Consider the following 55,173-nt stretch of genomic DNA (forward strand, 5'->3'; position numbering starts at 1 on the left):
TGTGGACCAGACCCATTGCAAGATGCTGTACTCTGTCGTCGACCCTAAGCCATCCCAGCCTGTCAAAGTGGGCAGGGGTGAGGTGGGTTCGGGGGGTGAGGCCAAGTAGGAGCCTGACCAGTTTGTTTTGGGAGGTCTGGAGCCTTGTTTTAAGGGCCTTTGAGGTGCTGTGGTACCAGGAGGTGGATGCATAGTCAAAGAAACCTTGTACAAGGGCTCCTGTTAAGGTCTTCAAGGTGTTTTTGTCGACCAGTGAGGAGATCCTGTAGAGGAATCTTGTTCTTTGATTGACTTTTTTGATTACGTTGGTGGCCATCTTATCACCGGAAAGATTGGCCTCCAGGATGGAACCTAGGTAGGTAATTTGATCCTTCCGTGTGATAATATCATCACCAACTCTAACCAAGAAGCCATCTGCCTTTTTGAGATTACTATTTGATCCGAAGAGAATGGATTCAGTTTTTCCCAGGTGTAAGGATAGTTTGTTATCAGTGAGCCAGGTGCAGATTCTACCGAGTTCAGAGCTGAGGGTCTTTTCAACCTGCAGTTTGTTCCTGTCCGAGACCAGCAGTGCTGAGTCGTCTGCGAACAGGAACAAGTTGCAGTCACAAGCTGAAGTCATGTCGTTTACATATATTAGGAACAGTAAAGGCCCTAGTATGCTTCCTTGTGGGACGCCACAGCTCACTGGGAGGGGGGGGGACAGTGTTCCGTTCACTTCCACCATCTGTTCTCTCCCCTCCAGGTAGGATTGCATCCAGCTCACTGATGTGCTATCAAAACCAATAGCTTTAAGCTTGTTAACCAGTATGGAGTGGTTCACGGTGTCAAAAGCCTTTTGGAGGTCCAGCATGACCATGCCGCAGTATTTTCCAGCATCCACCTCGTGTTTGATGTGGTCGCTCAAATAGAGAAGGCATGTGTCAGTGGATATTATGCTGCCATAAAGCACATCACATTGAGTGAACAACTGGAGGGAAATAACCTGATGTCAACAGGTTGACAGTCTAGGGGGCACAGAATACACATTAATCTTCGAATGGCATAAATTAAGAGAGTAAGAATGTGTTGGTTGAATGAAAGTCGTTATTATTTTGTATGTCAGTTATGTTTGGCAAGCAACACTGTCATACTATGGAGTATAATGACTTAAGTGTGGTTTTATTTATTACCTGCCGCTCACGATTGGGCCTGTTCGTCTGGAGTCTGGACACACCAACAGTTTCTCCTGGATCTGGAAGGTGAGGTGAACCTGCAAGATAATGTAAAGAATAAAGATTGATTAATTGATTTAATTAATTAATTAATTAATTAATTAATGATTGATTGATTGATTTATTGATTGATTGATGAGTAGACTGACAAATGTTTACTCTATTTTGGGGATAATATGGTAATATATTCAGCTCCATCTAAAAAATAATAATATTGTGTAAAAGTTCATTTTCTTCCAATGTACTGTAAAAATAAAACCATTGTTAAGGTTTCACGGTCAGTGGACCAACACCAGCAGATAACATGGCCTAAACTCGGCCATAGCCACACATTTGTGATGGCGGCTATGGCCGTTTTTAGGCCAAGGAGTGGCCTAATGCTTGGAATGGATTCAGAATCATGACAACTCCCTAGTTTGACATGTCACATGCTACTTAAAGCATGGTGAAATTTGGACATTAAAAAAAAAAAAATCCCACGATTTTGTAACCCATTTTTTCAATGATCTAATGTAATCCTTTTTTAAATATATTTTTTATCCCATGATTTTGTAACCCATTTTTCACCCCGGTGTCAATCATCGAATGTGATCCTGGGCTCTACACACCCTCCGCCAACCTGTGGAGAGCAACGGACTTGAACTCATGCTTCCTTCATGCTTGAGTGTCCAAGTTGCTCCTTTACACCTGACAGGGGGGAGTTTCCCTGGTTGGACGTAGCGCGTGGAAGGAACACGTTATTCCAACCAGTTCCTTTCCCCTCCATCAGGCTCCCCGACTGGCCAGGGGGAGGCAGTTTAGAGACCAGGATTACTGCATGTTTTTGTGAGGGTACATACCCTATAGGGACACGGGGAGAACATGAAACATAAAAACGAATAGTCTGCAACAGCTTTATAGCCTCGCTCTTGGATGGTATGTAGTAATTAATTACTGTGGTCATAAAAGCTTCCTCTAGGCTAGGGTCAAAGGTGCAGGCTATCTCTAATACAGACACATCCCTGGGCCCTGGGGGCCAACTATACAACAACATCTGGTGTATTGGCTGTCAAAGATGTAAAGATGTCTGGGTTATCACAGAGATGAAACATGGATGGAATGTCACAGGAATGTTTGTACATGCTCACTGAGGATGCAAGATATTTTGCTATGAGTTCAACTATATAATGGCGTGCTATGTACATCCCTTTGTATGCATAACAGCCATTCAAGATGTGTGACGGTGTATTGATCTGTTCTATGATGCAAGCAATGAGGGACCTGAGTAGTGGGTGAACCACACACGCACGCACGCACGCTCACACACTCACACACACACACACACACACACACCTCCATTGCCCCATACCTCCTTTGCCCCATGACTTCATAATTATTCATAAACAACACAAAACATTGTCATCGCATGCCCCAGACAGTGAGTGGTGAGCATTTTGTACTAGACAATCAGCCGTGTGGGAGTGCATGCCTGGCTGTTTGTGCAGCATGCTGTTGCCTTGGCAGAATTTTAGCAGCCATTGTAAATAATCGGCACATGGGATAGTCCTAGGGGGGGAGGGGGGTGGAATAGGATATTGAGAAGTAGGTCTATACATTATCATTGGTGGCATTAACTGTCGCATTGAGGTCATAATTTCCTCAGGGATTTGGCACTATAATCTCTCCTTCAAGTAATAAATAGGTGTTTGAGCGGCAGTGCTGTGTGTGTTTCTATCATGAGATGTGACAAGTGCACAACCTTTTGTGCACATGCAAAAATGTATTATTAAATAACACAAAACCTCCATCCTACTGTCACACAATACAATTTATATATATATATTACATATTACATATATATTACATGGCGAGAAGAGACAAATAACCAGGAATAATGATGAGGTGCAGGGTGTTTATTAGTGGTGATGCCTGCATGGGTGTGAAAGGCTTTGAAGGAGTTTGAAAGCGCCATGGGTGCGATGGCGGGTTTACATGAATGTTGTGGCGGAAGTAGAGTGATGACAAACATTGACATTTCTGGAAAGAGAAACATCTTTGCTTTATTGAATCAACGTTCACCTTTGACTCAGTTCCATGAGTTATAGTGACTAGAGAGAACCGGGTGACAGACAGTACCCTCCTATAGGAGACTTGTGACATCACATATGTCTCAGATGTAACCCTAATTGGAAAAGGTAGTCCAGAAATCAGTTTTCTGTAATTATGTGCGACATGTCTGCAAACAAAACAAAACAAAACAAAATGGCAACACTTGGCCCACATGTAGCTCATGAGACTATAATGACAGACTCCTGACCAGGCCTTTAAAACTACTAACTGTAGCATTATAAGCTCAAACTCAAACTGTCCTAATTCACAACTAAAACACTACCACATCCCTCTATTCTAGGCTAGGGACTCTAGCTTATCCATAAATTAACTAAACTCCCCCCTAATCTTCAGGTGGTATTTGTGGTGGTCTGCATTGTAGCCCAACAGCCCAGTAAAACAACCATAAAATGGCTACCAATTAACTTGCAGCTTTGGACATATACAGTACCCCTAAGACAACTTCTAAAGCCACTTTAGTGACGTCAGCTGTAAGTGCTTGAGGGTGAGAGGCTGCAAGGGCTCCAAATTGTTGTGGGACAGCAGTTTGAAGACCATTCCTGACACTTTGCATCACTTTATAAAAACTGTCCTTATTCACAGCCAGTGCCTACATGCATGGCCTATTTATACATATATATATTTTAGTATTTAAGCTGATCATTTTATTATTAGTTTTATAAATACACTTTCCTGTGTGATAGGGGTTGTATTTTCATATATAATAATATTCATTATAAATTGCATTTCCATATCATATCTCATCATGTTTCCCTTATTATTATTGTTATTAAATATATAGCCTATCCTTCCATTCCGTCTCCCCTGGTAACGCTGGGTACTAAATTCTTTGCCAAAGTCAGCCAAAGTCAGCATCAATGCTGACTTTGGCAAAGGGCATGAGCCCTCACTGATTTACCAATTTCAAATGGGACATCCCTCAAGCCCTCGGAGACATCACATGAACGCGCAGCTAAATCAGTGAGGGCTCATTGAGTTAGCAAGGGAGCGGATTGGGATTGGGCCTATATGTGGCATGCGCCTGGACCACTTGGCCAGCGGGCACCAGCTGTTATTCCAACCAGTTCCTTTCCCCTCCATCAGGCGCCACGGCTGGCCAAGGTGAGGCAGTTTAGAGACCAGGATTACTGCATGTTTTTTGTGAGGGTACCTACCCTAGGGGCCACGAGGAGAACATGCAAAGGTTGCTTTTAAGCAGACATGGCAACACTGGCTGAAGGAAGTTAAGCACACACACAGACAGCCTGGGCACACTTGAACTTCCATGCGCAGCCAAAGGAAGCTGTCTTTTGCATCATTTCCGGGTTTTTAGACAGCTGGTGGATGGAAATGAAGCTCCACCAGCACCCACGCGGGAGAATGCCGCTGGGGCAAGCTTTTCCGGGAATCTGGCCGTCGCGGCATTCAGCCGCATGGGTGGAGCTTCTTTTCCATCCACCAGCTGTCTAAACCTGGAAATGACGCAACAGACAGCTTCTTTTGTCCGCACATGGAATCGTAGGTGTGCCCAGACCCAAAGAGCTCCAGTACATTCCCACCGAAACAGGTGCATAGTATACCTTCCCAAACAAATTCCAAAGGGAACCCGCTCTTATAACGGCCTTCCACACAAAGCAAGTTAACAATATGTATTTTATATTATAGTGCAAAATGAAAACAAGTTGACTCTGTATATTATATGATGTGGTGGTGTGGACTGTGCCAAGAAAGAAAGATTTTTAAAACGATATATGTAAGTGAATAGTTATCATGCTTGGTGTACATGCAATGCAATTTACTACAGACATGACAAGACCAACAGAAGTCAGAAGTGCTACATAATTTACTGTAACTGTAAAAGTTTGAGGACACGTGCCTGTGCGCGCGTGTGTGTGTGTGTTTTTTAAGTTCAGTTTTATATTTCCTTGGAAAATGATGTTTTATGTTGTTTTACGTTGTTTTACTTTATCTTAAATAAATACAAATTTAATGAGAAAAAAAACCCAGATAGACCTAAATGTCTTCCATGTAATCTCTAAGAAGAGAATACCAGCACTCACAGAAATGTCCTTTAGTATATAAGGCACTTTATTCTTTTATAATTCGCATAGTATATGCTGCAGAGCAAACAGCACCACATACGCGTTTCGGCGTATAGCCTTCGGCAGCGTTCTAAATGTTCCAAACAACATATTTCACACCCCATTCACAAAAACAGCACGCACATAGTACCATGCTACACCTTGACAGGTTCACTAAGAATGAGACAAGCTTAGCCTCCATTTGTCACAGCTCGGATCCTAGGGTGTGACAACAATGGGAGACCAGACAAGTCTACGCCTCTACAGGTGTGAAATAATAATCATGTGTGACGTAAGGATGTGTGAAATATGAGGAAAAGACTCGCTCACCGTATAGAAAAAGAAGTAAAACTCCTTAGACTGAGACTTAGAAAAATATATTTTCTTTTATTTTATCATGCTGTGCTCATGGTGCTCTGTGCTCATGGTGCAATTAAAAAGCAAACGTTTCGGTCCTCAGACCTTCGTCAGTGCTATGGTTATAATATAATATAATATGAGGAAATAAAATAAAACTAGATAAAGTGACCCTTGGGGCACAGGTCTCAGGGCAGGTCAGGTTGTGGCCTCCTGGTGGCGTTAATAATAGGCCAATGTGAAAAGGGTGGGATATATTCCATTTCTGCCATTTCTTCTCACGCCTTGGATGGCGATATTGGATGATTTGAGGCATTTTGTTCCAAGAAATTGTAGAGGAAGAGGCCAAACTTTGAAAGCCAATGTTAGCCAATTAGGATGGAATATGAAATATCGGACGGATCCATCTTGAAGACATGACTATAGAGATAGTGTGTAACGATTTGCAGAATCTGGAGGAGTAATATAAAAAGAATGTTTCAAAAAGTTTTTCAAAAGGGCCATGGGAAGAGAGAGAGCCTCCACGAGAAAAGGAGATGAGCTTTTATCATTTACCACACCTGGCCCATATGTGGCTCATGAGGCTAATGACCACCCTCCACCTTGACCTGGATCCTGCACCACCACAAAGCAGAACCAACAAACAAGCACAAACAAGCAGGGATGCCTTAGTGGAGTGGAGGGGCCAGAGGCGTTATCACAATGCGTCTCCCCTGAATTAGTGATGCCCTTAAAATTCCCCAATGGCTAGACTAGTGAGGAAGTATACTATATAAGTATAGTTTCACTAATTAAACTAGACTTTTCAATATTGTCAGGGTCTGGGAAAGAGTCATTCATTATTCATACTGTCATACTAAACAATGAGGTGCAGGTGCCTTGTTAACATTCAGTGTACAACAATGTACATTTAAGCCTACAGCCATTTTGCTATCCATAATGGCTTCTACAACACAAGATGCTGTGGCAAGAATAGCCTACATAATGCATAATAGACACAGACAGACAGACAGACAGAGAGGATTTGTCACACCTCAAAAATGTGCCCAGAAAAGGGCACATTTTTATTAAAAAACATGGTGTGCAAGTAGCCTTCAAGCCTATCGTGGATTTGATCAACTTTTAAATGTTTATCTCGATCAATAAACGATAAAATAAGATCTACGATAGTCTTGATCTAAGTCTAGTGTGCTAGTGTATTCAAGAATGAAAGTCATCAGAGAAAGCATGCAAAATAGAATTGGGTCTTTTACATTTATACTTTTACACACATTATCCTGCCAATTTGGATTTTTTTTTGTCCGACAAACTGGTAAAATTGTTATTTTATTGTCATTGCACAACATGAATACCGAAGAATATTATGTTCTATTTCCAGTTACAAAAAATATATACAGCCTTTTTTGGTAAAAGTAACCTCGATTGGCCGGAGGACACCAATGTCGGTGTAACACCCGGAAGTGCATGGCTGCTGCTGTTGTTTACATTAGAGTGATTTCATTCAAGACAGTCATTACACAGTAGTGGTGTGTTGGTTATACGTTTCTTAAAAGGTAACAATTCTATAGTCGATTTATCGCACTAGGTTTCTCTTAGTTAACGCTTTATTTGGTTGTCTTTTAATTTCTTTACAGTTGACATTGGCTATTTAGAGGCTAACGAAGGTAAGCTAACAGCTAATTAAGTGGCCATGGGAATAATGTAGTGAACTCAGCTGAAATATAAAGTGAACGTTTTAGCCATTCGGTTTTGTATTATAGCCTACCTGTTTTGTATCTGGAACAGCACTGACGAATAACAAGTCACGTTAGCCGTGCCCGTGGTTTCTGTACGAGAACTCGTTAACGTTCTGGACAAGGGGCCAGGGCTAGTGCAGTACTACCAATAGTGTTATTATTATTTATTATATCACTGATGTTTGTTGCACTAGTATGAATATGATTTACCTTCTAACTCCATAGATGGCGGTGGAGCTTGATGTATTTGTGGGTAATACCACCATCATGGATGAAGAAGTGTATCGGCTGTGGTTGGATGGTTACACAGGTATTAGCCCCTCTCGGAACCCTACATAAAGCTTTTATGAAATTTGATTGTCGCTTTTAATCAAAGTGTCAGAAACTTTACTACATTTGGGTTCTGCTTGCGGGGCTACACAGGTATATGAACTGAACATGGAGTATAATGATTTCTGATCACAGCATACTTTCTCAGTAGGATTTCGTCCTCTTGTCCCAAAAAGACACCCCCATATTTAGTAAACTCTTGTGTGCTGTATGTATACCAATTAAACACTACACAATTTGGCCATAAAGTAAGGAAAAAAGTTAAACAATCTTTGCTATTCATCACATCATGAAGTAGGCTATAGGGTAAAATAAAATAAAACATCCACTTTACAAGGTTAAACGACTTCATAACTATCAGGTTCATAACATTACAGCTCCTCCAATTGGACCATATGCTTCATTGATATGGTGTTTTGACTGCAACCGCCATGGCATTCCTCACCTAATAGGTTACCACTAACGGACTGTACAGGTGAAATTCCAGAATGAAAAAACATTGCATGGATGCACCTGGGACATATCCTCAGTGATGTATCCCAAGGTCACCAGGGTTTCGGGTCTCGCAAAATCATACCCCTCACTCAGGTGACCCAGCCGGGGTGATCAAGTCTCGACTTACGTCCCAGTAGCTACCCTTGATCAGCCCCATTAGGGAAAGACCAGGGCCACACAATCCGTTGCTCTGGAAGTATACTCTGCCGGGACCTAGGACAAATAAAGAGGATAGAGCACGGAGGTGCGGCCTAGGCTCCTGCGGGAGGTTTGCACATGTGCAGTGTAAACAGGAACTGCGATGATGGAGTGTTCCAGCAGAGGTGCTAGAGGGGCATGAGAGTTGCTGACCCTGAACTGAAATAATAAAAAGGATATCACAAAAAGAATAGTACAAAGTTGATTTTGATCAATTTCAACTGTGGAAAAGGAACATGGATACTGTTCATTCAAGTGCTGTGGATGATATAAAACATTTGAAAGGGGAAGGGTGACTGCTGTTTAATTCTCAACTGTTCTGGATCTCATTATTTACATCACAAGTTATGAGCTTTCTATCTAGCACCTCTGCTGGAACACTCCATCATCGCAGTTCCTGTTTACACTGCACATGTGCAAACCTCCCGCAGGAGCCTAGGCCGGGACTGGGAGGTAGATCAATCTGGTGCGTGGAAGGACTAAGCCCTGTGTGTTGAGTCCTGTCCGGCCCCTCCTACGTCTCACCAGGTCCACTCCTGACACTTCATTCAGGAGTGGTGCATTCTTGAGCCGCAATTAAAGATGCTCCGATAATTGGCCAGCGATCGGCCATATCGACCGATATTCACTCTGATCGGTAATCAGCATTTACCCTATCTGTGATCGGCAATTTACCCTATCTGGAGAAAGTGATCTTTTACACCATTTAAGTGGTATAAATGTCAATCAGATATAATGATATAATATCATTTTGAATTTTTGTGACATGCCTACACACACAGGAACCGTTTTGACGTAGGTTTTGAGGAAATATTAAAATTTGAAACATTTCACAAGATCCGTATCGGTTTCGGACCTATCAGCCGATCATGAAAAAAACAATCAGTGATCGGTATCGGTCCCAAAAAAAACCCCTGATCGGAGCATCCCTAGCCGCAATGGTTCTGCATGGGAAACGGTGGTGCTCCAGACAAGTTACCATTATCTTTTTTAGTGCTCTCCTATGCAAAGTGGTGGAGTTGAAGTTGTCGCTGTGAAGATCAGTTACATTTCAGGCTATCTGGAGTAGAAAACAATGTACATGGTAGCAACAGCTAGTAGTTAAGTCGAGAGAGCCGGTACCATGCAGTAACAGTAAGAGTGAATTTAGGTCTTATGATAATGTACCGTGCATGTTCAAGTCATGTCTGATTACTTAAAAGACTGTTATCAAAATTCTGAATTATTTTATGTTTTGGAAAAAGAAATAGCTAATTTAACATTGAGGTGTCCACTCTTCCTTGGTGCCCACTTTTCCTGTATCCCCATGCAGTGGAAAAGCACCAGAGACATGCATGTCCAATTTGATTATGGGATCTACAGTAATGAGTGGTCAGACTCTGTCAGTTACTATGTGTAAACAAGTGTGTGTTTCGTCTCAGTGAACGATGCAGTGAAGGTGCGTATGGAGGGTGGGGTGTTGGAGGACTGGGAGGCGAGTGCAGATGTTCTGCTGAGTGACACCATGGACCAGTACAGAACCTTCCAGATGTGTGAGCGTCTCCTGTACAGCCCCACCAAACTGGCCAACCAACTGCTGTTCCAGATTCCGCCTCATCGACAGGCCATGCTCATAGAGAGGTGTGTGTTAAACTTACTTTGTTCCCCATGTTATGTTATATTTGTTGGCATTTGATGGTGATGACGGTCAATGCACTAAACATACAGTATTATTACAAAACACTACACAAGACAACATTACAAGTAATGTAATGTGTGATTTGTATTATTTTCTCCTATTCGCTTTGGGCTTGCTTCTTCATACAGTCATTTGTACAGTCATATACCCACCCTAAATTGTCCCTGCTGTAATTATTATACTTTTTTTATTTTAAATATAGGTACTATGCATTTGATGATGTATTTGTCCGTGAGGTTCTGGGGAAAAAACTCTCCAAAGGAACAAAGAAAGACTTGGATGATGTCAGCGCGAAAACGAGCATAACGCTGAAAAGTTGCAGGCGGCAGGTAACACCTGGAAACAATGAGGCTGTAATTGTGTAAGAGGTCATGCACAGTGAGGCAGTCATTGTGTTACCGGTAATGCACTACGAGGCGACCATTATTCTGAAATAAACCACGACAGCTTCGCCCCAAAAGATGGGGTATTTCTTTTCTCTATACATCATCCTGCATGTTACACGGCTAGATAGAAGCAAAAATATATATAATTTGACACCAACCATTAATTTCAAGCTAGTACAGACTGTGTCGAAGTGTCCCCGAGCAAGACTTTGAACTGCTCCCCAGGGGCCATATGGCACTTCCCCACAGAAGACATATTTAATGTATTTGCAAATGATGTGATACTGATTACAACAGCTTAAGGGGACTACATCATTATTTACTGTTAAATGAATAAGACATTATTTTAACCAATCTGTATGGTAGAGTAGGACATGGAGGTGGGCTCCCAGTCCCTACTCTTTCATTGAGACATTTCGACCGAGGTGTCGGGTAGGACCGTAGAAGAGTGCATTGGTTGACGATGTCAATACAATTATTGGAAGAAGATGGCACACCGGAAATAACAGAATGAATGCCATGATTGACCAATCTGTGTAGTCAACAAAGCTGAGCAATAAAGCTACATGTTGACTGGTCTTATCAATTTAGAAGTTTACAGTCTTTTTTATATACAGGAGGGCCTTGTTTTAGTTTTGAGATCCAATATTAAACTCTAGTCATGATTGTACTATATTTCTCTCTCTATCTCTTGAATTTCAGTTTGACAACTTCAAGCGAGTGTTTAAAGTTGTGGAGGAACTGAAGGGACCCCTGGTGGAGAACATCCGTCATCACTTTCTGCTTTCTGACAAACTGGCCAGGTATTATAATGCCCCACTCCCCACTGTAGTAGGACTTACACACTGGTTATCTGCTCTTGTCCTGGGGAAGGAGACTGGTCTAGTTTTACATCAGGAACAAGAGTTGAGAACTACGAAGCCTCTTTGCTCAAATGTATTTAATCAAATTCCCCTGGTTTGAAATATTTTGTTGATGCATGTTTTCTTTTGGGTTTCTTTTGCTCGCTGATTCTATATATTTCTTGAATAAGCAAAAATGTCATAACAGACTTTGTATCAATAGTTTTAAAATGTGATATTTAAGACCATTATCGTTATTTCAGGGATTATGCGGCCATTGTGTTCTTTGCCAACAATCGCTTTGAGACGGGGAAACGGAAGCTCCAGTACCTCACGTTTCAGGACTTTGCCTTCTGCGCTGGACAGCTAATCAACAACTGGACAGTGGGAGCTGTTGGTGAGACCTCTCTGCTACACTGTGGCCATCTGCGGCTCCTTAAGAACACAGAGAAAGAGGATAGAATTTCCCAAATCAATGATGATTGGTTGCTGTAAACTGTTACGAAGCTCCTTTTTAGAACGGTGTACTGTATCGGTAAGTGGCTTTAAGGGCAGCTCCTGCAAAGCTTTGTGTTGGTCTCCAGTAAAGTCTATTTTTGGCCTATTGTAGGTGAGGCAAGTTCATTTCAGATTGCCATTGATAAGTATGAGTAATAAGTATTAAGGGATATCAAAGTCCACCGAAGGCAAATTAAACCAATTATTTCTGTGCTACCCAGTATGTATACTACTGTAGTTAAAAGCAGAACTTTTGGCCTTCATTTAATAATAATACACTTATACAAGGTCACAATTTTTATTGAGTACGAGTCTATTTCTGAACAACACATGTTCTCCATTTCACCAGCTCACCTCCAGACAGCAATATAACATTCTGCTCTGTTAAAACAATAAATGGTTGTTTTGTCAGTCCCTGAACAAATGGGTCTCTAATGAGGATTTGCATGGCTTGGAGGGCACCCATGTTTTAAAAGCATCGTAAACTGAAGCTCAATCCCCCAGACCAGTGCTGTAAAGTAGAATTAGTTAAACTTGTCAAGTTGGTTAAGTCCTTTTTCAGTATGACAATTACCGTAGGTTGAAAATACAAAGATATTGGCTTCGTTGGCTGCTGTCTTGGTTCTTCACACAGTAAACCAGAACAAATGCAAATACTGTATATAACAACTGTAATATACAGGTCTAAGATTGGATGACTGGATGCATCTACAGAATGTATCTACAATGTTGCACTGATGGTAGTGCATTTAGATAATATTGCAAAGAATTTGAACTCATTAAGTGTTTGACTGGAGTTTTTCTTGACAGATAACATGGTAGAAGACATGGACGTAGATCTGGACAAGGAGTTCTTACATGACCTGAAAGAGCTGAAAATCTTAATAACAGACAAGGACCTACTAGATCAGCACAAAAGGTGACATAAGCTCATGCATTTTGATGCTAAAACTAATGCTGAAAATGTAAATTGTCATGTTATTATTGAGCATGCAAGGTGCTGTAAATCAGTTTTCTCTTTTGTAATGGAAGTTGAACATTCATATCACAATTGTTGCTTTGGATTATGAAGTCTAATAAATTATTTCCTGTCTGTTCAGTCTTGTTTGTACAGCCCTTAGAGGAAAGACTAAAGCTTTTACAGAGATGGAGGCAAACTTTAAGGTGAGAAACATTTTAGCCTATGTTCAAACCAGCAGTCCAAATCAGATGTTCGTTTTACCTATCCAAATAGGAATCGGATGGTTTTATCAAAATAACTCACTTTCAAATCAGATTTCTAAAGATGTCTCCGCCTAGACACTGATTTATGGTTTGTCGTCTGACAATGCTCACTGAAAAATAGCTGATCAACAACCTCACAAATCCGATAGCAATCCGATTCTGATCACTTCAACTTGCAAACCACATAGTAAAAGTCAGTACTAAAGATTTGAGAAACAATTTGAATTTGCCTGTCTTAGATAAATAATCCAGTAGACTAAATTAAATTGACAATTATTGTCATTCACTAGTAGTAAATATTATGGTACTGAATACAGATTTATTCTTTTCTCTAGCGTCATTCTAATGCGTTGCTACAAATGCTGTATTGTCCTCTCAGAATCTTTCCAGAGGTCTCGTCAACATTGCTGCCAAGCTAACAAACACAAAGGATGTGCGAGATTTCTTCATTGACCTGGTGGAAAAGGTACATTTCTCTGTTTTTAAAACCCTGGTCCCCCCAAACAAGAGCAACCATTCAGCTGCCCAGCCGACCTGCACCCCACATGGCTGCAAGGTCTGCTGACTTTAATGCCACCCATGAGACAGTGTGATGTAATGTCTCTCTCTCTCTCTCTCTCTCTCTCAGTTTATTGAGCCTTGCCGTTCGGACAAATGGACAGGCGCAGACATGAAACTGTACCTCACTCACTACACCAACTCTGCACACATACTCGACACGTTCAAGTAAGTTCTCAAAGATGATCATGTATGTATATATGTGTGTGTATATATATATATATATATATATATATATCGGTATGTATATATACTTGCCCCGGCCCTTTCCATTCAGCGCATTTGTACAGAGGAAATATCCTGATGTATACACTAGAATGTCAGCATTTGATCCATAACTCTTACCCACTTAAGCCTTATTTCGAAATATTGCTGACACAACCGATCTACAAGCCTCACAATGTAGCACATGGTGATAACACGGTGCAAGCTTTTAGATCTGCTGTTTTTTGGGGTTTTTTTAACTTTTGAAAATGTGTAGATCTTCACCTATAACAATGAAATGCACACAATAGGTTATATCCAATTGCCGACTCCAGAACCTCCATAATAAGGACAGGTTTTCCCTAAATACCGAGTCGGGTATACAGTAGCTGCAGCCTGCAGCTTCATAGTGGAGCGGGTGGGACCTCCTCTTCTCATGACCTCCACTCCGTTACAGTGGAGGTGGGCGTGTTCAACGGCAACTCTACAGGGACAAAAAGCTCAACTATACAAGCTATCTCAAACCCTCACCCTAACCCTAACCTCCCACGGGCAGCACACCTAAACCTAACCTTAACGCAGTTAGACCAGTCATTAGTCCTACAAGTAGGACTAATGACTGGTCTAACTGCGTTAGACTGCGTCATTAGTCCTACAAGTAGGACTAATGACTGGTCTAACTGCGTTAAGGTTAGGTTTAGGTGTGCTGCCCGTGGGAGGTTAGGGTTAGGGTGAGGGTTTGAGATAGCTTGTATAGTTGTCAACTATACAAGCTATCTCAAACCCTCACCCTAACCCTAACCTCCCACGGGCAAGATTTTCAGAGAGCTTTTATTGTGAAATTTCGAGGCTTGGGGGAACTGGTCCGGTTGAGAGGTACGCCCACCGACCTCCTCGAGAGGTCTGTCTGCACGCTGCAGAGATACAGTCTTGGAAATACCAGCTGACAATAATGTGCCTCTTTTGGCCAGTGGGTGTCACCCTATCTCCCGTTTGATTTGCTAAACTGAAGTTACCTTGTTTCTCACTGGGCCACTCTGGAATGTACTTAACGGTTTACACAACCCTGCACCACTACACGCTCAACAAAGACATATTCATCACACAAACACCCCCCCCCCCCATTATGACCAATGAGCAGATTGCTTCATTTTTATGACCGTCGCCACGCCTTCATCATAAGAAATGTTCATCTCCTGATTTCGTCAGTTGTTTTGATGCATTTATTAACATCTCTCTCTCTCTCTCTCTCTCTCTCTCCCCCTCACTCTATTTTCCCCCTCTCTGCTGCTCTTAAATCTGTCCCCCTTTCCCTCTCTTTGGCCAACCTCCCTCCATCCCTTTCTCCACTTTTCTCTCTCCATCCATCCATCTCTCTCTCTCTCTCTCTCTCAGACATCAGATTATATGGGACAGATACATGGGTGTTGTCAAAAGTTGTGTCTTGAAAATGTACCACGACTGAGAAGTTCCTGCTCTCTGCTCCTCTCCTCTTGGATTTCCCAACTCTCAGCTTTATAATTGTTCTTTCTGCATCCTCCTCCATGTTTTGCTCAAAGTCTCTGTATTCTGTTCTGTATATTAGTTTGTAAATAAAAATGAACCTATTTACAGTATCAATCTTTTACGGATCTTGCGCATTTGCTTCTTTCTTTTGTTGAGGGGCGCTAGCCCCTCCTATATACAGCTTTTGTCCACACACGTCTCAATATTTGCCATTGACAATGACAGGAGAAATTAGGTCAAATGTCCGCCAAATGACGTAAATTTGTGGCAACACAAACATTAAATGCCATTGACAATGAAGGGAAAATTGACGTCATATGTAGATGAGCAAATCTGCTAACCAATCACATTCAGTTGCTCATGAGGTGATGTATGATGATGTGTAATGATAAGAGCGCCCCTCACTTCACACGGGTGAGATTGTTATGTTGGAACTGAGATGAAATACATACAACACAACTGAAGAGGGCAGGAGATGTACACAGAAACCCCTTCGGCTCAAACTTCAACACTAGGTGCAATTCAGTTCATCAACTCAACAACTGTTAGCTTAGTTCTAGTTATATGAAGTCTTCAACCTACTGTATAGTAGAGTCCCAGGCAGGTAAGCCTTTAGAAAATGAAAGGGGTCCAGTTCCTTGCAGATATTTTATATGAGCAAGACAATTTTCTTGGAGATACTACTACTACTACTGTACGACATACACATACGGCAGGGGCAAATTGCGGAAATTCAAAATTGCGGAAATTGCTGTATTCTAGGAAATTGAAAATTGCTGAAATTGGAAATTGCGGAAATTCGAAATTGCGGAAATTGCCTTAGCTTTTGTGTATTCAACTATTTGGGTAACATGTGAGCTTTATCCTCTAATTCATGGGCCTGGATTTTTTTTCTCTAAAAATTCAAAAAACGATGGGCTATACGATGGGCTATAACCCCGTACGATATGGGCTATAGCCCATGGTCCAAAATGATGAGAAACGAGGATAACCTTTTTTTTCAAAATTTCAAAAAACATGGGCTATAACCCATCGTTTTTGTCATTTCGTCATTTTTTTCAAATCCTCAAAAATGATGAAAAACGGCGCGCTATAGTATGCCGTACGTCATACGGTATAGTATAGTTTGTGCCTCAAAATCGTACACTACTGTATATAGCAGCTGACAATTTACTATTTGAACAATTTAGGCATTAAGACTAAGACATTCTTACACAGAGTGACTTACAAGGTGCAACAACACAAAACACGACAGGGTAGGTGGTCAAGTAAATAAAGTGCAAAGAAAAACAATGGGTGACACAAAGGTAACTAGGATACCAAGTAAACGTCCAATCTAGCATCTGTCTAAACGACATGTTGTCTAACAGCCTCTGTTTTACTAACCCAGAACCTGCCATAAACTCTTTTTTTTTAACTTTTCCATTATAACCAGTACCACTCCTGAAAGTTAAAAAAATTTGCAGATTTACCTGCAGAGATGTTGTTCCCATGTGTTCCCAGAATTCAGCATTATTACTACTTCCTGAGCAGGGCCCAAATTGGGGTCTGACAACTTTATCTGAAACCCAGCCGTAGCATAATGGAAACAAATCCACAACTTGTGAAATTCGTTACACGGCATGGCATATGGTTTACTTAGCCTTAAGAGTGCTTTTACATTGACAGTTTGGTAGTGCAAGGTTGTACAAGCAGCCTATACTGTATAACATACATAACAAACAAGCAAACGGCATACATTCATCTAACAATACATAGTATATGTGAACAACAAGTAAGCAATATACATCTGGATAACATAATTAGCATTTGCTAAGATGGACCTTTGGAAGTTAATGGAGCTTTTAATGTACAACTTTAATATTTCATATAATACATAGCATAATCCTACTGGAATTCCTGTAGAACTTGTTGAACTTGTTTTGAGTCTAATGAGTAATGTGTGGGGTGTCTGTGTGTGGCCGGGTGGAGAGGGGACCAACACGAGGGGCACAATTTGTCAGGCCGGGGGGTTGTCGAGTGACTGAGTGTGCGATTTTTAACAAGAGTTCCCTCCTGTAATGACAGCTGTCATCTCCTACACCAGCTGAACCACAATACACGCAAACAGTTTGGGGGTAATTGAAGAGTAACATTCCCTACTGCTGTATTATCCACTTTGGAAAATAAGATTGCTCCCTGATGTTCATCGCTCTATATTTTAAAAGACACATAAGACCCCCAATTACAAGAAAATGAATACAGGCTTCATGATGAAAAGTGTTAAGCAAATCCGTACGGTGTCAATCTTATCCCTACAGAGGGATATGTGCCCTGAAAAGCTGCTATTTGGTAAAGGTTAATAGCTAATAACATTGATAGTCAATAGATGGCCGTTATGTGAAGTCACGTTTTTTTAAACTGGGGCAATCTCATGGGGAAGAAACTCTTCAATTGGATTTATAGTGTGGGAAGTTCTTTGGAGAGTTATAAAGTATGATTGGAACTATGTGGGCTTAGGACAAAAACACTTTAATCTACGTTTCTCCTGTCATATGAAACTGGAGAGTAAAATGAAATACTACTGTAAATCCTACTAGGTGCTGTAATGTGTGCAATATATTGGGAATGTACAGTACGAGTGCCGTTAAAGCAGAATGTACTCCTGGTCTCCTGCCTGCATTTGATCCAAAAACAACCTCCAGCTTATACATGTTTTCATGAAAAGCAGGAACAAAATTTGGTCATGTCTGTGTGTATTCCGTCTGTCGGTCTCTGCCTCCTTCTCTATTCCTCTAATTTTTATCCACATTCCGCTAACTTCTTTCGAGTTATAAATATCCACCCATGTCATATAGTGAACGAGAGAGAGAGAGAGGCAGAGTTAACAGCCTTTTGTGCCCAGTACAGGAAAAAGAACCACGCACTCCAAAAGACAGAACGACCGAGGGGGGTCAGGAATAGATAAATGGAGAAAGGGGGGTAAAATGGAGAAAGGCAGCATGGGGTTGAGGGAGGGAGGGAGGGCTCAGGGCTCTCTCGAGGGGGGGGGCATTTTAAATGAAAACAGGTGTGTTGTGTGACCAGTGGGCAAGGGGGACGGGGGCAGCCGGGGTTGGGGCGGGGGGGGGGGGGGTGGGCGATTCCGGGGGAGGTGGAGTGTGTGTGTGTGTGTGTGTGTGTGTGAATCTGTGTGAGTTGTTGTTCTGCCTGCGATTTGGACAGATTTGGAATTTTGGAATTTGGGCCGCAGACCAGGAATTTGCATCCTGGGGGGTCAGAGAGAGAGAGGGGGGGGGGGGGGTGGCGTAGGGTTTGGGGGTTGGGGAGGGGAGGGGTGGAGAGTAAAAAGATGGCAGCGCAGGGGGGCCAGAGGGGGGGTAAGGAATGGGCTGTCCCTTCTCTCCTCCCTCTCTCTTTTTCCTTCTGTCTTTTCTCCCTCTCTCTCTTTCTCTCCCTCCCTCACATGCGTTCAGCTTCTCCAGCTGTCGGTCTCTCTTCTCACTACTCAGGGTCACAGAGGCAGCAGGAACACTCCCAACACACCAGGGACCCGATGCAACACTCCGAGAGGACGCAATAAGACCATCGTTGGACAAGAAGCAGGACAAGAAGAAGACTGGAACCTGAGGACTCACAGAGGCTTGTCTGTGAGTTTGCGTGCGTGGGCGCGTGCGTGTGTGTGTGTGTGTGTGTGTGTGTGTGTGTGTGTGCAGTCGATCATTTGACATTATGTTTCTGCTATGTGGGAGAACGTTTGTGGAAATCAAAAGGGTGGGTGAATGAATTAATCGGCGAGTGACTGTCACCAAACAGGAGAGGAAGAGGAGTTCACTTCATTCACTTTCACTCCCGGTACTGGGAGGCCTTACACGTCACACACACAGCTCCACTGCTCTGCTCTCCTCTGCTCTGGTCTATGGTGTGTGTTTTAGTTGTGTCATGTGTTTCAGTGTGAGTAAGACAGTGAGGGGGAGAGGGGTACACACACACACACACACACACACACACACACACACACACACACACACACACACACACACACACACACACACAGTGAGTAACAAAGAGTAGGTGCGTTATTATGTATTGCAAAATTACCTCCCCAGCCACAGTATATATGGTTTCACAACAGCTGACATCTATGTCACAATCAGAGTTTACTCATACCTCCCACGGACCTAAGGCAGAGTTATGGACCATGCTTTTAGCAAAGAACCGTATTCTCTCTGGACCCCCCCCCCCCCCCCTTTGCACGCAATGCTGTCCAACACCAATTGTGGCAGCAGTTATCTCGTTATCTCTGTCACATTAAAACTTGACTGGTTTGTTGCTGTCACACGGGGTCAATAAACACCCCATCATGTGAAGTGTGGATGTTTGTTTCAATTGAACCAGGCTGGAATTATAACACCAAAGACACCAAATGACCCACTAACATCTGTTGCACTGGAGAGTGTGTGTGTGTGTGTGTGTGTGTGTGTGTGTGTGTGTAGGCTTTTTTAAGCCTTTATTGGACAGAGTAGAGTGAGTAGACATGCAGCAACGGTCCAGCTGGCCGGGGGATCGAACCAGCCACCAGGGACTCGCTGTCAGGCATTTGTAAGGCCCATGTGATTACAGCCACATAACCACTTGGTTATTGAGTCGCTGTGTGTGTGTGTGTGTGTGTGTGTGTGTGTGTGTGTATGTGTGTGTATGTGTGTGTGTGTGTGTGTGTGTGTGTGTGTGTGTGTGTGTAGGCTTAAGTTTTTTATCAGGTGCAGTCATTTGGCTAGTGAAGAAGTGCCGCTTCCAAAATATGAAAACGATTTATATATGAAAAACACAATTTCCCCAGGGGGTCTGCTGCTGCGTACCCCGAGTTTCAGAATCACTGAGCTACGGGCATTACAACACTTTTATGACCGAGCCAGCCATGTGGCCGGCCGCATCAAACAGGAGGAGCAGGTGCCATCATGCTAGGCTATACGTGCAATCACCACACTCTCACGGACAGAAACATACACAACGTAGACAACGCTGCCTTGCGACAATCCACAGAAAGGCAGCATGTTATTATATGTACTACATATACTTTAAAGTGCTGCCAGCATTTGACAGGTCCTTCCGGTACGATTCAGGTGGGGTCAGAGAGGGACGGCGAGGAGAGTTGTGTCTCGGAGAACAAGCCTTTCCCTGCTGATCCTATATCCGTGTCATATATATAGCGATATATCAGTGCATTTTCAGTGTGCTTTTACTGCCACTGCCAAGTCGAGACACTACAGCACAGAGCAAGGAGAAAACAGCTCTGAAGGGAGCCATTATGTTACAGTGTGGGTTTTTTTGGGAGCAATTTCTCCCCGTCACTGAATATAATGTCAAAAAATATATATTTATCCCCGCCAAGCGGTATAGCAATGCTGACTGAGATGAAAGGCTTCAGGGCTTTGGGTTTTTGCAGCCTGCCTGGCTGGCTGGGGCCCACGTGTTGTAGAACCGCGCCGAAGAGATGCTCCACGCACCGCCGAGCAGAACGGAACGATATATACACTACAACACATGACCTGTCTTTTAGCCTGCTCTCTTGTGTGTCTGTGTGTATTTTTATTAACGTGTGTGTGTGTGTGTGTGTGTGTGTGTGTGTGTGTGTGTGTGCGTGCGCACGCGTGTGTGTGGTCTTCTTGACTGTTTTTCCTGGTCCCCGAGAGGTGACCTTTATGAGCCTGCAGACATTTTGCTCGTTAAATGTGGCTGACTTAAGCGTTGGTCAAGCCTTCTGTTGCACGGCAGATGTTACCGAGAGAGGCCGTGAACACTGATCCACCAAAAGGTGTTATAAACAATATGAAATAATAATGTCGTGGTGTATGATTGCTGGGAGAAAGCGTTGAAGAGAACACTGGCACAGTGTTTGAGGAAGAACAATCCAGAGTGTAGTCCAATAACATTCCCCGGCCTCAGTGGTCACTCAAAGGGCAGTGGCTGAACATTATGCTATGCTTTAGCTATTGAAAAATAGCAGATCTACAAGCTCATAGCGTGCCAAATCGAAGAGCGACTGACATCGAAACATGGCTTTTTCAGAAAACTGTCAGGATTTAGAAGACATTTTTAAGAATCTGATCTCAGGTCAGAATGGGCTAGGGCCTCTGGGCGTTCACCTATAATACGCCACGCAGTGAGACGAGAGGTTTGGGGTGACCCAACTGTCCTCCCTCCGGGGAGTGAACCCCCGGGGTGGGGGGATCCCCGGGAAAACGGACACCCTGGGAACGGCTGCCACGGGCAGGGCATCCCAGCTGGACCCTAGCAAGCTCCAGGACCCACATCCTCGCCACGGGAATTCCAGAGGTCCACCGCCACTTGGGATTCATGCACAGGCTATAGGGCAGCTCCCATGTCTCCCCCCTCGCACAGCGGTCAGGAGCGCAGACTGGTGACTACTACTGGACCCCGGACTTGGCGGTCAAGTTTGTTTTCGGGGTGGTTTTGGGTCACATTTTTTTAGCCGGCTGTAAGTTTGACCACAGTGCCAATTCGGACGCTTGGGAGTAAGTAGCGTATTCCGTATATTGTGGCCATCTTGACTGCCAGGCCATGACGGGGGGGATGAGTTACCGTCAGGCGCTGTTGAGGGCGAGGACGTGTTTTTCCTGCCTTTTCCCAACACCGGGATCACGAAGTGGTTTACGTGATGTCAGATGTCAAATGGTTGTCTGTGAACATCGCTCTGTGGCACAACAACAATATGCAATCCGCTCAATGTGGCCTGTGGAGTTTGTGTGTGTGTGCGTGTGTGTGCGTGTGTGTGCGCACTTACGTGTGTGTGTGTGTGTGTGTGTGTGTGTGTGCGTGTGTGTGTGTGTGTGTGTGTGTGTGTGTGTGCGCGTGCGCGTATGCACGTAGACACGTCAGCCAGGCAATGATTATACGTTTCGTTTTCATATATTTTGACTGGAGCTGCCTGGCTCTGCAAACAACGGCTGCTAAGAGAATGTTTTATTATTGTTTCATTTGGCCTGTTTTCTGCAGTTTGGGGTGGGGGGGGGGTGGGGTGTGGGGTGGGGTGGAGAGGCTGGGGTAGAACATTTGTCTACATCCAGGCTCTGTGCTTTTTAAACAGTGGTGATCTCCTTCCAGGAAGATTATGAAAGATGTCTCCAGACATGAGTACAGGCACACTGGGAGCGGAGCCCAGAGCGTGTTATACTGCTCCGGCTCAAAGAGCATAATGCCTCCCCCATACTCCACTAAATAACACAGCATGACTAAGACAAACGCTGTATTACCCAGAAACACAATGGCAGCGGCCAGAAAGGAGATTCCCTTCCACGTCGGGGACAAATGAAAACAATGGGGGTTTTGTTTCTTAAGAGATGCTGAATTGGTGTCGGAGCTGTTGACACCGCAGTCGGTGTGCTGTAAAGTGGGCAGATAATTAGCCCAAGACGGCAGGCACCACTGTCACACACTAGTACAAGCAGCCTCCAGAGGCAGCTTTCAGCAACACTTTCGTTAAGAGTTGTAAGAAGTACTTGAATCTGTATTACTTAAGTAAAAAGTACCAATAAAACTATGAAGAAACTAACCGCTTAATTAAAATTATACACACGTATAGAAAGAGATAGATTTGTATTCAAAGTAAAAGTACGCGTTTGATTCCTCCGACATACGTATTGCCGTATTATATGAGACATTTTAATATGAATACTGGTGAGCAGCGTGGTACTGTGTTGAGCTGCTGAATGTGTCGCTTGTTTGAACTACTTTCTTTACAGTCAGGGGTTGTGAGATGATTAAGCACGGTTCTGATGCACTAAACGGTTAGTGAAATAATCGATAGTTTTAACCATTTAAACATTTGTTGAAATGACACCATGTGAGATGTTTGGAGAGAGAAACTCAGACTTGGAGCTCATGTGACCCCGACTCTGCTGCAAAATGTTTGACTATATACAAAAGTCACAGGATAAATCCTTGTATCTTAAAAGCTTCACCTACAGATACCTCAAAAAAGTACAGTACTCGAGTAAATGTACTCAGTTACGCTCCACCACTGCTTTCATTCCAGAGAGCTGCAGCGTGCCAGACTGCGGACACAGAGGTGGTTGTGTGTGCGACCAGCTAACATGAAAGTATTTCTGTACTGTTGACTCTGTTATTTTCAGCTGAAGGATATGGAGTACGTCACTATATTTACATTTTCACCTGCGGGGACAATTCATGCGTTCATTTTTGCCCTGCATTAAGGGAGAAAAGTTGTTTTAGCTGACAAATAGCTACTGTATGTGTTCTGACTGTAGAACCCGACTGTAAGTTGATTTATCCACTTCAGTTAAAGGAACAGCACATGCACGCACGCCCACACACACACACAGGGCGTGTGTGTACACCCTGAAGAGCACTTGCGTATGTTAAGAATGAATTTCTTCTAACGCCTGCTTCTCTCTCTCCATCTCTGTCTCTCTGTCTCTCTCTCTCTGTCTCTCTCTCTCTCAGGTATTCCACTTTGAAGCCAACCTCCTCCCTCTCATCCCCATCCATTACCTGTGTCGGCCCGGTTGTCTGTGTGTGTTTGTGTGCCTGTTTGTGTGTGTGTGTGTGTGTGTGTGCGTGCGTGTGTGTGAGCGCTTGACAGTGTGTGTGTTTACCTGCACCTTCTCCCGCCAGCCAGTGCCTGAGCATGCAGGGCATTAGTGTGTCAGTCGTGTGTGTGTGCGTGTGTGTGTCCGTGCTTCTCCGCAGTGTTATTTCACAGCCGCCCACTGAAAGTGACACTTACACGGTAAGGATGGATGAAGGTCTCTCTCTCTCTCTCTCTCTCTCTATCTGACTCTCGATGTTCCTCTGCATCCTCTCTGTTCGCTGATATCAATGTTTTCTACTAGGCCTCTCTCCGAATCTGAACCTCTGCTCTCTTATCTTCTCGTGTGTTCTGTGGTTCTAGACATGGTTACCATGGTAATATTGTATAGTGGTTGTAGCAGATAGTCTCACATCTGTCTCTGTTTTTGGTGGGAGCTATTTTTTTTTGGGGGGGGGGGGGGTTTAGTGCAGATTTCTAGTATATCTGCGTAATTTATTACTGCTCTGACAACTGTTTTATTCTACTCTAGAATAAAACAGTTAGACCAGAGTTAGACCATTTCCAACCATATGAAAAGTGTATGCATATTGAATACATATTGCCGCTGTCGGGCAGAAACCTTGTATTGTATTGTTCAACTTTTTTTTGTAGTCTACATTAACAGCCTGCTTCATCAAACAAGAGTCGCACAAAGAAAGTAGTGAAAATAGCAGATCTACAAGCTCAAAAGGTGCTGTGATGCGACGTGTTGTTTTGAGATTACAGATCAGCTATTTTCACTATTTTAAAACTTTTTTTAGTTTGTTTGTTTTTTAATAATAACGGTAATAAAGGAACGGTTTGGACATACAAAGTCTCCACTCGACAGCGATGATACGATTATGTAACTATAACACTCTTCCTAATTTAATCTCCCTCTCTCTATTTCTCTCCCTCTGTAGGAATGTACAGATGGGTATCAATGGGATTCCCACACTCAGCATTGTAAAGGTGAGCAGAAAACCCTATTAAATCATTTCACCTTCATGTACGCAGACAAATAGAGCACCGAAGTCCTGACGTAACTCGCTCATCCCTTCGATTCCCCTGGTTCGCGGAAGTAATTTCTCTATGGAGAATAACATGGGGTGATCTTAATATCGTCTACTATAGAGCGTCGCAGTCCCTCCCCCTTTCAGAACAACGAGTGGCCCAGGAAATGAATCCCAATGCATTTTTCCCATAGGCATTTCAGAACGTATTTATTTAAAGACTTTTAAGCGTCGTACGAAGCCAACTCTTGTCGTGACAAATCATGACAACACACACAATATTTTGGACCAAACAAATAATTACAAAGAAAAGAAAAGTGTTGTAACCATTGTGTTGGCTTCGTACGACGCTTAAAAGGTCTTTAAATAAATACGTTCTGAAATGCCTATGGGGAAAATGCATTGGGATTCATCTCCTGGGCCACTCGTTGTTCTGAAAGGGGAAGGGACTGCGACGCTCTATAAGCGTTGTGGTCCAAAAATAAACAAGCTGTCTCGGCGTTATTGTCAGGGAGGTGTCTCTGTATCGTTTGCAACAGTCAGTCACTCATACTGTATATGATACAGTCTGCTTCTAGCGAAAATGTAACATTAGCATTTTCTCTCAGTCAGTTGATTCTTCATATCCATATGAGTGAAGCGGCCGGGATGACATGTTTATTTTTCAAACACAGTTCTTATATGAGGCGATCTAAAATCCTATGGGGATTACAATGCAAATAATGCAAATAAAAAGTACATGAACCTGTGGATTTACGCCTATACCGATATTGACATCAGACTTCGGTGCTCTATGCAGACATATATTTAGTCCCACTAGTGGCTCTCAGGATGGTACGTACATCCATCCGTCCGCCAGTACAACAATTTGGTCCCAAACAACATACAGTAGGCCTAATATCTCAAAAACTATTACTGGAATTATCATGAAATTAGCGGTTTGCCTTCATTAGGGCAAATTCAGGGGTGCATTCATATAGCGCCTTTATCCAAGGCACTTTACATAGATTGTGCAACACATTCACCCCATTCACACACACATGTAAACACCGATGGCAGAGGAAACCATGCAAGGCACCTTCCTGCACATCGGGGGAAATTAGGGGTTCAGAGTCTTGCTCATGGACACTTCCAACAGTATAACTCTGGGGGAGCCCCGGGTTCGAACTGGGAACCCATCCGGCCACTCTACCGATTAACCACAGTGGCCGCACCATTATGGGATGGCCCTTAATGATTTTGGTGATCCCATGGCCTTTCCTGTAGCGCAGGGGTTTTCAACAGGTGGTCCGTGGACCACTGGTGGTCCGTGAAGGTATTGCACGTGGTCCCTGACCATGCATTGAAGTAGTGTAGGATTTGTTGTTTCATTTCCTTTCCACTAGTTGCGAAACCACAAAGTGAATGCCCTGGTGACCTGCTATGATGACCGTTTCCATGTAGTCATTTACTGACAGTTGGAGGTCAAGGAATTCAAGAGTTATAATCTCAAGAGGGGGAAGAAAGTGCACAGCACCGGAATGTCTGGTTGAGTCATTATTATTATGGAAATCATTAGTGGTCAATGGACCATTGGTTGATGTATACAAATGGGATGCATAGCAGCAAGTGTTACAATAGCACAAATCTCAGCCCATATCCCCACTCGACACAACAGTGCTCCACCGGGTTGATTCTAAGTCAGGGTGATGGTCCCTTGTTCACAATCAGTTGAAAACCCCTGCTGTAGCGCCACCCTTAGGCCTAGTATAAGTCATGATATATCAACATTTAAATAGTCAAGATGATTGCCACGAAACTCACTTGTTGCACGCGATAGAATAGATGAAACGCTAACCATCGGAGGGACCCCATGACCTTTCATATAATGCTTCCTTCAGTAAGTATACAATATAGGACCCCCGTCCCCGTCCTCCATCAAATTCTGCCATGATGAATAATTCTTATATTTTTCCTTTTATTCTTTCCATGCTCAATGAAACCAACCACTTTGGTTCCTGTTGGGTGTAAGTAGCCACAGAGCCTCTAGGGGCTGCTACTGGTGCCCTTTTAGACTCTCAGTCGTGTTACATTTCAGAGTAAAATAATACCTTACTTACTGTACAATAGCTTAGTACTGAATCTCACTCCTCCTCCCGTTAAGGTTAACCTTTTGCACGAACCCTGACGTCTCACAGAATTATAATAATGACGGCCAGACAATAATGGCTATACTTTCCTGTCTTTCCTGCCAGACATAAATGAGTGCGAGACCATCCCAGACGCCTGCAAAGGGGAGATGAAGTGTTTCAACCACTATGGAGGTTACCTCTGCCTCCCACGGTCCGCCTCCGTCATCCCCGCTCCGGAGTCTCCCAGCACCCCGACCGCCGACCACCAGCACGAGCCCTTCAACCCTTGTCCTGTGGGCTACGAGCCCCAGGGAGACAGCTGCGTGGGTGGGTAGTACCTGTCAGGTTGGAGAAGTGGAGGAGGCTGTTTAGGCCAAATGTACACTTAACCCATTTTGACCCGAGATCAGATTCTACAGTCTTCTACATCCCGACAGTTTTCTGAAAAGGCTATTTTTCTATGTCAGTCGTTCTTCGAGTTTTCAAAAAATAGCAGACTTACAAGCTCGTAGCGCGCCGCTCGGTGGCGCTCTATGAGCTTGTAGATCTGCTATTTTTCAATAGCTAAAGCATAACATAATGCTACCACCAAAATTGGCTAATCTTGGCACCCCTTATTTTGGTCATGAAGAAACACAAACACTCAAGACTGGCCATTCATTGTCAAGGACATTCAATGTTTGTGTTTGCACAAACACTCAAAACTGGCCATTCATTGTGAATGGCATTTAATGTTAGTAACAATAAAAAAGTACCTCCTCATGAATCAAATATACTTAAATATCGCTGTGAATGTTACTTTCCACCACCACTGGGTGGGTGTGTTAGAGGTGAGGGATGGAGAGGGGGTGAGGATAGACGGGCTGGAGGTGAACAGGTGGCCACAGCCAGGATGAGTGGGCTGTGTGTGTGTGTGTGTGTGTGTGTGTGTGTATGTGCGTGCGTGCGTGTGCGTGCGTGCGTGTATTGCAGAAGCTAGCATAGATTTTAAGGGACAGGTGGCCACAGCAGGTGTTTGGCCTGTGTGGGCCGGCTGCTGGTGTGAGCTGTGTGGGTGTATGTGCGCGTCTGCAGACAAGACACACTGTTGGAATTCAGAGATTTCACCCGCCGCTGTGCTTTATCAGCTGGCCTGGCTATACTCGTGCTGGCCAAGAGCTACTTGTGCTGCAGGGAGGTGTTGATTTGGAACGCGTGACACAGCGAGAATGACTCAACATTTATGGGACATTCTCAGCTGCCGACCACAAATCAAAGGGCATGTGTATAGCGTTTAGTGCTGCTCTGGTCTCGGCTGTGATTATGTAGCGCTAATTGCAATCTGTCTTAATTGCAATCTGTCTGTGTGTGTGTGTGTGTGTGTGTGTGTGTGTGTGTGTGCTGTGGCCGTTGGTGTCGCGCAGATGTGGACGAGTGTGAAAGAGATGACCACGACTGCCAGCCCAGCCAGCAGTGCATCAACACGCCCGGAGCCTTCACCTGCCAGTGTCCCCACGGTTACCGCAAGGTCGGCACCGAGTGCATCGGTACGTTCAGCTCCTTCAACCCACATTCTGACCTGAGATCAGATTCATACGAGGTTTCCACTGGACACACACACTGGTCTGATTAACCCATTCTGACCTGAGATCAGATTCTATAAAAATGTCAGTCGTTCTTCGATTTTTCAAAAAATAGCAGACCTACAAGCTCGTAGCGCGCCACTCGGTGGCGCGCCATGAGCTTGTAGATCTGCTATTTTTCAATAGCTAAAGCACGACATGATGCTAACACCAAAATGGGTTCCCGCCCAAAATGGGTTGTTAATCTGCCCTCTACTCAAAGCAGTGGTTCTCAAACTTTTCATTTCAAGGACCCCCCCCCCCCCCCCCAAATGAATATGTATTTTTACCATGGAACCCCCCCCCCATCTGAAAATATTTTCTGCCAGGGACTTTGTACAGTACCCATACGAGATTTAGGTTGTTAATGTTAAACATGGGCTAAACTGGTTTCGATGTTATATTAACTGATTTGGGTATTTTCACCAATGACAGGGGTTGATTTTATCTTCAACAAATGTGTACATATTACTTAAGGGTATGGAGTGTAGACTTGTTTAGTAGATTGTACATTTCTAAATGTCATATCACTGCCAAATGCCAATCATGTTGAAACTGTGGAAAAAGTTGCTACTGTAGGTATAGGTCATACATTCTTTTGAAAACCACGATGCCATTTATTTGATCTAAAATTACTTTATTGCTCCGATACAGTTTATGAGCTGGACTTGAATACCACTGAAGTAGTTCCTTACAAGTGCTGCTTCTATAGAACTCAAAATTTGAGCTTGAAGATTACTTTATTTTAGCGAATGACGAAAACCATTCAGGTGCATTCCGTGACGTGATATCTAAAACAAAATAAAGCAATTTGGGGTAAAAGGTTTGGTTTTTTATAAACTCTGTGGCCAACGTTGACAGTAGACAATGGCATGTACAGTATAATAACACTCGTATGGTCTACTCTGGTTTGGCTGACTCATGGTATATCTATGAAAGACGCATGCCGCAACTATGAGACGCCAGATGGAGCTTGAGTCATGAAATGCAAGCGTAATGAAGGAAGGACGATGCTGACTTCTGTCTGGCTCTTTGTGTGTGTGTGTGTCTCCGTCTGTCTTTTGTCTCTCTCAAAGACATTGACGAGTGCAGGTATCGGTACTGTCAGCATCGCTGTGTCAACGTTCCCGGTTCCTTCTCCTGCCAGTGTGAGCCCGGCTTCCAGCTGGCAGGAAATAACCGCTCCTGCATTGGTGAGTTCCCACCGTCCTCGCTGTTGAACAGAACAACATAACCCCCACACCTTGGGTACTTGGAAAATAATTAGAATATGAATCAGATATCCACATCCAAGGAAATGTAGTGATTTTCTTGGTTTCTCTCTCTATACACGCACATGCACGCACGCGCACACACACACAGTACACAGTACACACACACACACACACACACACACACACACACACACACACACACACACACACACACACACACACACACACACACACACACACACACACACACACACACACACACACACACACACACACAGTAAATCTAATCTTCCCCCTCGATTTTTCAGATGTAAATGAATGTGAGATGGGAGCGCCCTGTTCTCAGCGTTGTTACAACACATATGGCACCTTCCTCTGTCGATGTGACCAGGGCTATGAGCTGGGCCCAGACGGCTTCGCCTGCAACGGTAGGACTTTATGACTATTAATCTGCCAACGTCAAGGACACCGGCATACCGCTGGTGCTTTTTTAATTTGGTTGCATCAATGTAATAATCCATCACTGTAAAAAAAACAACAAAACTAAACTTTATAATGGGAAAAAAGACAAAACACATTAAAAGTAGAAATGTGCCTCTGTGTTATCACCAGACTAAGCATCATGCTGCATATTCAAACTTGCCATGGTACGTAGCAAACAAACACAAACATCCATCTCTTTTCTGCAGTTGTCTGCCAAGTTCTCATGGTCTGATCCTCAATAGATGGCCGCAACATTTTCTGAGCTTTATGGACTTCGACCTTAGACTTTTTAAATATTAGTTGCTTGTAAATGCAAGCAGAGCAGTCCATGAATTGAAGCCTCTTCTGTGGTTGCACCTGTTGTAAGTGGCTGTGGGTGAAACATTCTGCTAAAAATGACTACAATGTAAACATAATGTAATAAAACAGAAAGACAGAAATAAACAGACAGACAGACAGACTGAAGCCCATCACACACCGTCTGCGACCGTCTGCGGCGCGACACGTTGCCGCCTGGAAAATAGAACTGTGTTCTATCGGCGCGCCAGGCGACGCGGCGGACGGAGCCGGTGTGCGATAGGTTAATTGAAAATAATGGAGGCGGCTGTGTCCGCCGCGTGGCGCCACGCGGCGGACGCAGCCGGTGTGTGGTGGGCTACAGACAGACAGACAGACAGACAGACAGACGCTATACCTAGGTAAATACTGTAAATATGAATGAAGGTCTTCCTTGTTATGCACACTGGAAGTAATAGTAGTAAAAAAAACATATTTCCATTACTGCTTAAAATGGAATATATACCCAAATGGACCCTTACTTGGGTCCATTTGACAACCTCAGAGATAAATTAACATTGAGGATTTTACTGTGCCAAATTAGTGCATTTGGGTATGTGCGTGCGACGGTGCGTGTGTGCACTGCTGTGTTTGTGAGTAATGCGGGGTTCTCCCCATGTCTCCACAGACATCGATGAGTGCAGCTATTCCAGTTATCTCTGCCAGTACCAGTGTGTGAATGAACCAGGGAGGTTTTCCTGTATGTGTCCGGAGGGATATCAACTGTTGGGCACCAGACTGTGCCAAGGTAAGAACAACATATTCAGTCTGGACTTAAACAACCATGACTCTATTCTCTGAGTGCTGGTGATTCCTCTGTTTTGAATAAATTCTTCCAAGCTGTGCACCTGGTAGTGACATTACTTGTAGAACCTTCCTTGAGTCATGCTTAACTTAAAACAGCCATGCACTATGCTACAACTGATTGACACGTTTACAGCACATGTCTATATTGTTTGAGTCCTCTCCCATCTCCTCCCCTCCCCTCCCCTCACCTCACCTCAACTCAACTCGCCTCTCCTCCCCTCTCCTTTCCTTTTCCAGATATAAATGAGTGTGAAACAGGAGAGCATCAGTGCACAGAGTCTCAGACCTGTGTGAATATCCATGGACGCTATCAGTGTGTGGAAACCAACCGCTGTCAGGACCCATACGTGCAAGTGTCTGATAAGTGAGTCATTACAACGTGCTTAAGCTACTTATGCTTTGTTCAGACTGCAGAGAGTGGTGGGCTTGTAGATTGGCTATTTTCTATCGTCCATACGTGAGGCTTCAGTGTCCCAGACACATCTTTAGAAATCAGATTTGTATTGCATTTCAAACCACCTATACTATAGGAATGTGGTTCAAATCTGCTTTCCATGCGTCCTTTTGCTGTTCTGACTTGATAAAAACCAATTTGGATAGGCCAAAAAAAAAACGAATTTGGGCTGCCAGTCTGAACATAGCCATGCTTTCTCTTTTTCCCCCTCCATCCATCCACCCTCCCAACCCCCAGTCCCCCAAACATACACACACTCAAACACCTTTAAGCCATTACAAAAATATGTGCTGGCTCTCATCTCAAAATATAATGGCCCTGTATGGAGCATGGCTCACATCGCTAGATTACTCCCATTACTTTTTCCATATATCTGTCCAACTCCATGACCTTCTCTGTTGAACGTGTTCCAGTACAATTAGAAAACTATTAGGATGGTGAAACAAGTGTTGATTGGTAGCAGGTGTGGGGGGGAGTTGTTAATACTTCAAAGCTGCTTTTGTAGTATAAATGTGTTTTAGAAAAACAGATGGGAAAATGGCTACTGTTCAAATATCATTTTAGTTTAGCTTTTTAGGACAGTTGTACTTCCCCTTTACATCACACTGCACCCCCTGTTGGCTGAATTACGAACTACTGGAATGTACTAATCACTGAAGGCTCGTCTTGACCATGTTGACATTTATTTTACACGTATTTAGGATAAAAGTGGTTATAGATTGACCCAGTGTTCCCTAGAAAAGGGTCTTTCAACTATATTGTTGAAAAACCAAAACGTGATTTTGACTTTGCGTTCATGTGGAATATTCAAAAGTACAAATTCTGAATTACATTGTCAGACATAAAAAAAAGCAGATCTACAAGCTCACGCATGACACTGATCATCGATCATCTCCAGTATTGCTTCCAGAAGCAGTGATTTCATTCGCTCTTATTTACTACATACAGGAAAGCAATCAAAGTGGACATGTTCTGTTTATCAGAGAGCTGGGGGGACAGGTTCTGTTGTTACTAGTGGATATGTTCTGTTTATCAGAGAGCTGGAGGGGACAGGTTCTGTTGTTACTAGTGGATATGTTCTGTTTATCAGAGAGCTGGGGGGACAGGTTCTGTTGTTACTAGTGGACATGTTCTGTTTATCAGAGAGCTGGGGGGACAGGTTCTGTTGTTACTAGTGGATATGTTCTGTTTATCAGAGAGCTGGGGGGACAGGTTCTGTTGTTACTAGTGGATATGTTCTGTTTATCAGAGAGCTGGAGGGGACAGGTTCTGTTGTTACTAGTGGATATGTTCTGTTTATCAGAGAGCTGGAGGGGACAGGTTCTGTTGTTACTAGTGGATATGTTCTGTTTATCAGAGAGCTGGAGGGGACAGGTTCTGTTGTTACTAGTGGATATGTTCTGTTTATCAGAGAGCTGGAGGGGACAGGTTCTGTTGTTACTAGTGGATATGTTCTGTTTATCAGAGAGCTGGAGGGGACAGGTTCTGTTGTTACTAGTGGATATGTTCTGTTTATCAGAGAGCTGGAGGGGACAGGTTCTGTTGTTACTTGTGGATATGTTCTGTTTATCAGAGAGCTGGAGGGGACAGGTTCTGTTGTTACTAGTGGATATGTTCTGTTTATCAGAGAGCTGGAGGGGACAGGTTCTGTTGTTACTAGTGGATATGTTCTGTTTATCAGAGAGCTGGAGGGGACAGGTTCTGTTGTTACTAGTGGATATGTTCTGTTTATCAGAGAGCTGGAGGGGACAGGTTCTGTTGTTACTAGTGGATATGTTCTGTTTATCAGAGAGCTGGAGGGGACAGGTTCTGTTGTTACTAGTGGATATGTTCTGTTTATCAGAGAGCTGGGGGGACAGGTTCTGTTGTTACTAGTGGATATGTTCTGTTTATCAGAGAGCTGGAGGGGACAGGTTCTGTTGTTACTAGTGGATATGTTCTGTTTATCAGAGAGCTGGAGGGGACAGGTTCTGTTGTTACTAGTGGATATGTTCTGTTTATCAGAGAGCTGGAGGGGACAGGTTCTGTTGTTACTAGTGGATATGTTCTGTTTATCAGAGAGCTGGAGGGGACAGGTTCTGTTGTTACTAGTGGATATGTTCTGTTTATCAGAGAGCTGGGGGGACAGGTTCTGTTGTTACTAGTGGATATGTTCTGTTTATCAGAGAGCTGGAGGGGACAGGTTCTGTTGTTACTAGTGGATATGTTCTGTTTATCAGAGAGCTGGGGGGACAGGTTCTGTTGTTACTAGTGGATATGTTCTGTTTATCAGAGAGCGGGGGGACAGGTTCTGTTGTTACTGAACATACACTAGATACAATATAGAGCTTTAACATTTTTTTCTTTGTGCAAAACAAAAACGTTTTGTTTTAAGTTAACCAAAAGATCACTTACAGCTCCTTTCATGTTTTTGCTTGACTAACCGTATAGTATTCTGCAGCTTTTTCAATGAAAAGGTCCTATGTATAATATATTGTAGTGTAGTTGATATATAAAATAGGATTTATTTAGTCCCTTTTACTAAAAATCACAATGCATTTGATCTGCCATCTCTCGATCTTGTCCCCCCCCGCCCTGCACGTGTCTAGCCGCTGTGTGTGTCCCGTGAACAAGCCCGAGTGTCGAGAACTGCCGTTCTCCATCGTCCATCGCTACATGAGCATTACCTCTGAGCGCTCCGTCCCCTCGGACATCTTCCAGATCCAGGCCACCAGCGTGTCCCCGGGCGCCTACAACACCTTCCGCATCCGCTCTGGAGACGACAGTGGAGACTTCTACATCAGGGTGAGGGCGAAGGATGTTGACGCAGTGTTGTTTTTGGCAGCCAAATTTCTATTTTAGTTTTTAGCCATAGTCTCTTTGATTAGTTTTCACTTAGTTTTTTTTGTCACATTTTAGTCACCTGGAATGTTCTAGTGTTTTAGTCTAGTTTTAGTCGACTCTGCCTCTTTTAGACGGCGACGATCTCCAGATAAAATGTCAAAGTCCCGTTGCGTTCTCATTTTTATTGAGGCTTTACACGAGAACGCACACTTTATGAAAACGCTATAACGTCGCTAGGTGGCGGTAAACGGGCTGCCAAATAGACCAGTCACCCACGTACAAGAAGAACCCCTTCACGCAACCCAGAGCATGCAGACAGAGCACGCCATGGGATGGTTATATATTTTATAATACATTAGGCTACATAAACGCTGCTGCCGCGGCTGCCGCCTATTACAAGGCTTTTTATTTACATCATGGTTTTACATTCACCATCGCTGATGAGCAGCGCTTTGTAGGCGAGGAGGGAGGCTTGTTCAGGAACTGGACCATTATATATCTATGTATGGCTCTGCATTAATGTATAAACATATGCGCTGTGAGCCAACGTGAGTCATGATGTCATACGTTTTGCGGATTCACCGTTTTGCCTGTTTACACAGAGAAGGGATAAAACGGCTCTCAAAGATTTTCACTCTGGAAGGTGGTTTCACTTTGTTGCGTTTTCACCTCCTGAAAACACCATTCTCGTCTAAACGGACACCAGCAAACGATACTTTATTTTGACGTTTTCTATGAACACCATTCTCGTGTAAAGACCACCTAAATGTCATGCGATTTTAGTCGACTAAATCTACGGTTGATTTAGTCGAAAATGTGTTTTGACAGGCCTTGATGTCGTTGCAATGACATATTTTACACTTTGGTTGCATGCTGAAAATAGCTGCGACGCGTTGTGAGATTGTATATCTGCCATTTTCAGCATGCAACCCAGCATAAAACTGGATCTCTTTGTCCACTAGTCCCTTCCTAACATTTTAGTCTAGTTTTTATTTGTTGACGAAATTGTCAGTATATTTAGTCTTAGTTTTTAGTCATCATAGATTCGTCTTTATTTAGTTTTAGTCAGTGAAAAAAGGTAGTCGACGAACATTTTTCGTCTTAGTTTTAGTTTTGGGAATTACAGTAGATCTGGGAGATAGATGTACTGTAATTCCACAGAAGCAATTGGGAGTGAAAACCTAGTAAAACACGGTACATCATTATTATTATTATTTACATTCCTTGTTGTCGTCTCACCTCCTTACAGCAAATCAACAACGTCAGCGCGATGCTGGTTTTGGCCCGTGCTGTGACAGGACCTAGGGAGTACACACTGGATCTGGAGATGGTGTCCATCAACCCCCTGCTGATAGGCTACCAGACAAGCTCCGCCCTCAGGCTCTCCATCTACATCGGCCCCTACGCCTTCTAGAACATCCCTGGGCTTACAGAGAGAGAGAGAGAGAGAGAGATGGAGAGAAACACAGACATCAAAAAAAGAGACGACACAAGATGTAAACCAGTGTACAAATCCAAAGAGGTCAAAGCAGTTCACCCATGCATTATCACCAGTTCACCGGATGTTGCATCTTTGCTGGTTTCTCCTACGTATTTGTCAGATGGCCATTTATGAGTTGTTAAGAGCATACGGCGATTACGCAACACAGCATATGTCGGGGAAGCATGCCAGTACTGACTCACTTATAATAGGCAGTCTTAAGTGACTCTTAAGTAACTAACAGTCTTAAGTGATTCCCTGATGACTTGCAGTCTTAAAAGATTCACTGATAACTCACAGTCTTCAGTGATTTACTGATAACTTACAGTATTCAGTGATTCACTGATGATCAGTCTTCAGTGATTCACTGATAACTAACTGTCTTCAGTGATTCACTGATAACTAACTGTCTTCAGTGATTCACTGATAACTCACAGTCTTCAGTGATTCACTGATAACTTACAGTCTTCAGTGATTCACTGATAACTCACAGTCTTCAGTGATTCACTGATAACTAACTGTCTTCAGTGATTCACTGATAACTAACTGTCTTCAGTGATTCACTGATAACTCACAGTCTTCAGTGATTCACTGATAACTAACTGTCTTCAGTGATTCACTGATAACTAACTGTCTTCAGTGATTTACTGATAACTAACTGTCTTCAGTGATTCACTGATAACTAACTGTCTTCAGTGATTCACTGATAACTAACTGTCTTCAGTGATTTACTGATAACTAACTGTCTTCAGTGATTCACTGATAACTCATAGTCTTCAGTAATTCACTGATAACTGTCTTCAGTGATAACTCACAGTCTTCAGTGATTCACTGATAACTCACAGTCTTCAGTAATTCACTGATAACTGTCTTCAGTGATAACTCACAGTCTTCAGTGATTCACTGATAACTCACAGTCTTCAGTGATTCACTGATAACTAACTGTCTTCAGTCATTCACTGATAACTAATTGTCTTCAGTGATTCACTGATAACTAACTGGGGTTTTAAGCGATTCACTGATAACTATAGCAGTGTGTTTTTAACCTGTCCCTCTGCTGTCTTCCCCATTTCTTATGATTCCGTTCTAAACTGCTCACGGTTGAGATTATGGTTTACTGTATGTATCTGTGTGACAACATTGTTCTGTGGTCAATATGCTATACTTTTTTTAAAGCTATACATGTCTAATGGTTTCTATGCTGAAGAACTTTATTCACTTCACTGCTTTTATCGCCCAATACAGCCTGGTGATAAAAGAAAATGTTATTTTTTTGTGTTTTTGTTTTGTTTTGTTTAGTGTGTGCTTTACCGCTTTCTTTTTTAATCTTCTTTTTTCACCCAGCTGTGTTAGGTGATAAAAAAATAGTTATTTAAAAAAAGCTTTGTACCATTGTCAAAAATGGTTGTCACAGTAGAGATACCCAACAGCCATCTGTTTTCACTCTTTTACACCATTTATTTACATGCCTCCTTTCTTGTTGATTGACATGACTCAGTAACCACTCAGATCAGACCTCAGCCTTCAGGCTCCTCCCACTTAAGTTCCAGCCACCCGAGCCATAGAGAGAGAGAATTGCATCACTACTCACTAGCATGACTCCCATTGTTAAGAATGGAATACAGAAGTTCTCTTTCATTATCTCAATGAGGAAGCTCCAATGTTTGGAACTACAGGAGGCAACATCCCGCTTTGTGGCGAGATCAAAGCGTGACTCAACTTTCCCTCTCTGTGCGACTGTGTCCGAGCCACCCTAAGCTCAAGCACCTCCCCCACTCACTGTAGTTTGTCAGCATTATTGAACATGTTGTACTTGTTTTGTCCAAGTTTTTAACTAAAATAAAACGATATCCATTTTCTGGTGTCTGGAGACAATTTCAGTGATTGGAAAGAACACACGCCCCTCTGGCCTAGGACTAATCCCACAAGAGCATTTTAGTTGTCTACCGGTCAATCAATTTTCCCTACAACTGTTCTCAAGTTAAAGGACAAAAGTAAAAATGATCCTGTATTTATCCCAGTATGCCACTTTAAAGACTAAAGAGTATAATTGGCAATGCTTCCAGATATTAATTAGTGGGTGGAATTATTTTGTGATGTTTCTCACGTTACATTTTAAATAACAATGCAAATATAAATATCAAAACAAATATCAAATACCGGTATACATAAACTGTGTGATGAAGACAGTTCCTCAGCCACATACATAAAGGACATATGTTAATTTATTTGTGTCCATATAGTTTGGTCAAATTTAAAAGGGATACAATTGGCTGAATCAGAAAGCGTGAGCAGATCATGGCTGAGGTGGCAGCTACACACCGCTTGCCATATAATTATGTCCTGGAGAAGCTCAGTAGCTCACCTCTGACGATGTGCTGGGCCATGTGCTATGTGCACCACACTGACTGTAGCGCTTTGCGAGCAAAGGAGGTGCAGTTCCCATCCCATAGGTGGTGACATTATGAATACTGGACAACTCACCCCGGTGCTTGCCCGTTTTTCCTCCCGGAATTTTCACCAGTGAGGGGGATAACTTTGTAATATGCTATTGGCTGTTTGTATTCTTTTTGGAAAAATATAAAAGGATACTCCTGTGGAAAGGCTATATTATTTTACTTATATTGACTCTATAAACAATTTAGTATTATTTATTATGTCAGGTTTTGCCCACTCAAATGGTACCTCGTCAGATAATCCCCACATATCCTACAACAACTTCTGTGAACAGAAATTATATTTGTACTCAAGACTGTCTGCTGTCATGAAAGTTTATAGTTAGAGAAATTCAAAGTCCAGCCGTCTGCTGTCCAGCCTCTCCCACCCCTCACTGGGGAAGATTCTGGGAGGAAAACAGAAACGGGGTGAGTTGTCTTGTTACCATATATATATATATATATATATATATATATATATATATGTGTCTTTTAAGAAAGGTCTACGCCGGATCTACTCAATGAGGAAGCAACAGAGCGACAACATTCTGTGGACTTATTTTCCACATCATCTACATCAGATGATGTAGATGATGATTGAAGAAGAGTTCTACCCTTTGGCCCACACAAAGGGTAAATCCGCAAAATCGGTATGGAACGCTCGGCATATTTATTTTCTTTGCCTTTTCCAGTGATCAATGGATATGTCATATGTGTCATCATGTTATTCGCCTTTAACCTTGAGGGCAATGTGGTTCTCATGACACCACTGTCGTTAATGATCAGCACATCACCGTCGGCATACTTGATGTTGATGTTGGAGCTGCTGTGCATGGCCACACAACTGTGTGTGTATACGGGGAGTAGAGGAGAGGGCTCAGTATGCAGCCCTGAGGGGCTCCCATGTTGATGGTCAGTGTGGCTCTGGCAGTTATGCTGCCCATTCTCACTACCTGGCAACAGCCTGACAGAAAGTCCAATAGCCAGCGGCACATGGCCTGGTGCACACACAGCAGTTACTTTCCTCCAAGTGGAACATGGGCGGTGTGCAGAGTGAACCCATGGCATTTGAGTTCAGCATCGTCAGCATCAGCAATATATTTTGACGATGTGCAACTTGCCATGGGTCCAGCGAGGCATGTAACATGGAACAAATTAAGTCCCTCACCAACCACCTGGAAGCATTCACTGTCAATTGAGGTGAGGGTGACAGGTGTTCACAATCGTTCAGACGTGTTAACCGTGGGTTTCTTGGGGACACCCGCAATGGTGGATATCGTGGAGCTTGCCCAAGCATCCTGGGAGAGTTTTGATTGATTGAAATATTTATTAACAGTTTGCAGAATTACAGTACATTTCAGGCTGGCAGTGATTTTGGGTGGGGGGTCTATAAGACATCCATTATACTATATGCTAATGCTATAGTTCAACCTGCAGCAATAGCATCATATTCCTGATATCAAAGTACAGCAATGACACTACAGGCCTATACTTTGTTACAGCAAGTTCTCTACAACAACAGAAGTGCATGCCCACAACAAACACTCCACTGAACATTGTTTGTATTTGTATGTACAGATAGCTGCTCTTATACTGTCATTAATAATGACAGTACGCATGCGCGCGCGCGCGCGCGCACACACACACACACACACACACACACACGCACGCACACACAAACACACACACACAAGCGCCGAGACGAATCAAACACACTAACACACACACACGCGCTAACGGCACCAACCAAAATGGAATAAAGATGCAAGCATAGCTTGCAAGGCACACACACATGCACGCACGCACACGGCACCGAAACAACACTAACACACGTCACACGCACACAAACACAGCCTCTCTCTCTCTCTCTCTCTCTCTCTTCACAACTCAAGCTCGAGAGCTCGAGACACTTTCAATGTGATTAAACCAGCGATTATGTTTCTTAACTTGATGATGAAGCAGACTACAATACCTTTCTGTGGGTCCGGTGTGCGGTCAGCTGGGTGTGCGGTCAGCTGTGTGCCCCAAGCAATAATTTCAAACTCACAAAACGTATTGTCTCCTTTCCTTTTGTTATATCCAAAATGGACTATATGCTCCAAGTCTCTTAACTTCATATTCCCCTCCACGGACACGGGACAAAACGGATTATAAAGTAAACAATAAACTTATTTCATTTAAAATAGGCTACTTCCACCCGCCATTCTTTCACATCATCAACAACCACACACGAGCAGGTGTTGTGATTGGTCAATAGCCAATGACCTCACGGTCTGAGGCGGGCATTAGGGCTGAGCACAGCCCTCTATTGGCTCTGGGGCTGAGAGATTTAAGTAAACCAAGCAGGCGTGTCTTGGCAGCTGTCAATCATTCAACGCAATGAAAGCCAATGGAAGCATTTTGGTCTGTAAAAAATCAGCCCATTTTGACCTATTTTGTGTTTTTCTTGTAAATATTTGATGCTGTTGCTGCTTTAGATTATACCAGAATATAAAAGTATCTTTTAATAATAATTTCTCATCTTTACGCCATAAGATGGGCTGAGACCATTGATAGGATCGAGCCACCCCTGATTTCAGCACAAACTCAATACAAAGACTGTGAACTAGAGTGGACGACCCAATAAAGCATTACACTTGTTTACAAGAGGGTCCACCATGTTCAAATCATCAAAACATTAAGAGACGTACAAATAGACACTTCTATATAGCCAACGAACAGAACAGGAATTCATCATAAAGGAGGTAAAAAAGGGGAAAAGAAACATACAGCGAAGTGAGGGGAAAAAGGGGTGGGTGGTGGGGGGGGGGATTCAGATTTTACGGGGGCCAGTTAGTTTCGAATTGCAGCCGTCCGTATAGGTGCCCTTTGAAGGAGTGAAGGGATTCGCATGTCTTAATGACTGTTGGTAGGGCTTTCCACATTTTTGTGGCATAGTAGCGAAAATAATTTAGTCCCTTGTTTGTGCCGAATCTGGGTTGCACATGGTTTGTTGCACTCCCTCTGGTGTTGTGGGTGTGGACTTCGTTAACATTAAGGAAGTAGACAGGTACATTGGTATCTTGGTGGTGTATCGAATCTTTTGGACCAGACCCATTGCAAGATGCTGTACTCTGTCATCGACCCTAAGCCATTCAAGCAAGCCTGTCAAAGTGGGTATAGGGATCGGGGGGGTGAGGCCAAGTATAGGAGCCTGACCAATTTGTTTTGGGAAGTTTGGAGCCTTGTTTTAAGGGCCTTTTGGGTGCTGTGGTATACCGTGCATGCATAGTCAAAGAAACCTTTGACTATGCATGAGAAAGGTCAAATTAGCAAACACAACCACAAGCTGGTCCGTGCATTAATTCTCTGAGGACAGGGGGAACACAACGCTGTCAGGCCTGCAGCCTTATGGATGTTTGTTCACCTGCTGGAAGTCTCTGCACTCGCCAGCCACTACCCGCCGAGTAATTATTCGTGCATTTGGGACGGGTGTCGCCATTTTGTGGTGTGCATGAAATGGCTAAAGCGAAATGGCCAAAGGCGATCCTTGAGCGAGAGAGCTTAGATAAACAGATGGCTGAACCACAACAACAACAACTTCCACCCTGTTCATCTCCACATCACCATTACTCACTACACACACACACACACACACACACACACACACACACACACACACACACACACACACACACTGGGAAACTGTTTATTTTGATGGTACTGTAGGATGTATCCACATCCTATGATCCTACGATGATGATGATACATTTGGTAGAATATGGGTAAAGGGACAATAAATGGTTTTAATGGACGTGTAATCACAGCAGAGGACAAGAACGCGGATCATGTTGTCTATACAGACTGCCAAGTGTAGTGCACAGGGTTCTAGCTCAAACAATAGTAGTAAGCCTTGTCGAGCCATGAGGCCCATATCAGGAGCAGGAGCCTATCTCTTGTTTCGCGTGAGGCAGCTTGTATATATGTTGGAGTCTTTGGTATGACCCGACCAGGGGTCGAACCCCCGACCTCTGGTTCTCAGGGCAGACACTGAGCGCTGCGGGTCAAACAATAACTCGTGGGTAATTTAACTGATCTTGACTAATGATCAGAGCTTCTCCTGAACCACAAAAAAGCAGGTAAAAAGATGGGGAAAGCCCTCATTCCACTGCCGATTGCTCCACCCAGTCAGACACGCACGCACACACACACACACACACACACACACACACACACACACACACACACACACACACCTCCCCCCTGTCCTTACTCAGGGGTGATGAGTCACACATCACTGTCTTACATAATCAGAGGAGATATTCTTAAGCCACAAGGGGGCAGTATGACACAGACCTTCGTAAGCCAGGAACAGAAAGGAGAATGGACTATACCACAGTGAGAGATGTTCTGCTTTTGTTAAACTAATTGACTAGTGATGCTGGTTTTCCTTGTCTCACTGAACTCCTGTGGGAGGACTGACTAAGCAACACAAACTTTAACATAGTATCAGACATAATGTAGAGGCCTACAGTAGGCATTTAGACTGAGCCACAGTGACACTCACAAGCTCACCTACAAAAAATATACTGTATGTATGGGGTCCAGGCAGCAATTGCATAAGCAGTAAGCAGTAAGCGCGTGCACACACACACACACACACGCACACGCACACGCACACACACACACACACACACACACACACACACACACACACACACACACACACACACACACACACACACAGAGAGAGAGAGAGAGAGAGAGAGAGAGAGAGAGAAGCAGGACATCTCATCAGGACTAAGAGGAGATCAGAGATGACAGGACAAGGGTGATAAAGAGAGCAGTAGGGCAGGAAGTGGTAGTGGGGGATACACTGTTTGCGTGCGTGCGTGCGTGCGTGTGTGCAACTGCGTTTGCGTGAACGTGCATGCATGGCATGTGTGTACATTTATACATTACTATAGCCTATACTATACTTAAATTGTCCCCATGAGTAGGCCTATAATACAACTGTAATATAGTATAGTAATACAAAAAAACTGTGTGTGTGTGTGTGTGTGTGTGTGTGTGTGTGTGTGTGTGTGTGTGTGTGTAATTACGTGTGTGTGTGTGTGTGTGTGTGTGTGTGTGTGTGTGTGTGTGTGTGTGTGTGTGTGTGTGTGTGTGTGTGTGTGTGTGTGTGTGTGCGCGCGCGCGTGTGTGTGTGTACATTGGGGTGGAACTGGTGCAAGTCCCCTGGCACTTCCTGTTGGAACAGAGACAAAATCATAACCCAACTGAAATAGGATTACACTGTATCAGCACGGTGGGAACAGAGGACAGTATGCGTGTAGCGTGTGTGTGTACACGTGTGTGGCATGTACTGCATATATGTGTTTTTGTCTGTGCGTGTGTGCGTGTGTGTGTGTGTCATAATTTGTTGGTGTACAATCATACTGTATGGTATACTGTAAGTGTGTGGGAGTGCGTGTGTGTGTGTGTGTACATGTGTGTGTGTGTGTGTGCGTGTGCCCACACATGGGCATGTGGGCGCTGTGTTTGTGGTGGCAGAGGGGAGTGGAACAGTGGGTTCTTTCTGGCACCGCTGCCGGGTTGTGATGTCATTTCTGGCAAACGTTGTCCTGCAGGCCTCAGTTAGTTAGTGGGACAAGAAGCACGCACAGACAGCGGCCGAGTGCCAAGCATATCAATGTTATTCATGTCATGTGCTATAGTTGTGTTTGCCATGTTGTGTCGTGTTCTTATGGTGGGTTGTTTTCGTGGGTTACGTATACGGATTGTTGTTTTCATGTTCTATCAATGTTATGTGATTTGTTGTTGTGATGCTGTGTGTTTTTAATCCTACTGTATATTAAGTGTTATATGTTGATATTATACAGAGGACCACAATTAGCGGAGGCCCTACAGGCAGAATTTTGATGGAATCGTGCACTTTACGATAAAGGAGGACACTGGACGCGTGTTTCGGAAAACCGATGGCGAAACGCAGCTAAAAATCCCAAAAACGCTATAGGGCTGTAGGCTATGTTGTATATTAACATAGCATACAGGAGAGTAAATGTGCACGGCAGACAGACAACGAGTTGATGTTCCTTGGTGTTTATTTCAGAGTAGACAGCACAGCAAACAGCATAGTTCCGACGGCCTCATGCCGTCGGGGAGCATGCCCAGTTACATGGTAGAGAGTTGGGGAACAACCGGCCCAGATATTTCTTTGTCTGGCATTATATCTATCGTGTGTTCATGTGTTCATATGGCTCTCGGCCTATCAGGATCGTCCACGGTCTGACCACTGCCTTGGGTCTCAACCCCTAACAATGACCCCAGTTATTTATTACCCATGGGCCTTTGTCTTGGCTTGCCTTTCTGTTCTGTGCCCAACCCTGATCATGTTTCACTATTACCAGGACTTATGTATCCATCTCCATGTGCATGCGTGTATGTGCACATGACATTTAGTGATGTCCAGGCATCATTAGCTGGTCTGTGTCTTACAAATTACACCACATTCCCCCCTTTCAACAGACTCTGTCTGTTGAATACAAAATGTATAGTCCATATTCATATAACTGTTGCTTATACCCCCCTTGACCCTCAGCTGGACACTACATATTCAAGACACCACAAATAACAGCATTACAGTATAAGAAGTTCCCCAACATGGTTTTCAAACACAGACATTCAAGATTACTTGCCATAAATTATTTTCATTACAGTGGGTAGATATACAATTTTGGATCAGTGGAGAATTCTCTTCGTGTTACTTCAAACTCTTATGGCTAAATCGCAGTTTAAGCCCTAGAGAACCACAAAGAGTAAAATCAAACTCTCTTTAAACACTGTAAACTTTCGGCTGCCAATTGCCTCGTAATTTAATCACTATTCTGACAAATAAATAATCTCAAACAATGAATAATGGCAATGATTAGTACAGTTAACTGACATTTAAACAAGACATGCCGCTTGCAGCTCCATTGTTACAAGAGCACTTTTTGATATACAATAACCTACATGTTTTACCACTAAACTCTGCTATTCCAATGCCAGTACATAGTAAATAGACACAATATCAGAATACCCTGAGTCACTTCCTCGGACTCATCCTGACCATAACCACCCGCGGTGATTCCATTAACCACCCGTGGTGATTCCATAAAAGATAAAAAGAAATAACATTGAACGCCAGAGTTTAACTATAATAACACATATCTCTTGATATCTTTAGGAAAATACCTCATTGACTCATAATTAGGCTACTTAGGACTCAATTTATCTAATTATACGGCAAACATACCAACATGAGGCCTATTAATTCATGTTGAAAACAAACGCAACGCACAATTTGTAATCAGAGTGAAGGAATTGTCCCTCTTCGCCTCTGATATGACAAAGGAAACTTATTCTGTATGCCGCTCTTTCTAGTTGCTTTGAAATGTCCGTTCAGCTGGACAGGACAAGTTGAGAAAAAGTTCACTGCTGTCTGCCGCTGTCGTCGTCATCATCTCTTCTCTCCCCCCTCCCAACTCTGAAACAACAGAGCTGGGAACACTCGCGAAGAGAAAAGGAAAGGCTGGAACACCTTCAGAATCATCACAGACCCCTTGATCAGGTCCACGAAGGCACTCAGCTTAGGTCGGTCAATCGGCCATGGATGATGGAAAGCCCCGCAGCGCCGTGCTGCATCTCACTGCTCGCCGCCCGCGACCGCTGTCCTCACGCTGGCGAGATGTTGGCTGTCGCGCGCAGGCCGCTCCACCGTCCACCCATCTGGCGGCTGGCCTCGGTCCCCGTCGCGCAACACGTCGTCATCATCCCCGCTGCGTAGACAAGCTCACGGTCGGGTCCGCTGGAAATTCTTCGTCGCCGTCCACAAAAACTCCCCGTTTTCGAATTAGACTGAATAATTAGACTGAATAAAAAACCGCTGGTTCTGCTCCTAACTGGCACAAAAAGACACCATGAAGGTCGGGTTTCGGCACCATCTGTTGTATATTAACATAGCATACAGGAGAGTAAATGTGCACGGCAGACAGACAACGAGTTGATGTTCCTTGGTGTTTATTTCAGAGTAGACAGCACAGCAAACAGCATAGTTCCGACGGCCTCATGCCGTCGGGGAGCATGCCCAGTTACATGGTAGAGAGTTGGGGAACAACCGGCCCAGATATTTCTTTGTCTGGCATTATATCTATCGTGTGTTCATGTGTTCATATGGCTCTCGGCCTATCAGGATCGTCCACGGTCTGACCACTGCCTTGGGTCTCAACCCCTAACAATGACCCCAGTTATTTATTACCCATGGGCCTTTGTCTTGGCTTGCCTTTCTGTTCTGTGCCCAACCCTGATCATGTTTCACTATTACCAGGACTTATGTATCCATCTCCATGTGCATGCGTGTATGTGCACATGACATTTAGTGATGTCCAGGCATCATTAGCTGGTCTGTGTCTTACAAATTACACCACAGCTATTTTGCGTGTCTTAAGTACCAGGTCTTATTCCCTAACTTGAGTAAACTAAAGACCTGGAGGCGTGATCAATGCCATTTGGCTATTCTGAGTGGCCAAAGTCTTTAGTTTACTCAAGTTAGAGAATAAGACCTGGTATACTTAAGACACGCAAAAATATAGGGCCATCGCAGATTTGTCCCGTGGTATGACCAAATGGCTGTTATTTTACGAATGCTGATTCTTGTGACTGATTCTGGTGACTAACCCCACATTTTCAAAATGGCCGCAACCCACTGTTATTTTACAATAACTCCAGTTCTAGACCACCTATAGGATCTTCATTCTGGTGTCTAATCATACATTTTCAAGGATGAGGAATACACTGGTACTATTTAGATTTGTCCTGTGACCATTGCAGCCATTTTCCAAAATGGCCACCAACCTGCTGTTATTTTACCAATAACTCAAGTTCTAGACAACTTAGGATCTTTATTTTGACTGTATGTTATGTACTGTGTTGTGTTATGTTATCTTGTTGTATTATATTTTTGTATTATGTTTGTGTTGCGTTATGTTATGTTAAACTTGTAGTTGACATTGCCTTGTCTCAGATGCAGCAGAGAAGAGAACTATACTACTGACAGACAGTAGAAATGGCGTGCAGGAAGTTCGGCATTAAGCTCAATGCCAAGAAAACAAAAGTCATGGCATTTAACACGGACGACAAAACCATTCACACTGCCAACGGGGTCGAGGAAGTCAATTGTGCTCGAGTTAGTCGAGGACTTAAATAAAGAAATATCTCTGTGTCTGCACTGCTTCGATGGAACAGGTATACTGAAGGTCCAAAGGGCACTTGCCTGAAATGCCTTGCATGGGATGAGGAGAGTGTGGAAATCTGACATATAGGGGGACCTCAAGAGGCAGTCGTTTGTGGCTGTCGAGCCTATCGTGGAGCAGGAAAAGACCATAGACGTCCATACAAGAATGCTACGAACCGCACTTGGTGTCAAGTATACACATCAGAAACATGGACCTCTATATGGGGGCCTCTCACGGGTCACAGACAAGGTCATAGAGAGAAGGATGAGGCTTGTGTCAGGCACCCGGAACTATAGGTGGCAAGCAAACCGTCACTGTAGGAGCCAACCCACGGCATAGCTAAGAAGGGGAATGAGGCGTACTACCTATGACACTGCAGAGCTATAACAACACTGCAGAGTTCAATACCCTGATGCTAGGCAAGGAGGACAGCGATTCAGGAGTCCAGAGTTGGGTATAGTTTGCACATCCTTATGGCAACGCATGCTGTTATGTTGTTGTTAATGTTATATATCACTAACATGTGTTATATTCCCTATCATCCTATGTAATAAACGGACAGACAAACATCCTCAGTGGCAGCTCTTCCGAGCTCTTTGTTTTAAGACATCTGAAAATTCTCTAATTGTAGGAGTAATCTTTTCATTGTGTTAATGCTTTGATCTGGCCCACAGCCGTTGCATTAGGAAAGCTTTCTCTGCCTCTCCCCCCCCCCCCCCCCCCCCATCCGTCACAACAATACAATACAGGCATTATATTTATCAATGGCGGAAGCACTGAGCGAGTTGGATTGTCATTTAATAACTACACCCACCCCCCCCAGCACTCGGATGGGTTCATTAATGAACCACAGCACCACTGGAAGCCACATTATGTGACATCAAGAACACAGTCATCCGAATCCGAAAGAGGTCTGTATGAGTGGAGAGTGGGACGATGTAGGGGTGGCCGACAGGAAATGTACGTCTATTTTAGGGGTGGTAAGTGTGTGTGTGTGTGTGTGTGTGTGTGTGTGTGTGTGTGTGTGTGTGTGTGTGTGTGTGCGTGTCAAATTCAGGGAATGCACTGTATCAAACGATACACAAATAACAGTATAGTAGTCACAAAGTATAGTGTCTATAAATAGCAGCACCTAGTCATTGTTGAATTATTGAGTCAATAAACAAGGTATTGTTCCATCTAAATTATGAGCACCAACTATAACTGATCACTTCAGCATTTTCCATGTTGCATTTTTGTTCAACAAAACATTGAGCCATGGGTGGATGAATGGGCACAGAGACACAATATACAATGAATACAAATCCCATGCCCCGGGCTGGGGCGGCACCTGTCAGCACGGAGAGTTGGCTATCATCCTCCCGGTGGGGGCTCCTCACTGGCAGAAGGGCCAGTAGGATTATACAACAGCAGTGACAACACACAGAAATGTCTGTGCGTGGGGAGGCAATCAATTGGCATATTGGCACAAAAAAAGAAGAAGAAACATTTACAACAAACAAGGTCGTTTTTGTGTGTGTGTGTGTGTGTGTGTGTGTGTGTGTGTGTGTGTGTGTGTGTGTGTGTGTGTGTGTGTGTGTGTGTGTGTGTGTGTGTGTGTGTGTGTGTGTGTGTGTGTGTGCGTGGCTGCGTGCGTGCGAAAATAGCTTCCACTTATACCTGGGGCATACACAGCTCCACAACATATGTGAACGCTAGATAGACTTCACAAATCACCATCACACATCATTTGAGTGGCAGATTCACACCCTATAGTCTCACAAGTAAGTCCCACAACTCATTTGAAGCTACTCCCCCAAATCAGTCTGACAGATTCCAAGTGGCTAAATATAGAAATCTCAATATATGCCCCAGCTACTGGGTGGGTGGATTCCGATGATAATGGTGTCGATCACCATGCTTTCAAGAGCGCCCGACCAATATGGCATCGTCCTTTGACTGTCACAGCTCAGAGTCCTGCCAAGATTCTACCAAGTATTCTTTTAATATTTATTGTTTTATCATTTGCAGAACCCGTTTTGTACATGTTTGTTTGTATGTGTTAAAAGTATGATTTTGAGTCGGGTCCTGTTTAGTTTCAGGATAGTTTTTAGGACATGGCTGCTATAGGGGCTGAGTGAGTCTGTCTATGACTGTCTGTCTGTCTAGTAACGACCCAGCACCCTCAAACAAAAGGGGCTGATGACCCTCCCTTGGGCCTCCTCCACTCTCACTATAGCTAGACACTTTACCTCCTCCTCTCTGTCTAGCCCCCAAAAGTACAGGTACAAATCTCTCTCTCTCTCTGTTTAAAAGTACAGGAAAAATTACATGGTGAAAAGTACATGGTGAAAATATAATACAGGTAAAAATCTCTCTCTCTCTCTCTCTCTCTCTCTCTGTTTAAAAGTACATGTAAATCTCTCTCTCTCTCTCTCTCTTTTTAAAAGCACAGGTAAAAATCTCTCTCTCTCTGCTGTTACCTCGAAAATACAACGGTTTTACGGGGCGACTTGTCCGGACTTTTGGGGGCGACTTCGCTGAAGATTTTAGGGCGACTTCGCCGGTCTTTGGGGTGACCGCTCTTTGCGGTCGGTGCGACCGTTCTTCGCGGTTGGGGGCGAGTTGGAATTGGGGCGAGCAGTTTTGTATTCTGTATGTCGGTGTCCTCCAACAGCCAATAAGGGACCACTATTCTTGGTGACGTAACTAAGGTAAGTTTCAAGGTTGGTATAAACAGCAGAGAGCTCTAGGACTTGAGCAGCAGTCACCCACATAGACAGCTAGAGAGCTCTAGGACTCAGAGCAGCAGTCGTACCAGCAGTGGTGAGCGCACTTCATGGCGCGCTCTGCTTGCGCACAAGTAGGCCATACATAGCCTACTTGTGTACAAGGCGCAAGTTGGCATCTCGAGAGAGTGCATTTCTAGTTTACATTATGGCATGAATCTTATTGCACCTTTGGATTAGGGATTTGAACTCAGCAAATCACATTAGAGTTCAAATCCAAATGCCACCTACAAATGCCATGCCCATGCAACATAATTATGAGGATTAAATGCAGGGTATCTCACCAAAACAGGGTAGTGTCACGTGTCACATGGTCAACATTTCAGCAACATCTTTAAAGCTATGTTGAGCTTCGGTAGAATATTGGATTGTGTAGTCTAAATATTGTCCTTCATCTGTATGTAACTTGGTCTGAGATCGAGGAACCAGAAGCAGTGATTTCTTTCACTCTGTGGAGAAACAGATCTCAAAATGACAGTTAATTCACAAACACAAACAAAGCATAAACCTAAACTTAGTATAGCCTTGGTACTTCATTTTGGGGAAAGGGAAATAGGCTGTATTCATGTTTTCTATTGATGGAAGTCAATTGTAATGGATCACCATGAACAGCAGTGGAGCACAAGTGTTTCCAATAGGCAAATAGGCAAAAGGAGAGTACCAGTCTCTTCATAAATTGAAAGAATATTGCCTTTATTCATGTATTAAAAGTGTGATTTTGAGGTTTGCCTTCACAGAACACCAGACAACAGATAAAGATGATGGACAATATTTTGGACTTACATAATATATCGTGACCAGCTACAGCTAGCTATACAACAAAAGGTTCTACCAAAAGGTTCAACATGGCTGTAATATAATACGGTATATACACAGCAGGTCTATAGACACACATGAGACAGAAAAGACCACAGGATAGATAGCACGTACAGTAACATTACTGGCCAGGCCAGAACCTACAGAACCTTGTCAGTTTACGACAAGTATATATTTGAACACATGTTTCCTCCTTTGATTCAAAAGGAGCAATACTTTTTGCACCAGAATTCACTTTCAATGCCCGTGGTAAAGGCAGATTCTCCAGGAGAGAACATCTCTTGACTTGCAGGAGTCTTCGGTAGATTCACATAACACTCTCTCACACTCTGCCCTACCTTCAGGTCTTTTTTTTTCTCCCTTCTTTTTGCTCATTGCGTAAATGTGGTTACTAAGAAATGACAATGCGTTGCTATGGCTGTGTGGGTGTACAGAGGCTGAAAGGATCTTCAGCCCTGTAAAAATAACAGCAATGAGAGAGAGAGAGAGAGAGAGAGAGAGAGAGAGAGAGAGAGAGAGAGAGAGAGAGAGAGAAGGGGAGCGAGAAAGAGAGAAAGAGAGGAGCAAGAGAGACAGACAGACAGAGAGGTATGTGAATGTGAATTAACAAAGGTAGAAGTAGAAACTCATAATCTTTGGTATTGGGGTTGCATCATTGCATGTTGGATATTACACAAATCACTGCAAATTGACCATGTGATCTACTCCTATACCAATAATGACAAAAACAATAATAATATAAGGGCCCCCAGTTTGATAGGCAACGGACCTGATAGAATTTGGATCTCTACATTGGACCCCAATCTATACTATACACGGTACAATCCTCAGGGTTCAATTAACTCTGCAAAAGTGGAAACAAATAATGCACCCGTAATTGTCTCCACCAGGGCGAAGGCATGGGAGAGAGTATATGTTTTGTGTCCGTGTGTGTTTCCGTGTGTGTGTGTGTGTGTGTGTGTGTGTGTGTGTGTGTGTGTGTGTGTGTCCGTCTGTGTACAGCTGTGCACAGCTGGCTTATATTAATGCACTCTGACAATGAACGAATGAATCGATGAGGTGAGAGAGAAGCCTATAGTAATTGGCTTGTTTGTGGATGGATGGATGGATGGATGGATGGATGGATGAGACACAGGACAAGAATGACTGAATGGTTGTCACCATAATGGAAGTTATTTACAGTTAGCGGGTTAGGGTTCTCTTTGGAACTCACATCAGAGCTGCCCCCACCTTCGAAATGCTCAAAAGCACACTCAAAACCCACCTTTTCACCCTGGCTTTCCCTACATATCCCCCCCCCCCCCCACAGACAGACACACACACACACACACACACACACACACACACACACACACACACACACACACACACAACAGAGAGGAAAGTAAGTACAGTATATGGAAGAAAAGGGACTGATTTCCAATTTTCAATCCTGCAGACATCAACCCACTCTTTTACTGCATTTGTTATGCAACACCTCAGCTGCTCATCTGGACAAACACTGATGTACATGGCAGATATAGGCAGTCCATATACGTATTGTATCCATTGTCAATATTTCACAATAACATTTCTCACTCTGCCTGTCCCCTGACCGTTTGTTGCAAATAAGGCAAGGCAGGCAGAAAGAGAGAGGGGCAGACGTGGGGAGATGTTTGAGACAAGTGAGTAGGCCTGTCACAATTACAAAATCGCCTAATCGCAATTGTTTTGTCCAAATCGTTTCCATGTTGAAAATGTTTCATATACATTCTCAAACATTTTCCAAAAATAGCTGATCTACAAGTCTACAACACGTCACTTTGATGTGTGATGATAAGAGCGCCCCTCACTTCACACAGGTGTGATTTCTTAAATTATTAACTGTCAGAAATGTCTTTGTAACCCTAGCCCTGTCCAACATCTCATTATCAGTATAACAAACAAGTTCCAATAAACCATATAATTACATATATATCCCATACAATATACTATAGCTTAACTACCATATCAAAATGCCATATGAAAACCACCACAATAAACCTCAGACAATAAACCACAAGAATAAGACCCAGTCAGACCAAATAAACATTAAAAAGAGATTCACCGTGTCCCCTTTCCAGCTGGGTGCTAAAGTGGCATGTGCTTCAAAGCTTTGTGTCCATTTGTTTCATAAAGTTTGGCCGTGAGTCCTTTCCTTAGGCCTTCCTTTCCATAAGCCTTGACCAAACATTCCATAAACACAATTTGTGTACTGGTTCCATAGTGATGCCGTTCTCGCTCCTCTACCACTGAGGCCGTTTTATTGTCTACTCCTGCCATCTGCAGCACCATGCTGGGCGTCGGCAGCACAACAGGTGAACTTGATCACCCCATCAGTGCCCATTGATGTGCTCCTGAAGTTTGAACAGGAAACTAGTCAAATAAAGGTCTGTAAGACCCAACATGGCAGGAACCCCTTCACAATAAAAGTTTGACCATCCCGGGGTCCGTTACATGAATCTCAATGCATTTTCCCCATAGACATTTCAAAACGTATTTATTCAAAGACCTTTTAAGTGTCGTACGAAGCCAACTCTTGTCGTGACAAATCATGACAACACACTATATAATGTGACCAAACAAATAATTACAAAGAAGAAAAACAACAAAAAAGTGTAACCTGACGTTTTTTTCTACTTTCTAATTCTGTGTTCGGCGGCCCGAGAAATTGTGTTTGTTGTCATGATTTGTCACGACAAGAGTTGGCTTTGTCCGCGGCGTAAACGTCTTTAAATAAATACTTTCTGAAAAGTCTATGAGGAAAATGAACGGGGATTTCTTTTCCGGGTCTCTCGAGGGGGGGCGCTCTATTACAGCTGGAGCTGGCAGGCAGGCAGAAACACCCTGCTGTTACGGAATTTAAGCCTAAATTATGTTCATATTATTCCAATGTTCAATGCCCAAAGACACAATTAAATTGTTAATCTCAATTATTTGTGTGTCAATTAATCATCAATTTAAATGTGTAATGGCGACAGCCCCTATATACAAAGTGAGTGAGAGAAAGAGAGGAAAAGATGGAGAGAGGGAGGAGAGAGATACTGTAGAGAGAAATCAGCAAAGACAGCAGAGAGGGGGGATGAATGGAGAATCTGCTGCTAGGAGGTGTCTAGTGATTTGACATCACAACTACATCACATCACCATGGAAACCCTGCATCACTGAGAGGAGACAGTCAGTGTGTGTGCTGGTATATTATATTACGAAAAATGTTTGTAGTGTAGCTTGTATACACCTGCAACCCAAAAATAGTATATTAGTGTGTGTGTGTGTGTGTGTGTGTGTGTGTGTGTGTGTGTGTGTGTGCGTGCGTGCGTGCGTGCATCATTTGAGTCGCATGCTACTCCTTAATTACATACAGTAAGCCTTCTATCCTGGGCTTTCCTTTTCAGCCGTTTCCATGTCAGCCTGCTAGCTTACGGTCACTGTGCCTGGTGTTATTCTTGCCTCTCTTTCTTGTGCATTGGGGGTTCCATCCAAGGGCTTGCCTGGTGATGCTGGCATTGGGTTTTAGGAAGCGCGTGGTCGATTGGTGGGAGGCCCGCTTTCTGCCAGAGATCATTATGACTGATGGGGCCTGGCCACGGTCGCCA

The 55,173-nt window shown here is 43.5% G+C and overlaps 2 protein-coding genes across 2 annotated transcripts; both read left to right on the plus strand.

Annotated features, from left to right (window-relative positions):
- Positions 1 to 7,193: 7,193 nt before the first annotated feature.
- On the plus strand, positions 7,194 to 15,499 carry fibpa (fibroblast growth factor (acidic) intracellular binding protein a). Its single transcript, XM_080773704.1, has 11 exons — positions 7,194 to 7,293; positions 7,702 to 7,786; positions 9,921 to 10,119; positions 10,380 to 10,506; positions 11,266 to 11,366; positions 11,669 to 11,802; positions 12,714 to 12,822; positions 13,004 to 13,067; positions 13,507 to 13,593; positions 13,756 to 13,853; positions 15,285 to 15,499. Exons 2-11 carry the CDS (start codon positions 7,702 to 7,704, stop codon positions 15,352 to 15,354), a joined length of 1,074 nt encoding a protein of 357 aa, XP_080629830.1. The 5' UTR covers positions 7,194 to 7,293; the 3' UTR covers positions 15,355 to 15,499.
- A 3,319-nt stretch (positions 15,500 to 18,818) lies between these two features.
- efemp2a (EGF containing fibulin extracellular matrix protein 2a) lies at positions 18,819 to 38,143 on the plus strand. Its single transcript, XM_080773985.1, has 11 exons — positions 18,819 to 19,024; positions 23,859 to 24,144; positions 24,888 to 24,936; positions 27,212 to 27,415; positions 28,492 to 28,614; positions 29,766 to 29,882; positions 30,212 to 30,331; positions 31,351 to 31,470; positions 31,767 to 31,893; positions 34,572 to 34,767; positions 36,056 to 38,143. Exons 2-11 carry the CDS (start codon positions 24,043 to 24,045, stop codon positions 36,218 to 36,220), a joined length of 1,323 nt encoding a protein of 440 aa, XP_080630111.1. The 5' UTR covers positions 18,819 to 19,024; positions 23,859 to 24,042; the 3' UTR covers positions 36,221 to 38,143.
- Positions 38,144 to 55,173: the final 17,030 nt, after the last annotated feature.

Source organism: Protomyctophum bolini (assembly GCF_963924005.1).
Source record: "Protomyctophum bolini genome assembly, chromosome: 10".
Taxonomy (NCBI): Eukaryota; Metazoa; Chordata; class Actinopteri; order Myctophiformes; family Myctophidae; genus Protomyctophum; species Protomyctophum bolini.

Excerpts from the sequence above, each read along its gene's own strand:
- fibpa (XM_080773704.1), top strand. The coding sequence starts at position 7,702 with ATGGCGGTGGAGCTTGATGTATTTGTGGGTAATACCACCATCATGGAT. Across the intron at positions 10,507-11,265 it reads TGAAAAGTTGCAGGCGGCAG|TTTGACAACTTCAAGCGAGT; the intron begins GTAACACCTGGA and ends CTTGAATTTCAG. Across the intron at positions 11,367-11,668 it reads CTTTCTGACAAACTGGCCAG|GGATTATGCGGCCATTGTGT; the intron begins GTATTATAATGC and ends TCGTTATTTCAG.
- efemp2a (XM_080773985.1), top strand. The coding sequence starts at position 24,043 with ATGCAGGGCATTAGTGTGTCAGTCGTGTGTGTGTGCGTGTGTGTGTCC. Across the intron at positions 29,883-30,211 it reads AAATAACCGCTCCTGCATTG|ATGTAAATGAATGTGAGATG; the intron begins GTGAGTTCCCAC and ends TCGATTTTTCAG. Across the intron at positions 30,332-31,350 it reads AGACGGCTTCGCCTGCAACG|ACATCGATGAGTGCAGCTAT; the intron begins GTAGGACTTTAT and ends ATGTCTCCACAG.